The 70,042-nt window shown below is 46.5% G+C and overlaps 2 protein-coding genes and 2 long non-coding RNA genes across 4 annotated transcripts; all 4 read right to left on the minus strand.

The window, feature by feature from the left end:
* Positions 1–16,441: 16,441 nt before the first annotated feature.
* On the minus strand, positions 16,442–30,702 carry LOC129385773 (uncharacterized). Its single transcript, XR_008613331.2, has 2 exons — positions 30,495–30,702; positions 16,442–16,767 (listed from the first exon to the last, which is right to left on the minus strand). It is a non-coding gene; the product is annotated as an uncharacterized lncRNA (long non-coding RNA).
* A 2,159-nt stretch (positions 30,703–32,861) lies between these two features.
* On the minus strand, positions 32,862–35,594 carry LOC140219266 (uncharacterized). The gene is made up of 2 exons (XM_072289061.1): positions 35,321–35,594; positions 32,862–33,215 (listed from the first exon to the last, which is right to left on the minus strand). The coding sequence occupies exons 1-2, from the start codon at positions 35,556–35,558 to the stop codon at positions 33,019–33,021; spliced, it is 435 nt and encodes a 144-aa protein (XP_072145162.1). The 5' UTR covers positions 35,559–35,594; the 3' UTR covers positions 32,862–33,018.
* A 19,521-nt stretch (positions 35,595–55,115) lies between these two features.
* Positions 55,116–64,832, minus strand: LOC129385502 (uncharacterized). Its single transcript, XR_008613007.2, has 2 exons — positions 64,621–64,832; positions 55,116–55,441 (listed from the first exon to the last, which is right to left on the minus strand). It is a non-coding gene; the product is annotated as an uncharacterized lncRNA (long non-coding RNA).
* Positions 64,833–66,241: 1,409 nt separating this feature from the next.
* On the minus strand, positions 66,242–68,930 carry LOC126534859 (uncharacterized). The gene is made up of 2 exons (XM_050182082.3): positions 68,638–68,930; positions 66,242–66,595 (listed from the first exon to the last, which is right to left on the minus strand). Exons 1-2 carry the CDS (start codon positions 68,873–68,875, stop codon positions 66,399–66,401), a joined length of 435 nt encoding a protein of 144 aa, XP_050038039.3. The 5' UTR covers positions 68,876–68,930; the 3' UTR covers positions 66,242–66,398.
* Positions 68,931–70,042: the final 1,112 nt, after the last annotated feature.

The following is a 70,042-nucleotide window of genomic DNA, read 5'->3' on the forward strand; positions in this document are numbered from 1 at the left end:
TTCCCGACAAGCCTGCTTTAAAAAGCAAGGAGAGTCAACGACAAATAAAAGAGGAAGAACCATTCTTGAATTCCAGAGGAAAATGCATTATTGTACAGGAGATGTAAGTTTACCTCGGGCAGAGAAGTGATGCAGTTGGTGGTTCCTAAATCACTACGACGCATGGTCTTGAATTTGGGACGCGACAGCAGCATGTCCGGGCACCAAGGCATAAAAAGAACGGTGGCTAGGATCACAGAAGAAATTTTGTCGCCAGGACTACAAAGCGAAGTAAAGAGATATATAAAATCCTGTGACATTTGCCAGCGGACGATACCAAAGGGACGAGTGAATGGACTTCCACTTGGGAATATGCCAACCATTGATATGCCATTTCAGAGAGAAGCGATATACATCGTAGGACTAATAAAGGCGGCATCAGCAAAAGGAAACAGCTATGTTCTCACGATGGTCGATATGGCGACAAGTTATCCAGACGACATTCCCTTAAAAGGCATAGATGCAATTCAGGCTGCCGAGGCTCTAATAGCGATGTTGTCTCGGTATGGTCTTCCCCGAGAAATTCTTAGGGACCGGGGATCCAACTTTACATCTGATCTAATGAATGAGTTCAACAGGTTGCTCGATAAAGCAGTTGCTCACAACGCCGTATCATCCTATGGCGAACGGTCTGGTACAAAGATTTAATGGCACATTGAAGAACATGATAAAGAAGATGCGTCAAGAAAGACCTACGGATTGGGACCGTTACCTACCAGCATTATTCTTTGCATACAGAGAAGTGCCACAAGCAAGCCTCAGTTTTTCACCGTTCGAGATGCTATATGGACGCACGGTTAGAGCTCCGTTAACTATTTTCAAGGAGGTATGAGCAAATGAAGGACTCGACACTGAAGTCAAAACGACACACATCTACGTGTTGGAACTTCGAGAGAAGCTGGAATAAACGTGCAAGTTAGAACATAGGAGTTTGAGGGAAGCCAACTAACGATATAAAACCTATTATAACAAGAATGCAGTGACATGACGCCTAAATCCACCTGACAAAGCACTTATCCTTCTACCCAGTGATGGAAACAATCTATTGATGCAGTGGAACGAACCATTTGATGTAACCCAGGAAAGGAACGAGATGGATTACGAGCTCCTGGTGAACAATTCTAAAAAAGTATTTCACCTCAACATGGTAAAGAAATATGAAGAGAGGCATAATTCTCAAGAATCCGAAGTTGTCAACATGGAAGTGACACAAGAAAAAGACGGGGGACTTGGAAGTACGCACCTACCACTACAAGAAAGCAGTGGGTTTAGAAAAAGCAGTCATTATTCCGAGTCTGGATGGAGAAGAAGCAGGAGAGTTAAAATCATTATTGCCCAAGTATGACGAATTATTCTCGGACCTTCCAGGAAGAACAAATGTTATTGAATGCAAGTTAGAATGCACCATGGACACACCAGTGTACGTAAAACAATACCCATTGCCACTAGTGGTTCAAGAGTCTATTGAGAAGGAAGTTGACGAGATGTTACGTCAAGGCATCATTGAGAGGTCTACATCAACTTACAACGCACCTCTGGTCGTTGTAAAGAAACCAGATGTCAATAATAGGCTTTGAGTAGACTTCAGGAGGTTAAACAGCGTATTAGTGTCTGATTCTGAGCCAGTACTAAGAGTGGACGTTGTTTGTTGCAACGGTGGCAAGAAAAAAGTTCCCGGGCGTCTGCGTCAGCAGGCGTTTGGTGCGTTGCGACACCACGTACCCGAGCACACGAGGGTTGGACCCTCCCGCGTGTAGCCGTGCGCGGCTTAGCGTGGCCCGGGGAAAGGGGAATCCTGGGGGTTCAGCCGATGTCGGCTGTTCGGACCTTTAAGGCCCCCCGGCAGAGGCAACATGCCTCTTTGGCCTCTGCTTCACGTAGACGGCAACCCCGGACTGACCCACCTGGGGGAAATCGGTAGTTGCCTTTGCCTGTCTCTCTCTCGCTCCAGCCTTCGTCTTTCTCTCACTTTTCATCTTTCCTGCCTTCTCCTAGCTTCCGCTTACTTTCAATGTTTCCAGGCAGCAAGGGTTAACCTTGTGTGAATAGCCAACCTAGGTTATCTCATATTTGGTTATAGTGATAACGTACAGCTGGCGTTTGCAGGACGTGCTTTTACAGTCATGTAGCGTCCCCTTGTAGGGCTCCACGGTAGGTGGCTGGCGTTATTGTCGAAAATTACATTCTTCTATGGCTAGTTCTTTTCCTCCTCTTCCCGATCGCCCTCAGAAAAGAGGGCGCACGGAAGATGTGTTCCAGTTCTTTGGACGTCAAAGGCCAAACTTCCCTCGATATCATGCCATTCACTCAGAAAAATCAGATAAACAAGTACGAACAATTTCCCCTTTTCTAGTTTCCAAGTGCTCAACTAATGTCCTTGGCCCAGGCTACAAGGCATCAAGGATGGCAAGTGGTGATCTCCTCTTAGAGTTGCATGATCATAAACAATACGAAAAGTTACCCAGTCTAGTGTCATTTGGGGATGTTCCACACCGCACTCTGAACACCACACGCGGCGTTGTCTCTGACGATGATTTGCTCCAGCTGACAGAGGCTGAGCTCTTGGAGGGCTTCAGTGAACAGAGTGTAGTCAATGTCAAGAGAATTAAGATGAGGCGGGATGGCAAAGAAATTGAAACCAAGAACCTAATACTCACCTTTCTATAGGTACCGTACAATATATGGAAACGACGCAAATTTTGAGAACGGTTTATTCGAAACATTGATACCGCAAAGGTGCGATTATCGCGGTAGTCTTTCGGGCAGTGCGCCCAGGGAATGGCACAGCTATCGCGTGCATTTGGCGCCCGCTGACGTCGTCAACGAAGCTGCACACCTGCAGCGTTACGCAATCGAAAAGTACAAGAAAATGCGCGAATAAAACAAGCTCGTTCACGTCGGTTTCTTGCGCGATAACGTGAGAGAAACATCGAAACAATGCCATCTATAGCAGCTCTGCGTCGTAGAAGTGCGCGCTCGATCAAGTGGAAATTTAGCATTCGGATCGCAGTGCTTTTCACGAGCACACTCCTTTTGGGCGAGCGAGGCTGCTGTGTCAAATGACCCTCGCTGGCTGGCCGTTTGGCGTATAATAAAAAGCAACCACTGTATTTGAAAAGGTAAGTCTGTTAGCATAACATTGCGCACAAATACAGCCACATTTCACACATTTCAAGTACAGCCACACAGCCACAGTTCATTCAGCGAATTGCCGCGACGATCGAGTGCGACGTGCCGGCAGCTTTCGCGGAAACAGTGGCATGGGTACCGCACCCTGTCGTCGCTTCCCGCTTGCACTGTGCGGAGGAAAATGTGGTCTGTTTCTAATCGCTACGGCTGCAAACTGAATCAAAAGGAATTGTCGGTTCAAATCCACCGCTGGCGTTCATTGCGTTACATATATATCCTTCGCTGCACGTAAAAAGCCCGATCGAAATGTGTGAATTCCAACCCTCAAGGAATGACTCGATTCTTTCGGAGCATGACAAAGTATAAATATACGCGGAAGCGTTGTGGAAATCGCGCTGTCGATGAACGACTGATATATAGTCTATCGGCAGTTTCATGGGCATTGCATGGAAGTTCGCTGAATCCCGCACACTGCGAGGACTCGCCCCCGCAGGGGCGTCTGCGTGAGCAGGCGTTTGGTGTGTTGCGACACGACGTACTTGAGCACATGAGGGTTGGACCCCCCCACGTGTAGCCGTGCGCGGCTTAGCCGTGTCTGGGGAAAGGGGGATCATGGGGGTTGAGCCGTTGCTGGGTGTTTGGACCGTTCAGGCCCCCCGATGTAGGCAACACACCTCTTCGCCCTCGGCTTTACATAGACGGCACCTCCAGACTTACCCACTTGGAGGAAATCGGTAGTTGCCTTTTCCTCTCTCTCTCTTCCTCCAACCTTCGTCCTTTTCTCACTTTCCATCTTTCCTGGCTTCCCTTTACTTCCAATTTTCCAGGCAGCAAGGGTCAATCTTGTGTAAATAGCCAACCTGGGTTATTTCATATTTGGTTATAGTGATGACGTACAGCTGGCGTTTGCAGGACCTATTTTACAGCTCCTGTAGCGTCCCCTTGTAGGGCTCCACGGTGGGTAGCTGGTGTTATTACGGAAAACAACATTTTTCTATGGCAAGTTCTTTTACTCCACTTCCTGATCGCCCTCAGAGAAGAGGGCGCACCGAAGATGTGTTCCAGTTCTTAGGACGTCAAAGGCTGAACTTCCAACGATATCATGTCATTCACTCAGAAAAATCAGATAAGCAAGTACGAAATATCTCCCCTTTTCTAGCTTCCCAGTCCTTAACTCATGTCCTTGGTCCAGACTACAAGGCATCAAGGACGGCAAGTGGTGATCTCCTCTTAGAGCAGCATGATTAGAAACAATACGAAATGTCTCAATTATGTTAATTTATAATCAATATGGACGTCCTGTGGATATCCTAAATCTACAACCAAATGTCCCACAAATGTCCTTTGGACGATTGTTAAGAAAATGTCTCAGATGTACTCAGGATTATGCGCTAAGAATAATCGACATTTAAACGTGTCTTGGACGTCCGCATATCCCATTAGGACGTTCGTGGGACATTTCTATGAACATCAATTTGCGTGCATGGGACAACCCCGTCGACGACACAGGGACGTTCGCGTGTCCCGTTTTGGACCTCTGCTGGAGATCTGTGGGACGTTGGTGGCCCGATGGGTTACGTTGCAAGGTCCAGTAAACGTTCCATTATCCGATTTTGATGTACGATGGACGTTCGTTGGATGTGTAATTTCTTGGTGTCGGACGATCCTACGGACATCCGTAGTACATCTTTGGGACTTCTGTGGATGTCCGACAGACGTCAAAATATCCGTTGTGGAATGTCCTTTGGATGTTCACTGGATATCTGTGGTCAAATGAGTAGTAAAGACAAGACAACCATTGTGCAGAACCCAACGCATATATTTACGTGTCGTCGACGACGATGTCTTGACACCGCTCTATCGTGCAGTCTTGTTCCGGTTCTTTGCAACGCAGAGTACAACGAAGACGGTGTAGCCGAAGGAAGAACGGCACTTCTGCAGCGTCACGAGACTTCCACCGCTCGTGTCATTGTCAGCTTAGCAGAGGAATGTGCTGAGGAGCTGCTGACCAATTTCACCGACGAACGGAAGTACGTCACTAAAGGCACCATGGTAGTATCCCTTGACGATGCTCAATACCGTTTTACTGTTCAAGAGGAAGCAATAGTTGATGTGGCACGAATGTATCTGTCATCGACGTTGGTCCAAGTTTAAGGCCGAAAGACAGACAATTGGATTGTTTCTCCTTGACATCGCGAGTTGGGCAAACGCCGCTGGCTAAGCACGGCATAATAACGGAGGAGACAGCAAGATCCATTCGCGAAAATCCGTACCATGTGGCTTAGAAAGTAGCGTGTGGCCCCTACACCCACGTGTTCTTTTGTTTTGGAGCCATCCGTGTAGAATTCCATGTGATTTGGATATTTGTTCTGAAGAGCACGGAATTCTTGTATGATGTGTTCGTGTGGAGTGCCTCTTTTCTTTAAATGTGTTAATGTCCAGTCGCACAACTGTGTGAAATCGTACCACGGGGCCAACCGTTGTGGATTCTTGGCAACCTGGAGGACTTCGTGGGGAATGTCATAATCCCGACATGAGTTGCACTGTGTGACGATCTTGTAGCGTATGTGTTGCGGTGATGACTGAATTCTGAGTAGGTAAGAGAATGTGAGTAATGCTCTGCGCTGCTGTAGTGAGGGTTCGTTACACTGAACATATAAACTTTGAATAGCTGACGTTCTGTAGGCACCACTTGCCAGTCGCAATCCAAGGTTATGTACTGGATCAAGTAGTTGTATGTAGGACTGCCTGGCTGAGCCGTAAAACCCGGAGCCGTAGTCTAAAAGGCTACGCACAAGAAACCGGTAAATACGTAAAAGACAGGTTTGGTCGGAACCCCAGTGCTTATGAGATAAAACTTTTAGGGTATTCAATGCTTTATTTGCCTTAATCTTTAGTGTTTTAATGTGGGCTAAGAAGTTTAGTTTTTTATCAAAGATTACTCCCAAGAATTTATATTCTTGTTTTACCGGCAGTGCGACATCACTGAATTTTAGAACCGGGTCTAAGTACAATCCTCGTTCTTGCGAGAATAGCACTGTAACAGTTTTTTTAGTAGAGAAGCGGAAGCCATTTTCCTCAGCCCACTCCATCAGTTTATTAATTGTTATCTAGAGCTGCCTTTCACATGTTTGTAAGTTTGAGGCACGGCACATTATTTGCAGATCATCGACGTATATTGAGTGCATGACATAGGGGGGAAAGACTTTTTTAACAGAGTTCATTTTTTTAAAGAGTGTTGTGCTTAGTACGCATCCTTGTTGCACACCATTTTTCAGAATGAATACACGTGACAGCGCCGTTCCTGAACGCACCTGGAATGTTCTGTCCGACATGAAATCGGCTAGGCATTTCAGCATTCTACCTCGGATTCCTAAATCTGCTAAGTCCCTTAAGATACCAAACCTCCATGTTGTGTCGTACGCCTTTTCAAGATTAAAGAAAACTGTGAGACAATATTGCTTGTGTAGAAAGGCCGCGCGTATCTCGTCTTCTAGCAGGACTAGGTGGTCTATTGTGGAGCAACCTTTCTTGTATCCACACTGATGGTTATCTAGCAGGTTCTCCGTTTCAAGGACGTATGTCAATCTTATGTCGATGATGGCTTCATAGGACTTTGCAAGACAACTTGTGAATGCTATGGGTCTATAACTGGTTGCTGTTGTGGGAGCTTTTCCAGCCTTCAAGAAAGTGATTATGATGGCTTTCTTCCACTCTTTGGGCATTTTTCCCGTTTCCCAGATTATGTTGAAGAAATGAAGCAAGGTCTGAACTGCTTTAGGAGATAGGTGAGCTAGCATTGCGTAATGTACCCTGTCCGGACCTGGTGCTGTTTTTTCCCGATAGTAAGCACTCTGTTGATTTCTGGAAGTGTTAAAGCGGCATTATACAGTCTTTCTGAACTTCCTGTGGTTGGAAGCTTTAGTTTTCCTGCTAATTGCTTATGTTTTGCTTTTGTTAATTGCTTTTGTTATTTAGCTATTTATAGACGAGACATAATTTTTCCTGGACTGTCTTAGATACCCCACGCTTCTTTTGTAGTTTTTTTTGTTTGCGTACATTCTTTCGTCTACCAGGGTTTTAGGTTTTTTCTTAAGGAGCCAGAGGATTGTGGGATTGTCTGTTCTGCTGCAGCGAGTATGCACACGGTAATCTTGTCATTCATTTCATCTATGATTAACACTTCTGTTATGTTATCAGAGTGGCCTTTTCAGTAAAGAGAGGCCAGTCTGCTAGATGGAGATGGAGAACGGGGTAGCGTCAGTGGGATGGTAGGAAAACGAGATGTTCTTTTAATGATAGCAGGCATGTGATCACTACCATAGGGGTTCTCAGTAGCATTCCACTGAAAATCGCCGAAAAGAGATGGAGAGCACAGTGCCAGATCTAAGAAACATAGCTCCTGTGCTTGGGGAGTAGTAAGTTGGCGCACCGGTGTTTAAAAGGCATATGTCATTTGTTAGGATAAAATCTTCAAGCGTTTGACCCCTGTTGTCAGTAGTTTTACTACCCCATAACGTGTTATGTGAATTAATATTACCGCCTAATTAAAGTGGTTCAGGTAGCTGGCTTGAAATTAACTCTAGATCTCTTACGGTAAAATGTGAATGCGGCGGAATGTATACTCAACTAATGGTGACGGTTTTGTGAGCTAAAACGGTGACTGCAACGGCTTCTATGTGAGTGTTAATGGGAACTTCTCTGGCTGCTATACCACCTGACAGAACAATGGCTACGCCACCTGACAGCCGGTTCGCCTGAGTGCGGTCGCGCCGTACAACAGTGAAACCTTTTAAAATGTTTTTGTGTTTTTCGCCAAGGTTTGTTTCTTGTAAGCACAGGGCCACAGGAGAGAAGTTTATTAACATGTCTTTGATGTCACCCAAGTTGTGTAATAGACCTCTACAATTCCACTGGATAATGAAAGCCATGTTGAGATTGAAAGTTAAGCAATGGCACTACGGAAAAAGTAAGAGGCCAAATCTTAGGTGACATGGATTTAAAAAGGCTAATACAAATGATCGAGAACCTTAGGTTATCGCCGTATTATTTCCAGTGGTTATTGGGATTTTGTCCCTCTTACCGCGCTCGAGAGAGCGCTTGTGCTTGAGTGTCAATGACACCGTGGTTTTTCTACCGACCTCCATCCCTCTCTCGGAGGCGCTGGAGGACCGATAGTTTGGCACCGAGACACGTGTCTCGGGCCTTGGAGTTCGTTTGATCTTAGGGACCTGCGGGACTGGTGTCTGCATGGCCTTTGAAGAGGATGGAGTAGCATCGGCTGCTTCCACTACGGGGACAGGAGTCGTCACTACGGGACCACTGCTTGTGGGCTCGCAGGGCTCCTCAGGCTTCTGTGACGATGCCCCCACCTTCGTCACATCGGCATAACTGCGTCGCGAAAGGTACGACAGTCGCTTTCTGGCTTCGAAGAACGAGATCTTTTCTTTGACAGTTAGTGGAATTACTCCTTTTTCTTTTTTGCAGCAACGGCAAGACCGCGAGTAAGCGGGATGATCTCCTTTTGCAGTTAACACAATGTGGTGAAGAGGTGCAATTGTCAGATTGGTTATCGTTGGAGCTGCATTTAGCATAAGTTGTTTGTCCTCGGCATGCATGTGAAGCATGTCCAAATCTTTGGCACTTGAAACATCGTCTGTGATTCGGGATATATGGTCTCACATTGACTTTAACATAACTTGCATCGAGTGAAGTAGCCATTACGCTGGTTCCGAAGGTGAGTATAACATGTTTGGTGGGGATTTCTTTGTCGTTTCTGCGTATTACTATTCTTTGTACTTTAGTAGCATTTTGTTCCTGGAAACCTTCCAGCAGTTCCTTATCGCTTAAACCAATGAGGTATTCTTCAGATTATTACTCCCCTGTTTGTATTGAGTGTTCTGTGGGCTGAAACTGTCACTGTCGCGTCGCCAATACTGGTAAGTTCAGAGAGCTTCTCGTCTTGATCTTTATCATTCAGTTCTAGGAGGAGGTGCCCGCTTGACATTGTGGAGGCTTTGTATGCCGGTCCGATTTTATCTTTCAGGCATTTGGCTACAAGGAATGGACTGGCATGTTGGTTTCGCTGTGGACTACATAGTACTTGGGGAAAGATTGAGCATTGCTTCGAAGGGAGAATTGGAATGGTACTTCGGTGCGGCATCTTTGTAGACGCCGGCCATAGACAACAGAGGCTTGCGCTGCCATAGAAAAATATGTATGTTTGGCAACAGCGCCGACCGCCCACCACGGAGCGCAACGAGGGGACGCCGCAAAGCTTGTGTTCAAGCCTGCGCGACGCCAACCGTACGCCGTCACTATAACCAAATATGGTGTACCCAAGGTAGGATAGCCACACAAGGTTAACCCTTGCCGCCGTGGAGAAAGGAAGTAAATGGAAAAGAGAAGAAGAGAGGAAAGATCAAAAAGTGAGAGATAAAGAGGAAGGTTTGAGGAGAGAGAGACAGGAAGAGGCGACTGCCGATTTCCTCCGGGTGGGTCAGTCCGGGGGTGCCGTCTACGTGAAGCAGAGGCCAATGAGGTGTGTTGCCTCCGCCGGGGGGCTTTAACGGTCCGAACACCCGGCATCGGCTCAACCCCCAGGAACCCCCTTTCCCCGGAAACGGCTAAGCCGCGCACGGCTACACGCGGGAGGTTCCAACTCCCCTGTGCTCGGGTACGTGGTGTCGCCACACACCAAACGCCTGCAGACGCAGACGCCCGTGCGGCGAAGACGCCCCTGCGGCGCAGAGCAAACTGGAAAGCGTCCCGCTTTTCCCTACTAATGAAATGCGCTTTGACTATAATTATGACGGCAATCCTATTTCACTTCTTCCTGCACAGCGCAGTGTCAACACAGTTAACACGAAACCGTTGGCACATTGTCTGACCATATTATGAAGATTGTCACACGGAGGAAAATAATTCTTACACAAGCATGCTTTTTTATGATATCAGCGCTTGCAGCTGCACCATCATAAACGAGTTGTTAGAAAAGAGTAACCACATACGCACGCAGTTAGAGTAGAAAAACGCAGTGAAGGAGGGCGCATAAGCCCGGCTGGCTTGCATAAGGAACTCGGTTTTCGCAAATGACCTATCGGTATTCTCTTTGTAGCCTAAGTCACACAACGCTATTAACCATAATCGTCAAAATAAGAAAGGGCTATTTCTAAAGCAGGGCCTCCTTAGTGTTTCCTGTGTAATGTGGTTTAGTTGCAAAAGGGATGATCGGTCCGGCAGCAGCCTAGCGGCAGCGAATACCACGAGCTCTCTCACGATGACAGGACGGGTCGTCGTCGTGGTCTGTGAGCTACCAATGAAAATACGACGCCCGTCTGCTTCATTACATTGGCCCCGGGTGCGAAACGAAACCATTCTGGCGTCTCAGGGAGCAAACAAGATGACGGGGCCGCAATAGGTCTTAAATCGGCTCACAGGCACTGTCTCGTGACGCCGACAACGAAGGTCCGGCGATAATGAGACGAGCGCAACAATTTTGTTGATAGGCGAGGTGGCGTCGATGATACCGCCCGGAGCGCAGTACCGTGCGAGTAGTTTACAAGAAAGGCCAGGGATGTGAGACGGTATCCAAAGCCAAACAAGGGAACTGGCAGGGAAGGTGGGCTTGGCCTGGTGACTGTCACGTCGTGTCTTCTGACGACCCTAATTCTCATTAACCAGCTAACGAGCCCGCTGGCGGCAATCTTCAGTGTATCGGGTGACTTCTGAAAGGGTAGTGCACTCAGAGGCGTCAGGTCGATAGGACAGGATAGTATACATTGGAGACGAACGCTTAGGTACAACCAAGAGAATAAAATGTGAAAAATCTGTGGTTGCTTTCGTCCTGGTGCTATACGCGAACGTAACGGACAGGAGCACTGTGTCCAAATTGGTGTAGTCGGGCGAGAAGTACATCCTCAATATGTCGCCGAGTGTTCGGTTCAACCACTCCATGCGACCATTCGTTTGCGGGTGGCATGCGCTCGATTTCTGCTGAGTGACGTCGCACTCGTGAAGGAGAGATTGCATTCTTTCTGGCAAGAAGACGCGACCCCTCTCGCCGAGTAGTACTCGAGGAGCACCGTGGTGAAGGACAAAGCTATGAAAACTGTACATGCAACGTCGCACGCGGTCGGCAGCAGGAATGGCCGTGGTCTTGGCGTAGCGCGTCGGGTGATCGACGCCAACAATAATCCAGCAATTTCCCCATCCACTCTACCGAATCGGGCCAAGAGATCGATGCCGACACAGTCGAATGGTTGAGCAAGACACGATAGCCGCTGTAGTGCGCCAAGAGAGCAGTGTGGAGGGGTCTTGCTTTCTTGACAGGCGGTGCAAGAGCGGACGTAGTGCTCGACAAACCGGTAATTCAACGCCAGTAATATCACTGACGCAGGCTTGGGAATGTTTTTACGACACCTTTGTGGGCGCTTTGGGAGTCGGCATGGAAGTACGCGCAGATATCGGAGCGCATGTGACGAGGGAAAGCCAGAAGCCATTTCCAGTTGTCGGGGTTATAGTTGCGGCAGTATGAGGTGTCTCGCACGCAAAGTGGGCTGCTTGACGGCGTATACGCGTCCGTGTTGAAGGAATGACCGATAGAGCGGTAAGGTAGTCAAGTAGCAGGGCAAGCGATGGGTCAGTGCGTTGGTCTGAGGGCATATCAATGTCGGCCAGTAGTGACGGGTCTGTCATCGTAGAGGGAACGGCGAGAGAAGCCACATCAGATATCATCGGCGATTGGGAATGCGCGTCAGCGTCGGAATGCTATTTACCGCAGCGGTTTACGACACGAATGTCACATTCCTGCAGGCAAAGCGCCCAACGTTCGAGGCGGGCCGACGGGTCTTTCAAGGAGGAGAGCCAACAAAGGGCGTGAGTGTCAGTGATGCTGCTGAAAGGACGAAGGTAATGCCGAAGCTCGCCCAAGGCCCAAATGATAGCTAAGTATTCCTTGTCTCTGACGCAGTAATTCAACTAAGATTTATTGAGTTTACGTCTTGTGTCAGTCACGACATATTCTTCATTCCTGGTTTTCTGTTAGGCCAAAACCGCACGAAGGCCGACACCACTGGCGCCGATGTGAACCTCTGTCGGCGCAGTTGGGTCGAAATGGTGAAGAATCGGCGGCGAAGTGAACAACCCCTTTAACTTTTCAAGGGCTTCATCGCATGCTGATGACCACTTGGAAATGCCTTTACTAGCGGTAAGCAGATTCTTCAAGTTTGCCATGATAAAGGCGATGTTCTGGAAAAAGCGGCGAAAATAACAACACAGGCCTATGACACTTTACAGGGTCTTGATGGATGCCGGCTTTGGAAACTCGTCGACTGCGCGAAGCTTGTCGGAATAGGAAAGACTGCCGTCTTTCGAGACAATGCCACCGAGAATAGTGAATTGTCGTACAGCAAAGCGAAATTCCCTCAGGTTTTGCTGTAGGCCAGCACAAGTGAGACACGTTAGGATGTCATAAAGGTGGACGAGCCATCTCGGAAAATGCTTTGAGCAAGCAACTATGTCATCCAGGTAGCATAAAGTGTTTTCCATTCGTAGCCGCGAAGGATGTTATCTATCATGCACTCGAACATAGCGGGCCCATTGAAGAGCCCGAACGGCATACTGTTAAACTGGTACGGGCCATGGGGAGTGAAGAAAACTGTCTTCAGGCGTTCAGCATCTGCCATGGGAACCTACCAATAGCCAGAACGGAGATCTAAAAAAGGAGAACATTCTGCACTCTGCAGACAGTCAAGAGCATTGTCGATCCGAGGCAGTGGGTAATTGGCTTTTCTTGTAATCTTGTTTACGCGGCTGTAAGCAATACAATATCCAATGGAGTTATCTTTTTTTTTTGCGATATAGACCAAGTGACGACAAAGGACGCCGTGCTGCAGCATGTCGCCCCCTTGTTCAGTGATTACTCGGCGCTCTTCTGCGGAAATGCGATACAAACGCGGTTGCAAGGCGGCATGTGAACCAGTGAAAATGGTATGAGGGGCGCTTTTCGTGCAATCCAAGCTTGGTTGGTTGCAGTCGAACGAAGAATTGACCTTCTTAACGAGGTTAAGAAGTTAGGTGCGATGATATGGCGAAAGGTCTGCGGCGATAGGGCAGTCGAAAACGGCTCAAGCCGGTGTAGATGAGACAGAAGTTATGATTTCAAGGTGTGAACGGGTGGCACACACATGCGATAGCGAGTCATTACCAACGAAGACTTTGCGCACACTGAGATCGGCACCGGCTTATGGTGAATCACATAACGGCGGAAGGTCCACTTGCGCGAGAGAAACATCAATGATTGCGCTATGGCATGAGAGGAAGTCCCGCCCGAAGATGACATCATAACGGGATGGCAACAACAACAAAAAAAAAACTCGATGATGTCCAAAAACTCGTGGATGACTACACGGGCGGTGCATACCGCTGTACGATGAATACGCGGTGCGCTTGCAGTGCAGAGTGCCACGCCAGCGTGAGAGGTAGTGCCTGTTTTTTAGCTTACGACAAATACTTTCATGGATGACGGAAACGGCCGCTCCGGTATCGACGGGCGCTTGTGCGGCTGCACCCTCAACATGGATCTCAATGACATTCAGTGGCGAAAACTGAGGTCTTAAAAATTTCGACGTACCTGCATTTCTTGCTTTTAGAACTGCGCTAATCAGCCTCCCTCGGCAGTAGGTGGTCGACGACGCATCGGTAACAGCGACCGTTGACGTAGAGAAGGAGAATGGCGAATGCCTGAACGGCGGTCGAGATCAAAGGTTCTCGGCGGAGAGTCAGTGGCATCTCAGGAAGGAGCCTCGGCGGCATGTTACGACGCGTAGCGGAGCTGGTCAAAGGCGTCAAGGTTAGACCACATGTTACGACGACAGAAGCCGCACAACGTGACCAGCAATTCCACAGGCGAAGCAAATATACCCGTTGTTTGGCCTGTGTTATGTGTCTACGCGACGAAAGTCTGGGAGGATGCGGCAACTGCAATAGACGAGACGGAGTCAGCCTGTGGGACATTTTGGCGCGGGATGTTGCGTTGGCGGCGTAATTCGTGGAAGCTCTGACATGGGTAGAAGATAACGGTGACACTTGCTGCCCTCTAGGCAAGCAGATTATAACCAACATATCTATATATAGGTTTCATTGATTACGTGAAAGCGTTTTATTCAGTCGATACCTCAGCAGTCATGGAGGCATTACGGAATCAGGGTGTAGACGAGCAGTATGTAAAAATACTGACAGATATATATATAGGCTCCACAGCCACCGTAGTCCTCCATAAATAAAGCTACAAAATCCGAATAAAGAAAGGCGTCAGGCAGTGAGATACGATCTCTCCAATGCTATTCACAGCGTGTTTACAGTAGGTATTCAGAGACCTGGATTGGGAAGAATTGGGGATAAGAGTTAATGGAGAATACCTTAGTAACTTGCGATTCGCTGATGAGATTGCCTTGCTTAGTAACTCAGGGGGCCAATTGCAATGCATGCTCACTGACCTGGAAAGGCAATGCAGAAGGGTGGGTCTAAAAATTAAACTGCAGAAAACTAAAGTAATGTTTAACAGTCTCGGAAGAGAAGAGCAGTTTACGATAGGTAACGAGGCACTGGAAGTGGTAAGGGAATACATCTACTTAGGACAGGTAGTGACCGCGGACCGGGATCATGAGGCTGAAATAATCAGAAGAATAAGAATTGGCTGGGGTGCATTTGGCAGACATTCTCAGATCATAGACAGCAGGTTGCCATCATCCCTCAAGAGAAAAGTGTGTAACTGCTGTGTCTTACCAGTACTCACGTACGGGGCAGAAACCTGGAGGCTTACGAAAAGGGTTCTACCTAAATTGAGGACGACGCAACGAGCTATGGAAAGAAGAATGATGGGTGTAATGTTAAGTGATAAGAAAAGAGTAGATTGGGTGAGGGAACAAGCGCGAGTTAATAACATCTTAGTTGAAATCGAGAAAAAGAAATGGGCATGGGAGGACATGTAATGAGGAGGGAAGATAACCGATGGTCATTAAAGGTTACGGTTTGGATTCCAAGGGAAGGGAAGCGTAGCATGGGGCGGCAGAAAGTTAGGTGGGCGGATGAGGTTAAGAAGTTTGCAGGGACAGCATGGCCACAATTAGTACATGACCGGGATAGTTGAAGTATGGGAGAGGCCTTTGCCCTGTAGTGGGCGTAACCAGGCTGTTGCTGCTGCTGCTGCTGCTGCTGCTGCTGATGATGATAATGATGGCAAGCAGAATTTGAAAAGCGTCATCCTCAATCCCCTTGAGAATATGTTTCATGTTCTCATCCTGCGTCGTAGTTGGATTAACATGGCTGCAGAGATCCAATACATTCTTAATATAGCTTGCGAAAGTCTCGTCCGGCTGCTCTGCCCACTAGCGTAGACTCAGTTCGGCGCGAAGCTTGCATACAGCGGGGCGGCCAAACAATTTTGTGAAATGTGTCCACATTGCAGACCAACTCGATATGTCAAATTCATGATTTTTTTGCCACAGGTTCCCAACACCATTAAGGTAAAATATGACGTCGTTAAGTTTCGCCTGGCCATCGCACTTATTGTGAGCGCTTACAGTTTCACAGGGGAACAGCCAGTCTGCAACGTCATGTTCACCGGTCGCGCAGAAGATGGCCGGGACACGCTGACGGAGAACGGCGGCGCAAGTGACAGGGGCAGCCATGGGTTCAGTCGGTGCGTTGTCCGCGTCACTCACGGTGTTGGTGGGTAATGCACGAGTGCGGAGCTCCAGAGTGACTTGAGGGATTGCAGCTACCTCTAACAAATGTGATGTGGTTTAACTGAAAAAGGGATAAGCAGTCCAGCAACATCTTAGCAGTAGCGAACAGCGCGAGCTCTCTCGTGATCACTGCACGGGTCCTTGTCGTCGTCTTCGAGCTACCACCAAAAATACGAGGCGCGTCACCTTCATTACACCTGTATTACCTCGATACCCAAAGCACGTCAGAGAAAGAAAGAGAGGGAGAAAATCTTCATATCAGTATCCAAATTCTTCTTGCATTTTGTACTGTATTCTTTTTTTTATTTTCTCTTACATTCAGTATTTTATTTTGCGGTTGGCTACCCTGCACTGGAGAAGGGACAAAGGGTGCTGAAAGATGAAAGGAAGGTGAGGAGTTCGTGGTACGCACGAGTTTCAGGACTTCATCGTTCAATTCATGAGAATCGATCGATCATAAAATCTAGTGCATCTCAGAGAACGCCAGAGAAGCTGGAGGCACACTGAAGGGACACCAAGTCCGGTTGCACAGTAATATGAGTTGAGCTTTATTGCAACAAGCGAATTCCCTGTGGTAGGCGCCTTCTAGCCTCGCAAGAAGCCACTGACAGATAAGAACTTAAACATGCAGACGCTATGCTATAGTGCTAAGGTAGTCCAATTCGTTTGCATTCTTCGGCATTTACGCAGCGGCCGAATTTGTCCCTGTAGTATCCCGGGCGACAGAAGCAGCTAGATGTGCAGGTCCTACTGCAAGGCTTCAGCAGTGGTGGTTTCAGCATTTCTAAGCAGGTCTTCTCTCCGCAATTGCTGCTTGCACAGGTCTTGAACTCCGACGTTGACTGGCATACTGAAAGTAAACCAAGAGTTATGAAGGAAAACTTTGTGAAAATAAGTAATAACTTCGCACATTTCATATACAAAAACGTTTAATCAAGTACGCCGCGTTATCTTCATCTTGACGTATCATCATCGCGTCACGCATGTGCCGGAGCTCACGTCACGAGAACTGAACGCATTCTCGCTCTCGACCAGGCGTGTCACCGGAGCCGCGCTCCGCTCACCGATTTCCCTTCCAGAAAAAATACAGGGACCACGGCATCGGTCGTCGCCCGCCTTCGTATCTTCTTACAATGTGGATTATATAAGAGTAATACGGCTTGTTGCCAGGGCGAGTTGGTTCATAATGCTTAGGAGGATTAAAATACGCAGTGCAGGCAAGGACGAGTGGTCAAGGGCGCCAATGCGTGTCCCTTGACCTCTCGTCCTCGTCTGAGTTGCGCATTTTATTATTTCTAAGCATATACGATTGAACTTTGACCACCATATTACGGTCCCGCTTGTTTGGATAGGTACAAGCACGTGAAGGAATATCACAGCCGGCTCACATATACTTCTGCACTCGGCAGACGTCATCGCGGAAAATTTTAGTGGCTGAGTTCCCTTTATTTCCTGCAGCCATGGCCTAAAGGAAGCTGGCGCGGGCGCACACACTCTTGTGTGAACGTGGATCCCGTGTGAATGTGCTACTCGACTTGAGGCACGCCCCTACTCGACAACACAGAGGCAGCTATCACGTGAAAAGTATGGGCAGGTTCGTTATGAAAGTCCTGCGCGAGCAAGGCAGGACTATGCGTGAACTTGCTCACGGAGGGAAAGCGTTGCCTGGTCACATTAATTGACAAAAGTTGAGATAGCAGCAAAAGTAATTCGTGTCACACGGGCATTTTTTCAACGGCTACGGAGTCAATGGCCTTCAAAAACTTCAAAATCTGTCGACTCGACAGATTGCTTCGCTAGTACACGTCCGTTTCAAGTGTCGTTGAATTGTTCCAGCAATCTGACGTCCTCTACTTGCAGCGCCGCCGTCATAAGCGACAAACTGTATCCCCGTATGTGACTGACCTTGAAAAGGATCATAAATATTTAAAAGAGCGTTTTCATTGCTGAAGTGTTCCTAAATGTCATTTCAGAATAGTTCATTGTCATTTGCTGGCTTTTAAGGACGAGGCAAAAATGCTTGAGGTAATTGTTTCTATCTCGTGAAGGCGTTCTCGACACACCATGCATAAGAGTGCATAACTGTGCAGATCGGACACACTGTTAGAATCGACGCCATGCGAAGCATTATGCAGACAGCAGGCTATGCGGCGTTCTTTAGAGTTCCGCTGCCATAGTGGAATTCGGTGCAGCGTTGTCGTACTCGGACACTATGTGCATCAGCAACGAGGAGGCCTGAGTGTTTGATTAGGCGGCCCAGTACCTTCGCGAACAGCCGTGAGATTCCCGTACGAGCTTCGGGAGGAACGAGGAGGCGGCGCATTGCTGTGCGGCGCTCGGAAGTTAACACTGCACGGAAACTTCCTTTTCTAATCCCTGTTTGAACGGATGCAACCACCACCCGGTGGTCTGCTGCCGAGATACCGGGATCTAATTACACGCGCCATCTGACTCGAGCTCAGGTAGATTGCGAAAGTCAGAGACGAGAATCGAACTACGAAGCTTGAATGACGATGCAGCGTCCATCACGTCACGCAAACAGGTGCATCGGCACAAGTTAGTAGACAACTTGGTCCACAGGGTCGGTGTAAGCTCTTGACATGAAAATAACATCGTGCCGTGCATGCATGCATGCCAGTCATGCTATTAGACGCATTTCATTACATATTGTTCTTGTCCCGCGTGCCTGCCATGACACGCATACCCAGAATATATACAGTTAAAAAAATGCATGTCATTCAGTCCTATTAAGTCAAGTAATTTCATTCATTACATTAATGTCATAACAAGCATGTCATGTGATCCGCGTCATGACATGATTGTGATTCGTGTCAGGTCAATATTTAAAGTGTTGTGCATCAGCATATTCATCATCATCATCAGCCTGGTTACGCCCACTGCAGGGCAAAGGCCTCTTCCATACTTGTCCAACTACCTCGGTCATGTACCAATTGTGGCCATGTCGTCCCTGCAAACCTCTTAACCTCATCCGCCCACCTAATTTTGTGCCGCCCCCTGGCACGCTTCCCTTCCCTTGGAATCCAGTCCGTAACCCTTAATGACCACCGGTTTTCTTCCCTCCTCATTACATGTCCTGCCCATGCCCATTTCTTTTTCTTGATTTCAACTAAGATGTGATTAACTCGCGTTTGTTCCTTACCCAATCTGCTTTTTTCTTATCTCTTAGCGTTACACCCATCCTTCTTCTTTCCATAGCTCGTTGTGTTGTCCTCAATTTAAGTAGAACCCTCTTCGTAAGCCTCCAGGTTTCTGTCCCGTAGGTGAGTACTGGTAAGACACAGCGATTATACACTTTTCTCTTGAGGGATAATGGCAACCTTCTGTTATAATCTGAGAATGCCTGCCAAACGCACCCCAACTCATTCTTATTCTTCTGATTATTTCAGTCTCATTATCCGGATCCGCGGTCACTACTTGCCCTATGTAGATATATTCCCTTACCACTTCCAGTGCCTCGCTACCTATCGTAAACTGCAGTTCTCTTCCGAGACTGTTCAACATTACTTTAGTTGTCTGCAGATTAATTTTTAGACCCAGTCTTCTACTTTGCCTCTTCAGGTCAGTGAGCATGAATTGCAATTGGTCCCCTGAGTTACTAAGCAAGGCAATATCACCAGCGAATCGCAAGTTACTAAGGTATTCTCCATTAACTCATCCCCAATTCTTCCCAATCCAGGTCTCTGAATACCTCCTGTAAACACGCTGCGAATAGCATTGGAGAGATCGTATCTTCTTGCCTGACGCCTTTCTTTATTGGGATTTTGTTGCTTTCTTTATGGAGGACTACGGTGGCTGTGGAGCCGCTATAGATATCTTTCAGTATTTTTACATACGGCTCGTCTACACCCTGATTCCGTAATGTCTCCATGACTGCTGAGGTTTCGACAGAATCAAACGCTTTATTGTAATCAAAGGAAGCTATACATAAGGCTTGTTTATATTCCGCACATTTCTATATCACCTGATTGATAGTGTGAATGTTGTCTATTGTTTGTTGTCTATAGTTTGTAGGTAACGGGCAGTAAGCTGATTCATAAGATAACATATTCATAACATGAATAAAATGACATGACAGGCATCACATGAGTGACATATGGCATCTATGCCATGACGTGTTTGTTATGAATGACATATGTGGCTTGAGGTGATGAATTCGTGATCTTATGTTTAATTGGATGATCATGATGAGGGTGAATGGGGTGTTTCTTGCGCAAGGGCCAAGTATGGCCAAAGAGCGTCAGGCCGGTGTCAGTGACTTGACAGTGCAGCTATGAATTACAAGAGGCAGACGTTAGGTAGCTGTAAAGCGGTTTAAAAACAGGCGCTGTGAAGAACGTAAAGCCTATACGTAGTAAAATTATGCCAATGGTTAATGATGCGTACTGTGCACACGAAAAATGCATCGTGACAGAATGGTGATATAGTAATATATGTCATAGGTAAATGTTTGACAAAGCGCTACCGCCTTAACAGCCCTTGAAACGCAAGGGCATGGAGGCATGTGCTATACAAAACTGCTATCACACCGGCATCCGCTGGGAAGCGGATGTGCTATGAATTTATGGTGATAATAACACGTAAGTCAACATGATTCAGTAAAGCTAGGAATTGCTCCGATGTAACAAAACGGTTCTCGACCTGGAAAAATTACGGTATGAAGAAGGATGTGTTTCCGGTATGCTACAGGAAAGCTTTTTTTTTCTTTTAGGTTCTGCTTACTGACACTCCAGGACGACGCGGAGGCCGGTCAGTCTTAGGGTTGGTATTATCGATGAATGATTTATCGACTAATCGAATGAATGTATCCCGCAATACGATTAATCTTCAGCGATGCCTGCCTTTCATTAAATCGACTTAATCGATGAGACCTGTTCCATGAATGGTTTTCGAGAGTTTAACAGTAGTGGCGCGAAAATTTTGAAATCGTTCTTGAATGGTGGCGCATGAGCAGTAACTGTGCGCTTTACTAGAGCGACTGTGGAATGTATTGCCGAGTGATGCCAAGCCGAGCGCTTCCCCTCTATTTCACCACATCGCACATGCCACCTCGCAGCCCGAAGGCAGAGGCTCCAAATGCTCTCACAATCCAAGGCGTGCTGCAGCAAACCCAGTCATTGATCATGGTGCCACTCCCAGTCCAATAAAGACGTGGCGCAGCATTCGCACCGGTTGGCATCATGTATTTTAGACAGCGATGGAGTTGACGTCGATTCCGCAAATCTGTAGAGTCGGAGTGTCTATTCTCGCGAGATTATTGCACGGCCGTTCGAAGAAGGCGTCGATTCCCCCCAAACATCACAGCCAATTGACATTCCTTCGCTCTGGAGAAAAGAGCATGTGGCTTAAAATCCTAATCCAGTAAGTTTCCTTTCCCTTGTGCATATTGCAATTTCTTGCATACTTCAGTTGGACTTCGCTTTTCGCTTACGCCATCTTTTCTTATTTCTTGTTTAACTGTATGTACAAGAATTCACTATTGCCATGTATATTATTTAATTCTGCACTAAGTGCCATTTTACATATATTGCTTACTTTTTCAAAAGCCACTAGTGCAAACTGTATTTAGTCTTTGACAAGTTAAAGATTATGCTTTATGAAACGTTTGTACACTTGCGCATCGAACTCGATGCTACCTCTCAAACACTAACATAAGGTCCACCAACTGTGTTTCAACCTATTTAAAAGTGCATTGCAAGAATTTTAATTGATTAATTAATCGATCAGAAACCCTTCAGAGAAAGTGATTAATCCATTAAATGCTAAAATTATGAATGATTAATCGTTAATCGTATAAAAAAATTAATCGACCATCCCTGGTCAGCCTCTCACCACATCTACCACAGATTAGTGGTTCATTACCTGACAGCAAAAACCTGTGGGTGCCATATGCGCGTCATCGTCAGACACGACATAATAGGACGTCAGTTCGTCGTGTTTCCGATGTAGAGGGATATGAACCTAACTTCGGCTTAATCAAGTGAAGCTTATTATTTGTTTCAGCGTTCTAGAAACGTTGCCAGTTGGTTCGCAGTTTCTTACGCCATAAAGGCTTCTGATCTGTGGCAGAGATGTGACGAAGATCGGCAGGCTAAAAAGCCCCGTTGCGATCACGTGGCTCATACCCAGTTCGTTCACTGGCTGCGCCCTAGCTGCAGCTGCCGCCTTGGTCGCTGCTTCCCTAGGACCCGAATAAACCCCCTTTACAATTGGTGGAGGTGTTGGGTACAACAGGAATTCTGGAACTTCGCAACCGGACACTGCAGCCTGTCTTCATTATGCCGGAAGAAGGACCACCGCAACCACAACCCGCTGCCCCGGTGACTACCGTGGTCTGCCCCGGCCAGTTGCGTGAACGCGACCCACCCATCTTCAGCGGTACCGAATACCATGACGTAGAAGACTGGCTCGCTGACGACGACTGGGTGAGCATCCACAACCACTGGTACGTCACCAAAAAACTTAATTACGTATCGTTTTATTCGAGCGGTGTCACCCGCGTGATGCACCGCAACCATGAACGTGATCTCAGGACGTGGACAGCCTTGAAAACTAACGTGACGGAGGTATTCGGGCGCTCCGCCGTTCGCAAGCTTCGCGCCGAACAACGTTTGCGCAGTCGTGCGCAACAGTGCGGGGAGACATTTACTAGTTATATAGAAGATGTTGTCGACCTCTGCAACCGCGTCGACGTCACAATGGCTGATGCCGAGAAGATCCGCCATATCTTAGAAGGCATTGAAGACGATGCCTTCCAGATGCTGCTGGTAAAAAATCCGGCGACAGTCTCTGAACTCGTCAGTCTCTGCCAAAGGTTCGACGAACTCCGCAAACAACGCATACCCACCCGCCAATCTCCCCCCCAGGCGACTTCAATGTCGAGCTTGGCTGTTTCTCCGGAGAACACGTCGCTGCTGCTGCAGATCAAGGAGTTTGTCCATGAAGAGGTGGCTCGTCAGCTTTCTCTGATTCCCCTTACACACGGCCAGTCGAATTCTCCGTTGGCGCCCGCTCTCCAATCTGTCATCAAGGAGCAGGTAGCCGACCACATTCCACCTTCTCTCCAGCAGGCTCCGGTTGCCGCTCCCCTGACGTACGCCGAAGTCGCTTCGAGCCCTGCAGCACAGACCTACGGTCCCCTTCACCCGCCTTTCCGCCCGCCCGTATCCGCTCCAGTCCGGCCACTGGTGCAGTATGCACGACCACAAGATCATTGGCGCACGGAAGACAATCGTACGATTCGTCTTTATTGTGGCCGTGCTGGACACGTAGCACGTCACTGTCGCCTGCTTACACCGAACGTCCCCAACAATGTGCGTCCATATGCGCCACGTTTCCAAGAACGCCGCAACTATTCTGACACCTTTGAATCTCCTGCCGTCGAGACCGCAATCTCCGGTCGCCGTTCACCTTCTCCTCGCCGCCGCTCCCTTTCCCCCGTGCACCGTCGGCCGAGCCCTCTGCGCCAGGAAAACTAAATATCGCAGTTCAGGAGGCGAGAACTGCGGTGTCTGCGAAATGTATAAGGCCTCACACTTCCCCGAAAAACGTTATTGAAGTCGCAATAGAAGGAATATTCACGCTAGCACTTGTCGACACCGGCGCTGCACTGTCACCGATAGATGCCCGTGTTTGCAGCAAGATAGGAAACGTGACGACGCCGCTTTCTGGACTGTCTCTTCGAACTGCCAACGCGCAGCACGTCGAGCCATCCCGCGCCTGCACCGCTCGTGTCGTCATTCAGGAGGTCCTCTATATCATAGAATTCATCGTGTTGCCATCTTGTTCACAAGACGTCATATTAGGTTGGGACTTTGTTTCCACACATCATGCGATCATTGACTGCGCCCGCGCCGAAATCGAGCTGTTTCAGTTTTCGGGCGATATTATCACTGACCAGAGGGACCCTTGTCACAAAATCACCGTTTCTGAAGACACCCTTATACCTGCCTGGTCTTCCGCCCTTGTCAGTATCTCTTGTGACTCTGTAGATGACGGAACAGCACTCTTCGCTCCGTCTGAACTTTTAGTTCGCCGCCGTTCACTACCGCTGTCGTTCGCCGTCATCGAGTTCAAAACTGGCGCCTCTCTGATGTGTGTGTCAAATCCATCGGCCGAACCAAATACTTTACGCCGCCGTGGAAGCCTTGGCAGAGCAGAACCCCTGGCCTCATCTTCAATATTTGACACGACGGACGACTCCACTTATCGTGCCGCTGTCGAGGCATCGCCTCCTCAGTCACTGCCGCGTTCTTTTACGCCAACTATTGCCAGTGACCTTACGTCGACGCAGCACGATGAACTTCTTCACTTGCTCGAAGGCTTCTCTTCTTCCTTTGACTGCCAAGCAACATCCCTCGGCCGCACAACGACTGTCTCGCACACCATCGACACTGGGAGCCATGCGCCCATTCGGCAGCGTCCCTAACGAGTATCGGCGACCGAAAGACGTGTTATCAATGACCAGGTGAACGATATGCTGAAACCCGGTGCCATCCAGCCTTCTAGTAGTCCCTGGGCATCACCAGTCGTCCTAGTTAAAAAAAAAAAAAGACGGCACCATACGATTTCGCGTGGATTATCGAAGGCTTAACAAGATTACCCGAAAGGATGTATACCCGTTGCCACGTATCGACGACGCCCTTGACTGTTTGCAAGGTGCGCAGTTTTTTTCCTCCTCAGATCTCCGCTCTGGCTACTGGCAGGTGCCCATGGCTGACGCTGACTGTTCTAAAACTGCGTTTGTAACACCAGACGGCTTGTATGAATTCACTCTAATGCATTTCGGTCTGTGCAACGCGCCCGCCACTTTTGAACGCATGATGGACGGCATCTTGCACGGCCTGAAGTGGCACACTTGTCTCTGCTACCTCGACGACGTTGTAGTCTTTTCCCCTGATTTTCCGACCCATCTTCGCCGTTTACATCAAGTTTTGACCTGTCTCCGGAATACTGGTCTTCAGCTTAACCTAAAGAAGTGCCTATTTGCAACTCGAAAATTTACTATCTTAGGCCATGCTGTCTCCAAAGAAGGCATCCTTCCTGATCCTGCTAAACTCCGCGCCGTATCCGAATTCCCGAAGCCCACTAACTTAAAAGCACTACGCAGCTTCATTGGCCTATGCTCCTATTTTCGATATTTCGTTCGCAATTTCGCTACTGTGATCGCACCACTAAACCAACTCCTACAAGGCGACAATGAACTTTCTGCTTGGTCGGAAGCCTCCGATGATGCCTTTACGACTCTTCGTCGCCTACTCACGTCTCCGCCGATCTTGCGCCATTTTGATCCAAGCGCTCCTACAGAGCTTCACACTGACGCCAGTGGTGTCGGCCTTGGTGCCGCGCTCGAACAGCGTCAGAACCCTAATGCCGAATACGTGGTCGCTTATGCAAGTCGTACACTCACAAAAACTGAGGCCAATTACTCAGTAACAGAAAAAGAGTGCCTGGCTATCGTATGGGCTCTCCAAAAATTTCGCCCATATCTCTATGGTCGACCCTTTGACGTGGTGACGGATCATCACGCTCTTTGCTGGTTGTCACGCTCTCGCTGGGCCCTCCGAATTCAGGACTATGATATGCGTGTCGTCTATCGCTCTGGACGCAGACACTCTGACGCCGATGCCCTCTCGCGCTTCCCAGTAACTTCCGACAGCAGTACTTCTACTTACAGACCTGATATCTCATCGCTTGACATCCTGGACATGGCCTCAGAGCAACGTAAAGACCCATGGATCGTCATGATATCCGACTTTTTGTCAAATCCACCGGCAGCTTCCGTACCTCGAGCGTTACGCCGACAGGCGCTGCTCGATAGCAGTTGTAGGATTAAAAGCACACGATTGAATTGACGTGATCATTTGGTCTGCTACAACATTACCTTCCATGCCTCAATGGCCAGACACCCAGCATATGATGGCATGCTAGATATATATATATATATATATATATATATATATATATATATATATATATATATATATATATATACGCTCTCGAGAGAACGGAAAGAGCTCAATGATCACAGGATTTTGGTGTTTACAGAGAGTTCAAGCTTTTAACGATGTTTTGGGAGTCTGTAAATATTGAAACGGACAGAGATATAAGATTAAATGGGACTGTGTTTACTTGCAGAAAATATGGTCGGTACAACCAGTATGGCCGAACGTTAGGTTAACTCCACTACGTCGTCTCTTTCGTCTTGATGGTGTTCGTCGTCTTTATCCATCTCGTGGCACCGTGACAATATTATGGCGTTTTGAAATTCTGATTGGCTTATATGCTTCACAGTCGACAATAGTGCGTAGGCCTCAACCATTAAGATACTTGTCTCTGAGTGTAGTAGACCGGATTCCGAGAAGGATTGACCGAAGAGGGCATAAGATACCCCGGCACGTGACTTAGAAGCGTCTGTGTAAAAGTCTGTGCACCAGTACTTGGACTAGAGTTCCGGGAAATGCATTCTAATATGTGCCTTTGGCGCATGTTTAGTGACCTCTACAAGGGGTGTGTGACACGTGTGGGACACTCTATGAGTTTGCACTGCGACGGCGGTAACAGTTTTGCTGTAGCCATAGGACAACGTTCAAGCACTGAAACACCCCTTTCCTCACTATGGCTCCTTACACGCAGAGAGAGGGGCTTTATAGCTGCAGGTCAGTTATGGAAGAGTGTGGCAGCGGTCATATCGTTTATGGTAAAATACGAAGGATGTTTATTATTCGAGTGTACATTCAGAAAATATGTCAAACTGGTATATGGCCGCTGCAGATCAAGTGACCATTGATTCGACTCTGCGTAGACTCTCTGGATCGGACCTGTCCTGAAAGCATTGGTCACGATACGGATACCTAGATCCTGGACGGGGTCTAAGATTTATAATGCGCTTGGCGTTGCGGAATGATAAATTAAAGCTCCGTAATGAAGGCATGAGCGGACTAGAATATTATACAAGTTCAGGAGACACTTTCGATCAGAACCCCATGTTGTGCGTGAAAGAAAGTTTAAAAGGTTCATTGTCTTCAGGCATTTTGTCCTCAGATGCTTAAGATAGATAAATGATAGTTTAGAATCTAAGATGATTCCTAGAAACTTATGCTCGCTGCCCACAGAGCTCATTTCTTGGGTCACTGGGTCGATCTAAGAGGATAGATAGATAGATAGATAGATAGATTAGACAGACAGACAGACAGACAGACAGATAGATGGATGGATGGATGGATGGATAGATAGATAGATAGATAGATAGATAGATAGATAGATAGATAGATAGATAGATAGATAGATAGATAGATAGATAGATAGATAGATAGATAGATAGATAGATAGATAGATAGATAGATAGATAGATAGATTCGAAACGCCTAGGCTCCCAAAGAACGCTTCGCTAGAAACAACATTTTGCATTACCTTTTTCATCATTGGGTTTTTTTGCGCCTAAAGGCAACAAAATGCATTACTCTCAATGCGAGCTTCTCCGCAAGCTGTATGCGTGTAGAGCTGCTAGTTAGAGTTCTTCTCTGATGTAACACAGGGGTATGTACGCTATCGACTAAAGTTTAGATTTCGCCCGCTACCAAGCAATTAAAATTTGATTTAGCACATCTTCGGCAACATCTAATTGCTTCCATACATTGCTTTAATCGAAAACGCAAGCGAAAACTGGCCATTTTACTTCAGCCGGCGTACCCACGCTGCCAAGAAACTTTTCCCAGGCATTCTTCCTCTCAGAACTACAGCCCGCGGTAATTCAAACATCCCATAACATGCGCATTACCTGTGTCGCACCATGATAGTCGAAGATATTGCAGCTGTCGTTTGAGAAAAGTTCGAAAACTGGCCGACGGCATCTAGCCTTATCTCGTTAGAGTACTCGCCGCTTTTTTTAAAGTAGATTGTCGATGCGCGAACTTCTCAGCGGCTGCCTATAGATAGCTTCCGGTAGAGCAGGTAACCAATAACCGAACAGATAACCTATGCGCACATCAGATAACCGATGGTTCCTTAGAGAAAGAAAGTATGTACCAAAAGTAGGGAAATGGCCTTCCAGGACGGCAGGCATTAGATGGTAGTATGAGAATGTAAAATTTGGAGACATATGATGATGTCACGCGGCGCACGACAGGCGCAACCTAATATCGCTGGGAAAAGCCGTGGTCATGCAGTGTACATAAATAGATAGAACCGTGATGGTGACGAAGATAATCATCGTGCTAGTTTCCTGACTATGGGTCCTTTGGGAGTCTGAAAATATTATTGCTTTTTGAAGTTTTGATTTCCTTATATCCTTCGCAGTCGACAATAGTGCGTAGGCCTCAACCATTATTATACTTGTCTCCGAGTGAAGTAGAACGGATTCCGAGAAGGACGGACCTTACCTGAGTGAGTACGCCTTGGCTAATAAAGATGCACGAAAAAATTCTGGCAGAACTCATATCACGATGAATGTCGACATTGATGCGATAAGCATTCAAGCAATGGAGCGACACATCTACTTGCTGAAGACATCTTTATTTAGAATCTGTAGTTAGCATCCCAAGATTTCCATTGCTTCGACTATATGTGACACATTATATCCGGGATTGGCCCCATTTGCAATGACACGCACTCGGCAGGATTGGCCATAACCATGATGGTGTGATGACTGTATGGCGAAGACGCAATTATGGCGATAGAATACGATGAAGAAATGACGTCACTGCAAGGTCGAAGGCTCTATGACGATGATGAGATGACGACAATGGGATGGAAATAAGGAAATTATAACGCCGATATGACTACTACACTGAGACGATCACGGCATAAGGACAATTGGATCACGACGAATATACGACGACGATGGTATGACGAGAATCGGCTGACGAAACTGGAATGACGATAGAACGACCATGACAATCCCAACCACGAGCACATACGTAGTGCCCCAAGCTAGTAGACAACTTCGGACACTGGGTCGGCGTATGAGGCTCGATAGAAAGACCCAAAACCCTTAGGTAGACAAAGAATGCTAATCGCATTTTTCAAAATGTTAAGAACCAGGCAGTCCGCGGTGGAAAAGAAAAAAAGTATTGATGCGTTGAGCATTCTGGGAATACTACCACAATTTAGTTTGCTGCTTTATAATCGCTGTCTTATGAGAACTTTAGTCACTGGGTATTTATTTGCCCAGGGCATGTACGTAGCCAAATAAACAAACCGGACAAGAGCGGTCACTGGCACGGGTTTGTGGCACTGGGCGTGTGGCACAAGAACATTTACCGCAATATACAAAGAGAGTCACTTATCATGTGCCATCGGGTATGTGCCCATTCTTGTTCGCTGCCACGGAACGGAATTGCCCTATTCCATTACTACTCGGAATTACCCGAGTAATCAAGCATTGCAATAGGCAAGAAGTGAAAACGTCCGCAACAAAAGCAGCCGAGTATAGAAAAATAATCGAAGTGAACAAACTGAGACTTCAGCGTGCGCTAAGCGAGGGGCATTGAGCTACAGAGAAACGAAGGAGTCGGAAAGAAAATTGAAGTCGGCTATTAAGTCGTGCGTAAAAATACATTGCATTTGCGTACTTTTGCACAAACATTTCCGTCGTAACCATTTCACTTTTCTTAAAGCTTGCTTTTAACGCTAACATTCGACTTCGCTTAACAATAATTACCGCATAGACGTAGCATTCGTGCAATCGATAACTATTCCAAATTAATGGGCATCTCAGAAGGCCCACTACAGGTTGTAATTAAAGGTGTATTCTGCAGTACGATGCATCGCTACATTGCTTTAATGCTAATCGCGTTAATAGCGACAATCATCGCGAGAAATGTGCCTCAATGTTTGTAACGTGGACAGTTACGACAAGAACCATTGCTTACATACAAAAAGTTGGTTGATATAATTCTGGCTGAACTTAAGAGCAAGAGATGGTGCTGGGAAGGCTGCGTAATGCATACAACATATGGCCGACAATGTAATAACAGAGTGAATACAAAGGCGCGCGAGAGGAAGAAACGATAAAAACACGAATATCATTGGAGAAGAGAACGGGAACTGCGGGTTCAGGGTGAGCTCAATTTACACAATCAACCCGAGCAGATTCTTCCTCCTGATGTAAATATGAGGCTCACGACGACGATGCAGCTGTCTTCGTCTGTGTATCCCGGTTTATCTACTAATACCGCTACCGCTTTCAAAGGTAACAAAACATTATTTATTATTTCTGCATATAACACTAAAGTCTTCAGCGGTGCTGCGCAACTTCAGCTTGCTGATTTATCCACAACTGCAGCTGTTCGACCTTCTTGCAGTTCTGTGCATACTCGAGTTTCCTGTTGTCTGGTTTGCGTGATGTTAGTTCTTTTATATTTGTTCTAAGGCGCATGATTCGTGTACATAATTTCCTCTTGATCGAGCTTTGCCGAAGGTAGTTTAATTTTTTCGACAGGTGCGTCAAAGAATCAAAGCCTTCTCTCTCCACGCGAATGAACAACTTGAACGTGGGTCACGGGTCTTATGCTAGCGTGCTTAACGCGGGTACCCAAACGTGCGATTTTAAGCGCGTACCTGGAAGCCCTCTGCTTTCCACTTGACCAGTGCTGCCCATGGAAGCTTCGCTACTGGCGGGCGTCGGTACTGCGTGCCCTGTTGTGGCTACCAAAACCAAAAGTGCAGCAGTTAGATGCATGGCGGAATAATAAGGTGAGGTACGCCGCTGCAGTCACTTCTGGGCGACCGACCCATATTCGAATCTATTTTAGGTGGCATTTCCTGTTCCATCTTCACTTGACTCAATATTTATGAATACGTGCTTCAGGTCGTTTTTCAAAGCCCTAGCCATTGTGTAAGGTATTCTTTGTTTAATTCGACAGATAGCTTTGCCGTGAGATTGAAAGAAAACGAACGCGCTCATTTGTTTCTAGAGGACAGTATTGGTTGAGACTGAATCCTGGACAGGTCAAAAATAGCATATGTTTTGACAGGCGTTTTGGGTGCGTCTTAACAGTGCAAAATGGGGGTCTTGCGTCGGATTGACATTACATGTAGACTACAGCTGTTCTGTCACCTGGAACGCTTTCACTCAGTTGCTTGTTTCGCTTCGTCTAGATGTAAAAGCAGACTTTTTAACGGCGAGGAATATAAAATAATGATGGTTACTTTTGCTTAAATTCGGGAGACATCAGAGGTTTTATTGCATGACTGGGTGTTATTATCATCGCTTCTTGTAGGAAGAGTATTTCACCATAATATCATTTTGCCGTAGAAGTTCGACGTTCTTCTGGCGCACTGAGCCTCAAGACTCGATCAGGAAATATTTTTATGTGAATATAAACATGAACGGAGGCGATGCAGACGGCGTTAGCTTCGCAGATAAGACCTGCAATCGCTCCTCCCCGTAGGAAATCTCTTTCCATGTAAAATGCTTCACGATAATATGATAAATGCAATCTGTCGAAGAAGTGTGAGTAGGATGTGCGAACCGTTCTTGTACACTATCCGCGGTCTTTTCAGAAAAACTGACTGTGATGCCCTTTCGTGAGGACACTCGCTTCTCATGATGTCTAGGAGCCTCTCAGGGCATAAACACTTACAGCATTATGTGAAGTGTTCCATATCGTCCACTTTTTCTATATCGTTCACAAGAAATGATATTGACTGGTAGGACAGCTGATCCCCGAGCGTCATCGCAGTAGTTCAGGCACATCATGCTTTTAGGCTAGTGCACAGCGAATCTTTCAAGTTCTGATTATATTATAGCCAATCTGTACCCAGCACCCCTATGCCATTTTTGACTTCATTTCTTATGTGCGTCACCCCGAAATAGATCGAGAATTCATTGGTTATGTATAGTGTTTTTAAAGGAGGCCAGTGCTAGGGAATACCGAGATTACAGCTTCGGCTTACATCCTTCATGGATATATATCAGCCGTGTATTTTTTGAACGACGTCATTGGAGTAGGTAGAAACCATTTAAAGTCAATCTCTCCATATTTATTCTTGAATCACAACGTTACTATAATTCCAACATTCTTGCGAAACATTTAGGATTCTTTTGCATGTATTCGTCATTTTCTACAGGTTTTCGTTTTTGTGAATAAATTTACTGGAAATGCAACTGGTATTCAAAGATTATTAGCGTGTCTCGAAGCCTATGCTAGTAGCGGGACGCTAATGGTAGGGGGAGGCTTAGTCTATGAAGATACACAAATCTAGCTTTCGTTCTTTCCGCCGTGCCTCTGAGTTCTCGTGCTCCGCACCCGAAAACGTACTGCATCCGGCGGTAATATTTCTTTCCGCTAGCATTATTGGGACAGACACTATTCCAGCGTGCACTATAGATTAGGTGCGCTCTGGGTAGAGAACTCTTGAAAAATCATATTTTTGCCAACATCTATGAGATGTTTTATTCGTGGCGACAGGCTCGTTACATGGGCGGACAGCTACCTGCCATGTGACGAGAACATAAACAGGCGCAAATTGCAAGTTCGTTTATATAAGTTATAAACCCGGGATACTTGTCATTTCCTTTTCCACAGAACTCTGGGTGCCTATAACTAGCTAATCTATCTATCACTTCCACTTCGTAGTTGAAGATATTCAGACATTGTCGGCTAACAAAGGTTTTGAACCTATTTGTTTCCGTATTTTGTCGTAGAAATGTCGACTGCTTGATAACTGTGTGGACATAGTAAGCATCATAACGACATGTTATTCAAACAATTTTAAGCGAAGCATGGTCATGATAGCCATGGTTCTTGCACTGACAAAAGAGTGAACTTCGACTTTATATCTTGGAACTATCAGCAACTGACACCTGCTAGACAACCATGTGCAGAAATAAGCCTTACGGACCGATACTGAAATGACCATGTCAGGAATTGGGTCGGCGTTATGGTCATGATGTAAACGTATTTTCAGCAGAGATGATAGCCCTTGAAATAAAAAGACATGTTTATTGCTCTTGAAAGTAACTATCCCGCTGTGCATGATACTAAGAAAAAACACGACCTGTTTAAGGACCCCGATAGTTTGTGACGGCGCTCAGCTTGCCCCTAGTATACCGTAGACACCTGTCATGGTAGAGCTTTCTTCAAGACTTCCGACACTCAGTTGCTGTTACGCATGTATCGTTGTGATGCCTGTAGAAGCCGCTCCGGCAAAAGCAGCCGGTCACGCAGTCTTTATTGCAATTCGGCTTCTTTGGTTGGGTTCCAAGCAGCTGACGGCAGCTCCCTTCGCCACAGTTGCTGCTCTCGCACTCCTTGTGTATTTCTCTTCCTTCGCATACTGAATGTAAGAGACAAAAAGAAGGCGAATGTTTAAGCAACACGGAGTATTATAAAATTCCGAGAGCCCATAATCTCAGTGCGCTACGACGTGTCAATCGCGGCTGCGAGTTTCTCTGCAACCGGTAGGAACAATAAAATTATTACAGAAGGTCAGCTGACGCTATATAAGTAGGGTCGTTCGTTTTCTAGACGTGTATATATATATATATATATATATATAATTTTTGAATTTCGGGAGGCGAGTAAATATAAGACGTGAATTTTAAAGGTGAAAACGGGTGAAATATGGGGCTTCGTGCCACGTACCTCGAAGTTCGGGATTTTTCTTATACCTTTTACAAACGATTAACACAAGAAATGGTCGTCATCTTGAACACAAATATCATTACACAAAGGAAATCGCTCACAGAAACATTTAATGACAAGGAGAGCGGATCAAAAATCATGTATTCAACTTGATCACCTCTCTCAATCATTCTTGTCAAGCATTATTAGCTCTCATTAAACGAACCACAATAGCAAAAACAACAAACCGAGACTTGTTTGCCAGTCTCTTTGTTCTCTGCACTTCTATACCTAAAGCAAGCAGTACAAGAAGGTGTGATGATGGGCATGCTTCGTAGGAGATGTGACAGTTTTAATTATAACAGAAACCCTTCTTGACTTGCATAATCTGATGCATTCAGGGCATTTCTGTGTCCATCCTAGGGGGGACCTATCAGGCTTTTCGTCATTGTTATCTTCGTGTTTTTACTGGTTCCCAACATGTGCTCTATCAACAAAATTAATGGAATACTAGCTAGAAGAAACATCCAACCTTTGAACGTAATAGTCTGGTAAAGAGCCTCCCAACGTCATAGCTGCAGTTTGCAATGCGAAACAACGTCTGCGTTGGGTTAATTCATCATCATCATCATCAGCAGCAGCCTGGTTACGCCCACTGCAGGGCAAAGGCCTCTCCCATACTTCATTAATTCGCCTCCTAGAATGTTGCCACCATATACATGTATGCTGTGTGCAAGGAATTTCGCGAAATGTGCCAGTAGGCCATTTATATAAACGCGGCTACTAAAAAACGCAGCAAACTTTCATTCACTCAATGCAGGCAGGCAATTGATATATTAAATTTTTATAAATTTCAGTTTCCACATGAGAGAACTGTTTAGTCTTGCGTTCGACCTGCATTAGCAAACGCCTGTGCACGTAAACAAGCGCTGATGTTACGGTAAATTAGGATTTCGGTAAATACAACCTAACGGTCATATATGAATACATGAGATCTCACTAGTAACTGTGTCTACTGTGTCATTTAGTTGCGAGGGCGAGATTGTGAAGCCAGAGGAGGAGCTCGACTCTCTAATAACAGCGAAGCAACCAAGCTGGTGTAAATTCAGTGACATTTGCCTGGCGAGCGCTAAAAAAACATTCAGACAAGGGCAGTCCAGAAGGCACTCGCGGTCCAGGCCTATAAAGTGTCCGATTCTTTCATTAGCGGGGACGCGAGTTAACAAACACAGAAAGCCAAGCACTCACTAGTAATAGACACTCTTGTTTTCGTGCCCGCTTATACTCTAAGCTAAATGCAGTATAAACACGTCGACCAGCTGTCCGCAGTGCTAGCTTTATTTGCAGATTTTATGTTCTCTTGTATATGAGATTGGTAATTTTACTACATTAGTATAACCTTTTTAAAGGTATCTTTATGAAGTGAAATGTGGAGGTGCGGGGCCGTACCAGTAACGTGCTGTCATTAAAAGCCACTTTGGCAAACCTTTTGTCTACATACATCAGTTGTTCGCGGAAATTCCGTTAGCGACGGTAAGACTTATAACAAGTCTGTTATATTACCTCTTTTGAGAGTCAACTGCATCTGTTGCGAACACACCAATAATCCGGTGTCTACCCTCAGGGGCTGACGTCGCGAAATTTCTTTCTATTTACACACGTGCGTGTGCAGTTAACCATTCAACACGTCTGATAACTGACAGGAATTTCCAAATTTCCAGTTGTTTAGGCTCTATCGTTATTGCTTTCGGGGAAATATTCTAAATAACGCGCAACGCATAGCAATGATGCGACAGGCGAGCTGTGCTGTGTGCTTACGTAGGAGAACTCTCTCTTCCACGATCACTGCGTCGCGCGAGGAAATTTGAACGTTGGCGTTTCTTGGCCAGGCATGGCACCTTGGCACCACCAGGAGAAGCAGGATGGCTGCGGCTGAAAGCTGGGCGAGGCTCATCTTTTCATGCACGAAATTGAAGCCTTGTCTGACAACGGTGCTGTTATTTCGAGAGGTGCGTATATACGAATAGGTCGTGCTGCTGCCCTTCGGTTCAGTCATATGGGCCGACTGCCGGTTAGAGGGACTATTCCAGTGATGCCTGCTTTTCTTGACAGTTTATTTTTTGCGGACAGCACCTAACAAATGAATATGTTCGAATGGTGATTTCATCTCCCCTTGCCTTGCGATATTGTCTCACCACGGAGAACAAAGGAGCGCAAACGTTGTACCAAAAGCATTCCCCCTTGCACTCATTTCTACCGAGAGCTGTTCATTTTGGCAGGTGAGGCATGGACGCCACAAAAAGCTTTTTTTTCGCCAGGGACACAGGTGTTTTACGACGTCGAGCACCAAAGCGACGTGTTCGTAGTAGTAAATGCGAAAAGCGGGAGGAGTTCTCGTCCAGTACTGCAATAACCACTATGCTTGGCATATATAATATGAAATGCCTGTTCTCACTAACCAGGTTACTTGCTATAATTTCTTCCTTCGCGATACTTCCCCCACATGAACTTACCTCTTCATAGCTCACAGCTTGAAAAGCCTAATTGCCACTAATAAACTCTTCTTGTTTTTACGCGTCATTAGAAATACCTGAGTGTCACTTTTAGAGATTAAATATATTCAAGCCATCAATAATTTCACGACAGACAGACAGACAGAAGGACGGACGGACGGGACGGGACGGACGGGACGGGATGGACGGGACGGGACGGGACAGACAGACAGACAGACAGACAGACAGACAGACAGACAGACAGACAGACAGACAGACAGACAGACAGACAGACAGACAGACAGACAGACAGACAGACAGACAGACAGACAGACAGACAGATAGACAGACAGACAGACCAAGCTGTTTCAACATTCATCTAATTTGTCTGTGACCTGACGACTACCCTTTTATGTTGGGCACAGTTGTCATTGATATATTTATCTTGCAGCTCATGGTACTTAGAGCGAGTACAGATCCATGATGGCGGGACAAAAAATATTTTTAACTCCGGTCTTCGAGGCGTGTGCTCACGAAACCGAATGCCAGCATGTGACAAATATTTATTTATTTATTTCAATGTACCTTACAAGCCCCAAGGGGAGCATGAGGAAAGGGGGGGGGGGGGGGCGTCGTTGAACAAATGACAAGAGAAAAGCGATATATGAGCGCTCAAAAGTGTGAGCTAAATATTTTTATAATGATCACGTGCTTGCAAAACAGTGTTACAAATAAAAACGCTAAATCAATACAAAGAGTTGTCGGGAAAGGAATGAAAATTACAGTTCATGGTAACATAAAAGGCGACGTATCACTCGCGCAAACTAACGTACATAGCGCTGGCACATGAAATAAACAAAGTTGAATCAACAACAACAACAAAAGAAAGAAGACGTGGCACATATGTGACACGTATCATATGACATGACATATGTACAGATGAATATATTTGCTATGATGAAAACTGCGGATTCAGTAGTGGTCTGAGTTTATCATTACTCATTTGCCCGACAGTGCTGTTAGGAAGGGAATTCCATAAACGAATCGCTCGTGGTAAACCCGAGAAGTTAAATGCGTTAGTGTTGCTATAAATGCGAGTGGGGCTTAAATCATCATAAAGTCGTCGTGATGTGCAAGACGCGCGTTCTGGTGGCAAGTTGGATGGCTTCATTTGGTGAACATATCTGTGGAGCAAGGACAGGAGTGCTACGTCACGTCGGCTACTCAGTGATTGAAGGGAAAGGTCGAGATTTATTTGAGTAATGCTTGACTGGTAGCTGTAATTTCGGGAAATCAATCGACTAGCTCGGTTTTGGATGGCTTCTAAAATGCGCATTAAGTATTCATGGGAGCGAGACCATATAGGCGCTGCGAACTCAAGCTGGGGGCGTACAAATGATAGGAATGCTAATTTACGGATGTTAGACGGGCAGTTATGCAAGTTGCGACGAATATACCCAAGAGATTCGGAAGCGTTTGAGCATATGGTTGGGATTTGAAAAGCTCAGGAAAGGTTCGGTGTAAGATTTAAGTCTAGATATTTATATACTGATGCCTGAGATCGTAGATTTGTATTTATATAATAGGTAAACCTATGAATTGATGTTTTTCGCGTGAATGTCGTTAGTTTGCCTTTAGATGAGTCAAGTTTCATTTGCCAGTCTTCACACAATTTGGTAGCGAGGTGAAGGTCCTCTTGAAGAATGCGATGATCATCAAGGCTGCGAATTGGTCGATATAATAGACAATCATCGGCAAAAACACGCATGCAGGATGAGATGCTATTGGTCAGATCATTCAGGCTGCCCTGCGGGGTACAAGAACTGACATATGCGAAGGGTGACGTAAAATTATTAACGACTGTAAATTGCTGATGATTTGTTAGAAAGTTACGAATCCAGGAGAGCGTTAAGCAGTCTAATTTGAGAACGGATAACCTGGAAATTAAATGCCAATGAGCTACATGGTCGAAGGCTTTGGAGAAGTCGCGAAAGATGCACTGCCTGAAGACTACAGTCCATGTTAAAATTCAGGTCTGTAGTGAATTCTAGTAACTGCGCCTCACATGTCAAGCCTCTCCTAAACTCATGTTGGTTAATAAAGAAAAGATATTTGATTCCAGATGATCATATATGTGAGATGCAATGCTATATTCAAGCATGTTGCAGCAAATACTTGTCAAGGATATTGGACGATAGTATATTTTTGTGTACCGATATTACTTTCGCAATTTTCCAGTATAAGGGAAGCTGGCCTGATGGTAACGACTGGCGGAAAATGAGACATAAATATTTGCTGGGTAGTATGACTCTATTCTTTAAGATTTTTGAGTTGATATTATCGACACCCGAAGAAGTAGTCAGCTTGAGGTTATTTATGAGGCCTGTGATACCATCCTCTGCTACATAGATGGATTGCATGTACTGGTAATCTGGATCAGTGACTTGCGGCAGATTTGAACGGTCTTATATTATGAATATGGACAATAAAATGCATTAAATACGACTGGGCATTCCTTGTCACTGATTAGACATTGATTGCCATCGCTTATTGAAATGTGATGCGAGCCACTATTAGGTGAAATCGGCTGCCAGAATGTTTTGGGGGTTGTTTTTAAGTAGTGAAGGTAGATCTTTAGAGTAGTATTTTCCTTTAGCCTCGCTTAAAGACGAGCAGTAGTCTTTCAAAAATGAGCTATATTTATCCCATACCATGGGTGAGTTTGTACGCTTTGCAGTTGGGTATAGCCTTCTTTTCTTGTTTGTTAGCCTTCGAAGGTACCTGGTGAACCAAGGGTTCACCAGGTACCTTCTGCACCAGAATAACAGTCTATCGCCTGTCATTCTGATTAGGGTGATATACGTTTCCTCTAAAGCACAAATCTTTTTATTAAACAGAAGCCAGTTTTGGTCGACTGACCGAGTAGAAAACGAAGCTAAAAAGGTGCCAGAAAGAAATGTCTCAAGTTCTTTGCTAATATTGTCATAGCCGCCTCTGTAGTAATCACGGATGGTTTTGTTAGCTTTTGGTACAGGAGAACTAATATGATGCATTTTTCTGTCTATGCCTGCGGAAGCGAACATGCTGCAAGCCTTTAGTTAATTCACTCGACGTGAAGGAACCTGTGACGGCTTCAGAAATATTTGGCTGCGATCACGGAAAGGTCGCCTTCAGTTTCCGTTTATTGTGTTTGCCTGTGAACATTTACGGTGAATGTGCGTTTGTGACTACTAAAGTACAGCACGTATCGTGTAACTTCTAGTACCTATGAAACGAGTTTGGTTTTGTGCCGAAGCAAGCTTCTTGTAACTGCTTTTGTGCCAGTGAACTCTCCAGTAATGTTCATGTCTGCTGCTTAAGTGATCCTTTAGTAATTTTACTATGGTCCAGTTTGTCTATCAAATCTTTAGTACTTTTACTGTGTGCGACCACTGAAGCAGGCCCGCAGGAAGTCTGGAGTAGCTTCCTTCATGGCTAAGACACCTGCGAGCTTGCCAGTAAATATTGAATTTATGTGCCTGCGACCGCTGAAGTGAGCCAACCCTCCGTACTCCTACTAACTTCTTTGTACCCACCCCCACCTTTGCAGAGGGCTTTTAAAGTTCTTTTACTGGCCGAGGTGCATCCGACAAACATTAGCTCAACTGAAATGGCCGTGACACTGCACGAAAACGTGAATGTTTGCTCTGGTGAGCTTTACTAGAACTTGTTATGGATGCATAGCGCATTTGCTCTATAAATGGATCATCATACAGCAGCTGTGTACGCCTACATATGACTACTGAACTAGCCTCAAGTAAGTGCATTAATGCCTAATGTAGTTGTCACATATTTAGCATAACTCGTGTTAGTGTGTGTAACTGCTAAATATGGCCTAGAGTAATGCTCTGGTAAGTTATGGTGGCTAGCATATCTGAACTGCTCAGCGCATTTTACATTGATCGCATTGTGTCCACGGAAGTGAACCCGCTGAAAGCCTCATGATAACTTCTGTATTGGCCCCACTGCGAATTTTAAATTTTCTTGCTACCCAAAGTGAATTTGTAAGTATTTTACTTCATGCATACTTTTACTAACCATGGTGCGTCATAAATAACTCCTGATGGCTGATCTTGTGTGATCAAATTATTGAGTTTTATTTGTTTGCATTGATGCGTTTTACTGAAAACTGCTGAGTGCATCTGAGAGTTGAACTCGTGATCTTCCTGCAACTATTTATTGAAATAAATTCTGTATTTGTAATGGGATTGTCAAATGATTCAGCAGCCTGTAGAACTTAGTTCTGTAGCTTCGTTCCTGTTAGCACAGAAATACATAGCTTGCATGCGTATATGTTTTGATTTAATTAATTTTTATCAAATTGTATGTAATGATTAGCTTACCGTAGCACGCAATTATATGCCAATGCTTTACTGCACTGCAGCCTTCTTCAGCATGCTTTTGAGATGCGGTGGGCTGTCGTCATGGCCTGTTTCCTGGTACTTCAGCTTTTGCAGGACAAAAATGTTTGGTCGCCTTATTGGACCGCTGGGATGGATATTCAGGAGCCATGAAATTCCTTTTCATGATTGCCCCACAAGCGAATACAAAACCAGGCCAAACTTTCTTTGCTAAAGGTGTGTAAGATTCAGCAGGCCTGCTGCGCTGCTAGGGCATAATCTGAGGAATGTCTCAATTATGTTAATTTATAATCAATATGGACATCCTGTGGATATCCTAAATCTACAACCAAATGTCCCACAAATGTCTTTTACACGATTGGTAAGAAAATGTCCCAGATGTACTCAGGATTAAGGGATAAGAATAATCGACATTTAAACGTCTCTTGGACGTCCGCATATCCCATTATGACGTTCGTGGGACATTTCTATGAACATCAATTTGCGTGCATGGGACAACCCCATGGACGACACAGGGACGTTCGCGTGTCCCGTTTTGGACCTCTGCTGGAAATCTGTGGGACGTTGGTGGTCCGATGGGTTATCTTGCAAGGTGCAGTAAACGTTCCATTATCCGATTTTGATGTACGATGGACGTTCGTTGGATGTGTATTTTCTTGGCGGCGGACAATCCTACGGACATCCGTAGTACATCTTTTAGACTTCTGTGGATGTCCGAAAGACGTCAAAATATCCGTTGTGGAATGTCCTTTGGATGTGCACTGGATATCTGTGGTCAAATGGGTAGTAAAGACAAGACAACCCATTGTGCGGAACCCAACGCATATATTTACGTGTCGTCGACGACGATGTCTTGACACCGCTCTATTGTGCAGTCTTGTTCCGGTTCTTTGCGACGCACAGTACAACGAAGACGGAGTAGCCGAAGAAAGAACGGGACTTCTGCTGCGTCACGGGACTTCCATCATTCGTGGCATTGTCAGCTTAGCGGAGGAATGTGCTGAGGAGCTGCTGACCAATTTCACCAACGAACGGAAGTACGTCAGCAAAGGCACCACGGTAGTATCCCTTGACGAAACTGACAATGCTCAATACCGTTTTACTGTTCAAGAGGAAGCAATAGTTGATGTGGCACGAATGTATCTGTCGTCTACGTTGGTCCAAGTTTATGGCCGAAAGCCAGACAATTGGATTGTTTCTCCTTGACATCGCGAGTTGGGCAAACGCCGCTGGCTAAGCACGGCATAATAACGGAGGTCACAGCAAGATCCATTCGCGAAAATCCGTACCGTGTGGCTCAGAAAGTAGCGTGTGGCCCCTACACCCACGTGTTGTTTTGTTTTGGAGCCATCCGTGTAGAATTCCATGTGATTTGGATATTTGTCCTGAAGAGCACGGAATTCTTGTATGATGTGTTCGTGTGGAGTGTCTCTTTTCTTTAAATGTGTTAATGTGCAGTCGCACAACTGTGTGAAATCTTACCACGGGGCGAACCGTTGTGCATTCTTGGCAACCTGGAGGACTTCGTGGGGAATGTCATTATCCCGACAGTATTGATCATACCGCAGGGCAAGTGGCCTAATCATGTTCGGTTTATTCGTGTAGTGTATGCATGAGTTGCGCTGTGTGACGATCTTGTAGCATATGTGTTGCGGTGAGGACTGAATTCTGAGTTGGTAAGAGAATGTGAGTAATGCTCTGCGCTGCTGTAATGAGGGTTCATTACACTGAATATATAAACTTTCAATAGCTGACGTTCTGTAGGCGCCACTTGCCAGTCGCAATCCATGGTTATCTACTGGATCAAGTAGTTGGATGTAGGATTGCCTGGTTGAGCCGTAAACCACGGAGCCGTAGTCTAAAAGGCTACGCACAAGAGACCGGTAAATACGTAAAAGACAGGTTTGGTCGGAACCCTAGTGCTTATGAGATAAAACATTTAGGGTATTCATGCTTTATTTGCCTTAATCTTTACTGTTTTAATGTGGGCTAGGAAGTTTAGTTTTTTATCAAAGATTACTCCCGAGAATTTGTATCCTTGCTTTACCTGCAGTGCGACATCATTGAAATTTAGATCCGGGTCCAAGTACAATCCTCGTCGTTGCGAGAATAGCACTGTAACAGTTTTTTTAGTAGAGAAGCGGAAGCCATTTTCCTCAGCCCACTCCATTAGTTTATTAATTGTTATCTGGAGCTGCCTTTCACATGTTTGTAAGTTTGTGGAGCGGCACGCTATTTGCAGATCATCGACGTATATTGAGTGCATGAAATAGGGAGGAATGACTTCGTTAACAGAGCTCATTTTTACTATAAAGAGTGTTGTGCTTAGTACGCATCTTTGTTGCACATCATTTTCCTGAATGAATGCACGTGACAGCGCCGTTCCTAAACGCACCTGGAATGTTCGGTACGACATGAAATCGGCTAGACATTTCAGCATTCTACCTCGGTTTCCTAAATCTGCTATGTCCCTTACGATGCAAAACCTAATGTTGTGTCGTACGCCTTTTCAAGTATAAAGAAAACTGTGAGACAATATTGCTTGTGTAGATAGGCCGCACGTATCTTGTCTTCTAGCAGGACTAGGTGGTCTACTGTGGAGCGACCTTTCTTGTATCGACACTGATTGTTATCTAGCAGGTTCTCCGTTTTAAGTACGTATGCCAATCTTATGTTCATGATGGCTTGATAGGACTTTGCAAGACAACTTGTGAGTGCTCGGGGTCTATAACTGGTTGCTGTTGTGGGAGGTTTTCCAGCTTTCAAGAAAGGGATTATGATGGCTTTCTTCCACTCTTTGGGCATTTTTCCCGCTTCCCAGATTATGCTGAAGAAATGAAGCAAGGTCTCAACTGCTTTAGGGGATAGGTGAGATAGCATTGCATAGTGTACCCTGTCCGGACCAGGTGCTGTTTTCTGCCACTAGTAAGTACTCTGCTGATTTCTGGAAGTGTTAAAGCGGCATTATACAGTCTTTCTGAACTTCCTGTAGTCGGAAGCTTTAGTTTTTCTGTTAATTGCTTATGTTTTAGAAATGCAGCAGAGTAGTTTTCCGAGCTTGATATGTCATGGAAATGTTGCCCTAATATGCTTGTTCTTCTATATTTGTTTGTGTGCCTGGAGGTGACAGTATGGGGATAGTGTAAGAAGCGTAATCGCCTCTGAACTTGCGAAGCTGATCCCACATTTGTTTGGATGTTATTTAGCTATTTATAGACGAGACATAATTTTTCCAGGACTGTCTTTCGGCTTGTCTGAGTGTGTACCTGGCTTTCGCTCCATCTGAAGCCGCAAAAATCACTGTAAAACAGAGCAAATAAACGTTTTTCATCATCATCATAGCTTATCCTTTTTTGAAAGGGAGTAGATTATCTTGTGCTGGGTATCGCCGAAAGATACCCCACGCTTTCTTTTGTAGTTTTTTTTGTTTGCGTACATTGTTTCGTCCGCCAGGGTTTTAGGTTTTTTTCTTAGGAAGCCACACGATGCAGCAAGTATACAGGCGGTGATCTTATCATTCATTTCATTTATGGTTAGCTCATCTGATATGTTATCCAGAGTCGCCTTTTCAGTAAAGAGAGGCCAGTCTGCTAGATGGAGATTCCAACGGGGTGGCCTCAGTGGGATGGTAGGAAAACGAGATGTTCTTTCAATGATAGCAGGCATATGATCACTACCATAGCGGTTCTCAATAACATTCCACTGAAAATCGCCAAAAAAAGATGGAGAGCACAGTACCAGATCTGAGCAACTCATAGCTCTTGTGCTTGGGGAGTAGTAAATTGCCGCACCGGTGTTTAAAAGGCATATGTGATTTGTTAGGATAAAATCTTCAAGCGTTTAACCCCTGTTGTCAGCAGTTTTACTACCCCATAACCTGTTATGTGAATTAAAAACCGCCTATTAAAAATGGTTCAGGTAGCTGGCTTAAAATTAACTCTAGATCTCTTACGGTAAAATGTGAATGCGGCGGAATGTATACTCAACAAATGGTTATGGTTTTGTGAGCTAAAACGCTGACAGGAACGGCTTCTATGTGAGTGGTAATGGGAACTACTCTGGCTGCTATACCGCCTGGCAGAACAATGGCTACACCACCTCACAGCCGGTTCGCCTGAGTACGGTCGCGCCGTACAACACTGAGACCTTTTAAAATGTTTTTGTGTTTTTCGCCTAGGTATGTTTCCTGTAAACACAGGGCCACAGGAGAGAAGTTACTTGACATGTCTTTAATGTCACCTAAGTTGTGTAAAATCCCTCTACAGTTCCAGTGGATAATAATAGCCATCTTAAAATGGGAATATAAGAAATGGCACTACGGAAAAATAAAGAGGTGAGGTATAGGTGACATGGATTTAAAAGGGCTAATACAAATGAGCAATAACCTTTAGGTTAACGCTTTCTTATTTTGAGTTGGTATTGGGATTTTGTCCCTCTTACCACGCTAGAGAGAGCGCTTGTCTTTCGGTGTCAATGACACCGGGTTTTTGTGTCGACCTCCATCGCTCTCTCTGAGGCGCTGGAGGACCGAGTGTTAGGCGCCGGAACACGTGCCTCGGGCCTATGGGCTCGTTTGATTTTAGGGCCCTGCGGGACTGGTGTCTGCATTGTCGTCGATGAGGGTGGAGCAGTACTGACTGCTTCCACCACGGGGGCGGGGGGAGTCACTGCGGCACCACTGCGCGTGGGCTCAGAGGACTCCGGAGGCCTCTGTGACGCTGCCCCCGCCTGCGTCACTTCGGCATAAATTCCTCGCGAAAGATATTGACACGTGTACTTATCTTTATCGGGCGACCACGTTTCAACTGTAATCGCACAGCGCGGTACGCGCCTGCATGTATCCCAAGTTTCTGGAAAGTTATCGATGCTTCTACCCGGCTGTCTGTTGTCGCCGAACCTTGTGGTATCTGATTTCATCGCGTGCGCGAATGGTGTAGAACTTTGTGGAAGGCACGCGGGCCCGAACGATTAGTCTGGAACATTCGACGACTGCTGTATAAAAGCCGACGCGCTTGACCCGCTGATCAGATTTTCGCCATCTTTACGGAAGAAATGAGCCGTCTGTTCCGCCACGCCGACCCGGATATGGCCGAGGAAAAGAAAGTTCGCCTACTCATGCGTGGTGTGAAGGAAGAACTTTTCGGCCCAATGGTACGAAGCCCACCGACGACCGTAGCAGAGTTCCTACGCGAGGCCACCGGCATTGAGAAGACACTGGAAATGCGGAACCGGCAATTCAACCGCCGCACGAACTCTACGTATTATGCAGGAATTCAATCCCTGGCCACCGACTATCTGCGCGAGACTATCAGAGTTGTCGTACGGGAAGAGCTGCAGAAGTTGTATCCGAGGTCGCACCATCAAGGGGCCTCAATCGCCGAAATCGTCAAAGATGAGGTTCAGCGATCCCTTGGAGTTCTTGAGGTGCAACCAGAATCACCGCAGCCGGAAGCAATGACGTACGCAGCCGCCGTCGCCTGCCGTGAAGGCCCCCCTGCGCGACCGCGCCAGGGTCCTGCAACGCCGCAATTCCGTCGTCCGCCGCCGCCAGCGCGCCCACCCGTCGCCCAGCGCACCTACGCGAGGAAGACGGACATTTGGCGAGCCCCCGACCACCGCCCGCTCTGCTATCACTGCGGAGAAGCCGGCCATGTGTACCGCCGATACCCATACCACGACTTGGGACTGAAAGGGTTCGCCGTCAGCGCGCCGCGTCCACAGCTTGGCGAGCGCCCACGTGACATCGCCGATTACCTCGCCGCTACTCAGTGGAGCCCTCGACGGCCGTCCCGTTCGCCGTCACCACGCCGCTACCTGTCACCGCAGCGCCGACCATACACCGGCCCAGCCTGGGGCCGCTCCGGGCAGCAACTAAAAGCAGCAACCGATGGAGGTGCGGTTGCTGTTCGTCGAACTGACGAAGATCCTCCGCCGCCGACGAAGACGACGAACAGACCATCTCGACGACATAATAACGACCCGCCGCCGTCCCGACGAAGTCAGGAAGCCAAGACTACACCGACGAAAGACGACTTGACGACGCGACGTTCCAGCTTCTGTTCAACACGACGCAGCCGTGATCCGACGCCAAGACCTAACTGCAACGCCAGAGAAAGAACCACCGACCTCGACGTGCTTCTCGACGGCCACGCAGTCACTGCCTTAGTCGACACAGGGGCCGATTACTCCGTAATGAGTGGACACATCGCCGCCCAGTTGAAGAAGGTTAAGACTGCATGGGAGGGTCCCCAAATTCGGACCGCTGGAGGACACCTCATTACGCCGACTGGAATCTGCACAGCAAGAATTACCGTTCATGACCGGACTTACCCTGCCACCTTCGTTATCCTCCAACAGTGTTCGCGAGACGTCATTCTCGGCATGGACTTCCTGAACCAACATGGCGCAATCATCGACCTGAAGTCGAAGTCCATAACGCTGTCGGAAGATCGAGCGATACCGCCGGAAAGCTCTAGTAGTCGCCATGCCTTAAATGTGCTCGAAAGTCAAGTCAGCATCCCGCCTCGCTCCAGCATTGTTATTTTGGTCGGCACCGAAACACCCGCTGACGTAGAAGGCGTCATCGAAGGCGACCAACGTCTACTGCTCGACCGTGAAATTTGCGTCGCAAGAGGGATCGCTCGACTGCACGGAGGAAACACGAAAGTGTTGCTCACAAATTTCAGCAAGGAGTTCAAGCACATCAACAAGGGCACGATGATCGCATACATCGAGGAAATTGTGGAAACCAGCGATGCCTTTGTCCTCTCGGATTCTGTCGCATCTACCCCGACGACCATAGTTCCCGAGCCAGACTTCCACATAAGTCCAAGTCTCCCCGTGATTAAGCAGCAACAGCTCAGAAGTCTGCTTCGACGATACAAAGGCTGCTTTTCGGCGTCATCGAAGATTCGACAAACACCAGTCGCAAAGCATCGCATCATCACCGAGGAGTGCGCTCGACCACTCCGCCAGAGCCCTTACCGAGTTTCGCCGCGAGAACGTGCAGCTGTAAGAGAACAAGTCGACGAAATGCTGCGCAACGACATCATCCAGCCGTCGAAAAGCCCGTGGGCATCCCCTGTTGTCCTGGTAAAGAAAAAGGACGGAACCCTACGTTTCTGCGTCGATTATCGTCGCCTGAACAAGATCACGAAGAAGGATGTGTACCCCCTTCCACGGATAGACGACGCATTGGATCGGCTCTGCAAAACGAAATGCTTCTCGTCGATGGACCTCAAGTCTGGCTACTGGCAAATAGAAGTCGACGAGAGAGATCGTGAAAAGACTGCATTCATCACACCAGACCGCCTCTACGAGTTCAAGGTCATGCCATTCGGACTGTGCTCGGCGGCTGCAACGTTTCAGCGCGTCATGGACACGGTGTTAGCCGGACTGGAGTGGCAGACGGGCCTTGTTTACTTGGATCACGTCGTTGTCTTCGCCGGAAGTTTCGACGATCACCTTAGGCGGCTTGCAACAGTGTTAGAGGCCTTTAAGTCATCAGGGCTCACTCTGAAGCCGGAAAAGTGCTGCTTCGCTTACGATGAGGTTTTGTTCCTAGGCCACGTCATCAGCAAATCAGGAGTACGCCCCGACCCACAGAAGACAGCTGCCATCGCAAAATTCCCGCTGCCAACATGCCAGATTCCTTGGCATGTGTGCCTACTATAGGCGCTTTGTCAAGGACTTTTCACGCATCGCGGAGCCGCTAACACATCTAACCAAATGTGATGTCGAGTTCAAGTGGGAAACGCCGCAGGCCAAGGCATTTCAAGAACTCAAACGACGCATGCAGTCGCCACCGGTACTTGCACACTTCGACGACGACGCCGATACCGAAATCCACACTGACGCCAGTAGCCTCGGCCTCGGTGCCGTCCTAGTCCAGAGGAAAGAAGGACTTGAACGGGTGATATTGTATGCTAGCCGGTCGCTGTCAAAAGCGGAAAGCAATTATTCTACGACTGAAAAGGAATGCCTCGCCATCATTTGGGCTACAGCTAAATTCCGCCCTTACCTCTATGGGAGGCCATTCAAAGTCGTCAGTGACCATCACGTGTTGTGTTGGCTAGCTAACTTAAAGGACCCTTCAGGACGGCTGGCGCGGTGGAGCCTCAGACTGCAAGAATATGACGTCACGGTAATATACAAGTCCGGAAGAAAACACTCCGACGCCGAGTGCTTATCGCGCGCCCCCATCGATCCCCCGCCGCAAGACGACGAGGATGACGACGACTTCCTTGGGATAATAAGCGCCGAAGACTTTGCTAAACAGCAACGAGCAGACCCGGAGCTAAAAGGCCTCGTCGAGTATTTGGAAGGAAACACCGACGTTGTCCCTAGGGCATTTAAGCGCGGGTTGTCTTCGTTCACGCTACAAAACAACCTGCTCGTGAAGAAGAACTTCTCACCAGTCCGCGCCAGCTACCTTCTTGTTGTACCGTGAGCGCTGCGTCCAGAAATACTGCATGCCCTACACGACGATCCAACCGCTGGGCACCTCGGATTCTCCCGGACGCTGTCGAGAGTACAGGAAAGGTATTACTGGCCGCGTCTGACCGCCGACGTCGCCCGTTACGTCAAGACATGCCGAGACTGTCAACGACGGAAGACACCACCGACAAGGCCAGCAGGATTACTACAGCCGATCGAACCTCCTCGTCGACCATTCCAGCAGATTTGGATGGATCTGTTGGGGCCGTTTCCGATGTCAACATCCGGGAATAATTGGATCGTCGTGGCGACGGACTATCTCACCCTCTTTGCTGAAACTAAAGCTCTACCAAAAGGCAGCGCAGCCGAAGTGGCGAAATTTTTCGTCGAGAACGTCCTGCTGCGACATGGTGCCCCAGAAGTCCTCATCACCGACAGAGGAACGGCTTTTACAGCAGAGCTCACCCAAGCAATTCTGCAGTACAGCCAGACAAGTCACAGGAGGACAACTGCCTACCACCCGCAGACGAATGGTCTCACGGAGCACCTCAACAAGACCCTCGCCGACATGCTAGCAATGTACGTCGACGTCGAGCACAAGACGTGGGATGCGGTCCTGCCGTATGTAACCTTCGCTTACAACACGGCGGTGCAAGAAATAACACAGATCACGCCGTTTAAGCTGGTCTACGGCAGGAACCCGACGACGACGCTCGACGCCATGCTGCCCCACGTCACTGACGAAGAGAATGTTGACGTCGCTAGCTATCTCCAGCGCGCCGAAGAAGCCCGACAGCTCGCCCGCCTGCGAATCAAGAACCAGCAGAGGACCGACAGCCGACACTACAACCTCCGACGACGCTTCGTCGAGTACCAGCCCGGTGACCGTGTTTGGGTTTGGACCCCTATACGCCGACGAGGGCTGAGCGAGAAGCTTTTGCGTAGCTATTTCGGACCATACAAAATCATCCGGCGTATTGGCGCACTGGACTATGAGGTCGTGCCAGACGGCATTTCGCTATCACAGCGGCGCCGCTCACGACCTGAAATAGTTCACGTTGTGCGACTCAAGCCATACTACCAGCGTTGATGAACTTTGGGGCTTCGCGTAACGGGCCTTTGGACTTTGCTTCTTTTCGCTGTTTTGTTACTTATGTTTAATAAGCGTCCTTTTGTGTTTCACTTTCTTATATTTGTAGCATCGGGACGATGCTTTTTAAGAGGGGGGTATTGACGCGTGTACTTATCTTTATCGGGCGACCACGTTTCAACTGTAATCGCACAGCGCGGTACGCGCCTGCATGTATCCGTAGTTTCCGGAAAGTTATCGATGCTTCTACCCGGCTGTCTGTTGTCGCCGAACCTTGTGTTATCCGATTTCATCGCGTGCGCGAATGGTGTAGAACTTTGTGGAAGGCACGCGGGCCCGAACGATTAGTCTGGAACATTCGACGACTGCTGTATAAAAGCCGACGCGCTTGACCCGCTGATCAGATTTTCGACGATCGCCGAGCGTGTTCGCAGCTATCGTTGTGCATAAGTGTAGCCTGTTTTGTGGGCACGGGTTCGCCCAATAAAAGTTAGTTTTGTCGTTCACAGTATTGGTGCTGTGTTATTCAACGTCACCACCACGTGACAATATGATAGCCGCTTTCTGGCTTCAAAGAACGATATTTTCTCTTTTACAGTTAGTGCAGTGATTTCCTTTTTCCAGCATGGGCAAGACCGCGAGTAAACTGGATGATCTCCTTTACAGTTAACACAATATGGCGAAGAGGTGCAGTTGTCAGATTGGTGATCATTTGAGCTGCATTTAGCACAGGTTGCTTGGCCTCGGCATGCACGTGAAGCATGTCCGAACCTTTGACACTTGAAACATCGTCTGGGTTTCGGGATATATGGTCTTACATTGACTTTAACATAACCTGCATCGAGTGAAGTAGGCATTACGCTTGTTCCGAAGGTGAGTATAACATGTTTGGTGGGGATTTGTTGGTCGTTTCTGCGGATTACTATTCTTTGTACTTTGGTGACATTTTGTTCCTGGAAACCTTCGAGCAGTTCCTCGTCGCTTAAACCAAAAAAGTCTTTTTCAGATATTACTCCCCTGCTTGTATTAAGTGTTCTGTGGGCTGAAACAGTCACTATCGCCTCGCCAATACTGGTAAATTCAGACAGCTTATCTGCTTGATCTTTGTTATTCAGTTCTAGGAGGAGGTCCCCGCTAGACATTTTGGAGGCTTTGTATGTCTGTCCGGTTTTATCTTTAAGGCATTTGGCTACCAGGAATGGAGAGAGTTTTCTAACAGGCGCGTTGCTTTGACTGTGGACTACATAGTATTTGGGGAAAGATGGAGCGTTGCTACGAAAGGAGAATTGAAATGGTACTTCGGTGCGGCATCTTTTGAGACGCCGATCATGGACAACAGAGATTTGAGCGGCCATAAGAAAGTGTGTGTGTTCGGCAATAGCGCCGACCGCCCACCACGGAGCCCAACGAGGGGACGCGGCTGAGCTTGTGTACAAGCCTGCACGACGCCAGCCGTACGCCATCACTATAACCCAATATGGTGTACCCAAGGTAGGATATGCACACAAGGTTAACCCTTGCTGCCGTGGAGAAAGGAAGTAAATGGAAGAGAGAAGACAGGAAAGATATAAAGTGAGAGCTAAAGACGAAGGTTTGAGAAGGGAGAGACAGGAAGAGGCGACTGCCGATTTCCCCCGGCTGGGTCAGTCCGGGGGGTGCCGTCTATGTGAAGCAGAGGCCTAAGAGGTGTGTTGCCTCCGCCGGGGGGCCTTAAAGGTCCAAACACCCAGCATCGGCTGAACCTCTAGGATCCCCCTTTCCCCAGACAAGGCTAAGCCGCGCACGGCTACACGCGGGAGGTTCCAACCCTCGTGTGCTCGGGTACATGGTGTCGCAACACACCAAATGCCTGCTGACGCAGACGCCCCTGCGGGGCCAGTGAAAATGGTATCAGAGGCGCTTGTCGTGCGATCCAAGCATGGTTGGTAGCAGTCGAACGAAGAATTGAACTCGTTAACAAGGTTAGGAAGTTAGGTGCGATAATATGGCGAAAGGTCTGCGGTGATAGGGCAGTCGAAAACGGCGGTGTAGATGAGACAGAAGTTATGGTTTCAAGGTTTGAATAGGTGGCACACACATGGGATACCGAGTCATCATCAACGAAGACTTTGCGCACACTGAGCTCGGCACCGGCTGATTGTGAATCACATAACGGCGGAAGGGCCACTTGCGCGCGAGAGACATCAGTGATTGCGCTACAGCATGATAGGAAGTCCCGCCCGAAGACGACATCATGGTCGTGGATGACTACACGGGCGGTGCATACCGCTGCACGATGAATACGCCGCGCGCTGGCAGTGCAGAGTGCCATGCCAGAGTGAGAGGTAGTGCCTGTTTTTTAGCTTACGACAAATATTTTCATGGATGACGGAAACGGCCGCCCCAGTATCGACGGGCGCTTGTGCGGCTGCACCCTCAACATGGACCTCAATGACATTCAAGGGCGAAAAACAGGTCTTAAAAATTTCGACGTACCTGCATTTCTTGCTTTTAGAACTGCGCTAATCAGTCTCCCTCGGCAGTAGGTGGTTGAAGACGCATCGGTAACAGCGACCGTTGACGTAGAGAAGGAGAATGGCGAATGCCTGAATCGCGGTCGAGATCAAAGGTTCTCGGCGGCGAGTCAGTGGCATCTCAGGAAGGAGTCTCGGCGGCGTGTTGCGACGCGTAGCGGAGCTGGTCGAAGGCGCCAAGGTTAGACCACATGTTACGACGACAGAAGCCGCACAACATGACCAGCAATTCCACAGGCGAAGCAAATATACCTGCTGTTTGGCCTGTGTCATGTGTCTGCGCGACGAAAGTCTGGGAGGATGCGGCAACTGCAGTGGACGAGACGGAGTCATCCTGTGGGACATTTTGGTGCGGGATGTTGCGCTGGCGGAGTAATTCGTGGAAGCTCTGACATGGGTAGAAGATAACGGTGACACTTTTTGCCCTCTAGGCAAGGAGAATATAACCAACCCTTATATATATAGGTTTGATTGATTACGAGAAAGCGTTTTATTCAGTCGAAATCTCAGCAGTCATGGAGGCATTACGGGATGAGGGTGTAGACGAGCGGTATGTAAAAATACTGAAAGATATCGATAGCGGCTCTACAGCCGCCGTAGTCCTCCATAAAGAAAGTAACAAAATCCCAATGAAGAAAGGCGTCAGGCAGGGAGATACGATCTCTCCAATGCTATTCACAGCGTGTTTACAGGAGGTATTCAGAGACCTGGATTGGGAAGAATTGGGGATAAGAGTTAATGGAGAATGCCTTAGTAACTTGCGATTCGCTGATGAGATTGCCTTGCTTAGTAACTCAGGGGGCCAATTACAATGCATGCTCACTGACCTGGAAAGGCAAAGCAGAAGGGTGGGTCTAAAAATTAATCTGCAGAAAACTTAAGTAATGTTTAACAGTCTCGGAATAGAAGAGCAGTTTACGATAGGTAACATGGCACTGGAAGTGGTTAGGGAATACACCTACTTAGGACAGGCAGTGACCGCCGACCAGGATCATGAGGCTGAAATAATCAGAAGAATAAGAATGGGCTGGAGTGCATTTGGCAGACATTCTCAGATCATGAACAGCAGGTTGCCATTATCCCTCAAGAATAAAGTGTACAACAGCTGTGTCTTACCAGTACTCACGTACGGGGCAGAAACCTGGAGGCTTACGAAAAGGGTTCTACTTAAATTGAGGACGACGCAACGAGCTATGGAAAGAAGAATGATGGGTGTAACGTTAAGGGATAAGAAAAGAGTAGATTGGGTGAGGGAACAAGCGCGAGTTAAGGACATCTTAGTTGAAATCGAGAAAAAGAAATGGGCATGGAAGGACATGTAATGAGGAGGGAGGTTAACCGATGGTCATTAAAGGTTACGGACTGGATTCCAAAGGAAGGGAAGCGTAGCAGAGGGCGGCAGAAAGTTAGGTGGGCGGATGAGATTAAGAAGTTTGCAGGGACAGCACGGACACAATTAGTACATGACCGGGATAGTTGGAGAAGTGTGGGAGAGGCCTTTGCCCTGCAGTGGGCGTAACCAGGCTGCTGCAGCTGCTGATGATGATGATGGCAAGCAGAATTTGAAAGGCGTCGTCCTCAATCCCCTTGAGAATATGTTTCATCTTCTCATCCTCCGTCATAGATGGATTAACATGGCTGCAGAGATGCAATACATTCTCAATATAGCTTGCGAAAGTCTCGTCCGGCTGCTCTGCCCACTAGCGTAGACTCTGTTCGGCGCGAAGCTTGCGTACAGCGGGGCGGCCAAACACTTTTGTGAAATGTGTCCACTTTGCAGACCAACTCGAGATGCCAGATTCATGATTTTTTAGCCACAGGTTCCTAACACCATAAAGGTAACATATGACGTTAAGTTTCGCCTGGCCATCGCATTTATTGGGAGCGCCTACAGTTTCACAGGGGAACAGCCAGTCTGCAACGTCATGTTCACCGGTCGCGCAGAAGATGGCCGGGACACGCTGACGGAGAACGGCGGCGCAAGTGACAGGGGCAGCCATGGTATCAGTCGGTGCGTCGGCCGCGTCACTAATGGTGTTGGTTGGTAATGCACGAGTGCGGAGCTCCAGAGTGACTTGAGGGATTGCAACCACCTCTAACAAATGTGATGTGGTTTAATTGAAAAAGGGATAAGCAGTCTAGCAACAGCCTAGAGTAGCGAACAGCGAGAGCTCTCTCGTGATCACTGCACGGGTCCTCGTCGTCGTCTTCGAGCTTCCACAAAAAATACGAGGCGCGTCTGCTTCATTACAACTGTATTACCTCGATAGCCAAAGCACGCCAGAGAAAGAGAGAGAGGGAGAAAATCTTCATATTAGTATCCAAAATGCTTCTTGCATTTTGTACTATACTCTTTATTTTTTATTTTCTCTTACATTCAGTATTTTATTTTGCAGTGAACTTACCCTTCTGCTTCGGTCTTCGCAAGGCCTGCAGTATTCCCAAAAATAAAATACATGTAAAAAGTAAAAGGCAGTGAGGTAAACAGACTCCGCCCGGTTGGCTACTCTGCACTGGAGAAGGGACAAGGGATGCTGAAAGATGAAAGGAAGGTGAGAAGTTTGTGGTACGCACGAACTTCAGGACTTCATCGTTGAATTCATGACAATCGATCATAAAATCTAGTGCAGCTCAGAGAACGCTAAAGAAGCTGGCGGCACACTAAAGGCACATCAAGTCCGGTTGCAAAGTAGTATGCGCTGACCTTTATTGCAACAACCAAATTACATGTGGTAGGTGCCTTCTAGCATCGCAGGAAGCCACTGACAGATAACAACTCAACCATGCAGACGCTATGCTATAGTGCTATGCTAGTCCGATTCGCTTGCACTCTGCGGCATTTACGCAGCGGCGGAATCTGTCCCTATAGTATCCCGGGCGACAGAAGCAGCTAGCTGCGCAGTCCCTACTGCAAGGCTTCTTCACTGGTGGTTTCAGCAATTCTAAGCAGGTCTTTTCTGCGCAATTGATGCTTGCACAGGTCTTGAACTCCGACGTTGACTGGCATACTGAAAGTGAAACAAGAGTTATGAAGGAAAGCTTTGTGAAAATAAGGAATAGCTTCACACATTTCATATACAAAAGCGTTTAATCAAGTGCGCCGCGTCAACTTCATCTTTACGTATCATCATCGCGTCACGCATGTCCCGAAGCTGACGTCACGAGAACTGAACGCAATCGCGCTCTCAACCAGGCGTGTCACCGGAGCCGCCGCTCCGCTCGCCGATTTCCCTTCCCGAAAAAATACAGGGACGACGGCATCTGTCGTCGCCCGCCTTCGTATCTTCATACAATGTGAATTATATAAGAGTAATATAAGGACTAGGGCGAATCGGTTCATAAAGCTTGGGAGGAATAAAATACGCAGTGCAGGCAAGGACGAGAGGTCAAGGGCACCAATGCGTGTCCCTTGACCTCTCTTCCTCGTCCGAGTTGCGCATTTTATTATTTCTAAGCATATACGATTGAACTTTGACCACCATATTACGGTCCCGCTTGTTTGGATAGGTACAAGCACGTGAAGGAAAATCACAGCAGGCTCATATATACTTCTGCACTCGGCAGACGTCTTCGGGGAAAATTTTAGTGGTTTAGTTCTCTTTCATTCCTGCGGCCATGGCCTAATGGAAGCTGGCGCGGGCGCACACACTCTTGTGCGAACGGGGATCTCGTGTGCATTTGCTACACGACCTGAGGCACGCCCCTACTCGGCAACACAAAGGCAGCTATGGCCAGAAATTTATGGGAGGGTTCGTTATGAAAGCCCTGCGCGAGCAAAAGCAAGATTATGCGGTGAAGTCGTTCACGGAGGGAAAGCGTTGCCTGGTACAAAACAAGATATCAAAGGGCCAGCGAGTGGCAGCGATGACGTCTTCACATTAATTGGCCAAAAGATGAGATAGCAGCAAATGTAATTCGTGTCACACGGGCATTTTTTCAAGGGCTATGGAGTCAATGGCGTTCAAGAACTACAAAATCTGTTGACTCGACAGATTGCTTCGCTACTACATGCCCATTTCAATTGTCGTTGAATTGTTTCAGCAATCTGACGTCCACTACTTGCAGCGCCACCGTCATAAGCGACAAACTCTATCGCCGTAAGTGACTGACCTTGGAAATGATCATAAATATTTAAAAGCGCATTTTCATTGCTGAAGTGTTCCTAAATGTCATTTCAGAATAATTCATTGTCTTTTGTTGGCTTTTAAGGACAAGGCAGAAATGCTTGAGGTAACTGTTTCTTTCTCGTGAAAGCGTTCTCGACACACCATGCATAAGAGTATGCTATTTAAAAAAGACTGTGCAGATCGGACACACTGTTAGAATCGACGCCATGCGAAGCATTATGCAGACAGCAGGCTATGCGGCGTTCTTTAAAGTTCCGCTGCCATAGTGGAATTAGGAGCAGCGTCGTCGTACTCGGACGCTATGTGCAACAACAACGAGGAGGCCTGAGTCTTTGATTAGGCGGCCCAGTACCTTCGAGAACAGCCGTGAGATTCCCGTACGAGCTACGGGAGGAACGAGGAGGCGGCGCATTGCTGTGCGGCGCTCGGAAGTTAAGACTGCTGGGAAACTTCCGTTTCAATCCTTGTTTGAACGGATGCAACCACCACCTGGTGGTCTGCTGCCGATATACCGCGATATAATTACATGTGCCGTCTGACCCGAGCTGAGGTAGATTGCGAAAGTCAGATACGAGAATCGAACTACGAAGCTTGAATGACGATGCAGCGTCCATCACGGCATCACGAACAGGTGCATCAGCACAAGTTAGTAGACAACTTGGTCCACCGGGTCGGCGCAAGCTCTAGACATGAAAATAACAGCATGCCGTGCATGCATGCATGCCATGAGTTTATAACATTATTGTAATGCAGGGCAATACAGTCATAGGAATCATGTCATCGCTTGACATAGAGGCATACCATGAAATGCATTAATGACATTCATGCCAATTATGTTATTAGACGCATTTCATTACATATCGTTCTTGTCCCGCGTGCCTATCAAGACACGCATACCCAGAATATATTCAATTAAAATATGCATGTCATTCACTCCTGTAGAGTCAGGTTATTTCATTCATTACATTAATGTCATAACAAGGATGTCATGTCATCCGCGTCATGACATGATTGTTATTCGTTTAGTAAAGCAATGAAGGGGGCTAGTTGGTGAACGTTCATGGTTGTTTTGCGCTCAGTTTTACGCAGACGATATTAAGGAAGGACAGGACGTGGACGGACGTAGCGCAAACTACCAGTTGGTAGTTTGCGCTACGTCCGTCCACGTCCTGTCCTTTCTTAATATTGTCTGTGTAAAACTGAGCGCAAAACAACCATGATTAATATTCGTGTCAGGTCAATTTTTAAAGTGTTGTGCATCAGGATATTTATCATTATCATCATCCTGGTTACGCCCACTGCAGGGCAAAGGCCTCTCCCATACTTCTCCAACTACCCCGGTCATGTACTAATTGTGGCCATGTCGTCCCTGAAAACCTCTTAACCTCATCCGCCCACCTAATTTGCTGCCGCCCCCTGCTACGCTTCCCTTCCCTTGGAATCCAGTCCGTAACCCTTAATGACCACCCTCTGGTACACTTCCCTCTTCATTACATGTCCTGCCCATGCCCATTTCTTTTTCTTGATTTCAACTAAGATGTCATTAACTCGCGTTTGTTCCCTCATCCAATCTGCTCTTTTCTTATTCCTTAGTGTTACACCCATGATTCTTCTTTCCATAGCTCGTTGCGTCGTCCTCAATTTAAGTAGAACCCTTTTCGTAAGCCTCCAGGTTTCTGCCCCGTAGGTGAGTACTGGTAAGACACAGCTATTATACACTTTTTCCTTGAGGGATAATGGCAACCTGCTGTTCATAATCTGAGAATGCCTGCCAAACGCGCCCCAACCCATTCTTATTCTTCTGATAATTTCAGTCTCATTATCCGGATCCGCGGTCACTACCTGCCCTAAGTAGATGTATTCCCTTGCCATTTCTAGTGCCTCGCTACCTATCGTAAACTGCTGTTCTCTTCCGAGACTGTTAAACATTACTTTAGTTTTGTGTAGATTTATTTTCAGACCCACCCTTCTGCTTTGCCTCTTCAGGTCAGTGTGCATGCATTGCGATTGGTCCCCTGAGTTACTAAGCAAGGCAATATCATCGGCGAATCGCAAGTTACTAATGTGTTCTCCATTAACTCTTATCCCCAATTCTTCCCAATCCAGGTCTCTGAATACCTCCTGTAAACACGCTGCGAATAGCATTGGAGAGATCGTATCTCCTTGCCTGACGCCTTTGTTTATTGACATGTTGTTGCTTTCGTTATGGAGGACTACGGTGGCTGTGGAGCCGCTATAGATTTCTTTCAGTATTTTTACATACGGCTCGTCTACACCCTGATTCCGTAATGCCTCCATGACGGCTGAGTTTTCGACAAAATCAAACGCTTTCTCGTAATCAATGCAAGCTAAATATAAGGGTTGGTTATATTCCGCACATTTCTCTATCACCTGATTGATAGTGTTAATGTTGTCTGTTGTTGAGTAGCCTTTACGGAATCCTGCCTGATCCTTTCCTTGACAGAAGTCTAAGGTGTTCCTGCTTCTATTTGCGATTACCTTAGTAAATAGTTTGTAGGCGACGGACAGTAAGCTGATTCATAAGATAACATATTCATAACATGAATGAAATGACATGACAGGCATCACATGAGTGACATATGACATCTATGCCATGACGTGTTTGTTATGAAGGACATAAGCGGCTTGAGGTGATGGATTCGTGATTGTATGTTTAATTGGATGAGCATGATGAGGGTGAATGGGGTGTTTCTTGCGCAAGGGCCAAGTATGGCCAAAGAGCGCCAGGCCGGTGTCAATGCGTTGACAATGGAGCTATGAATTACGAGAGGCAGACGTAGTAAAAGTATGCCAATGGTTAATGATGCGTACTGTGCACACGAAAAATGCATTGGGACAGAATGGTGATATAGTAATATATGTCACAGGTAAACGTTTGACAAAGCGCTACCGCTTTAACAGCCCTTAAAACGCAAGGGCATGTAGGCATGTGCTATAGAAAACTGCTATCACATCGGCATCCACTGGAAAGCGGATGTGCTGTGAATTTATGGGGATAATAACACGTAAGGCAACATGATTCAGTAAAGCTAGGAATTGCTCCGATGTCATAAAACGGTTCTCGACCTAGAAAAATTACGGTATGAAGAAGGATGTGTTTCCGGTATGCTACAGGAAAGTTTTTTTTTCTTTTAGGTTCTGCTTATTGACACTCCAGGACGACGCGGAGGCCGGTCGGCCTTAGGGTTGGTATTATCGATGAATGATTTATCGACTAATCGAATTAATGTATCGCGCAACACGATTAATCTGGTAAACGTTTATGGTAAAATACGAAGGATGTTTATTATTCGAGTGTACATTCAGAAAATATGTAAAACTGGTTTGTGGCCGCTGCAGATCAAGTGACCATTGATTCGACTCTGCGTAGACTCTCTTAATCGGACCTGTCCTGAAAGCATTGGTCACGATACGGATACCTAGATGGTGGACGGAGTCTAAGATTTATATTGCGCTTGGCGTTGCGGAATGATAAATTAAAGCTCCGTAATGAAGGCATGAGCGGACTAGAATATTATTCAAGTTCAGGAGACACTTTCGATCAGAACCCCATGTTGTGCGTGAAAGAAAGTTTAAAAGGTTCATTGTCTTCAGACATTTTGTCCTCAGATGCTTAAGATAGATAAATGTGAGTTTAGAATCTTAGATGATTCCTAGCAACTTATGATCGCTGCCCACAGAGCTCATTTCTTGGGTCACTGGGTCGATACAAGAGGATAGATAGATAGATAGATAGATAGATAGATAGATAGATAGATAGATAGATAGATAGATAGATAGATAGATAGATAGATAGATAGATAGATAGATAGATAGATAGATAGATAGATAGATAGATAGATTCGGAACGCCTAAGTTCCCAAAGAACGCTTCGCTAGAAACAACATTTTGCATTACCTTTTTCATCATTAGGTTTTTTTGCGCCTTAAGGCAACAAAATGCATTAGTCTCAATGCGAGCTTCTCCGCAAACCGCATGCGTGTAGAACTGCTAGTTACAGTTCTCCGATGTAACACAGAGGTATATACGCTATCGACTAAATGTTTAGACCTCGCCCGCTACCAAGCAATTAAAATTTCATTTAGCACATCTTCGGCAACATCTAATTGCTTCCATACATTGCTTTAATCGAAGACGCAAGCGAGAACTGGCCATTTTACTTCAGCCGGCGTACCCAGGCTGCCAAGAAACTTTTTTCCCAGGCATTCTTCCTCTCAGAACTACAGCCCGCGGTAATTCGGACATCCCATAACATGCGCATTACCTGTGTCGCACCATGATAGTCGAAGATATTGCAGCTGTCGTGTGAGAAAAGTTCGAAAACTGGCCGACGGCATCTAGCCTTATTTCGTTAGAGTACTCGCCGCTTTTTTTAAAGTAGATTGTCGATGCGCAAGTTCTCAGCGGCTGCCTATAGATAGCTTCCGGTAGAGCAGATAACCAATAACCGAACAGATAACCTATGCGCAGATCAGATAACCGATGGTTCCTTAGAGAAAGAAAGTATGTACCAAAAGAAGGGAAATGGCCTTCCAGGACGGCAGGCATTAGATGGTAGTATGAGACTGTAAAATTTGGAGACGTATGATGATGTCGCGCGGGGCACGACAGGCGCAACCTAATATCGCTGGGAAAAGCCGTGGTCATGCAGTGTACATAAATACATAGGCCCATGATGGTGATGAAGATGAACATCGTGCTAGTTTCCTGACTATGGGTCCTTTGGGAGTCTCAAAATATAATTGCTTTTTGAAGTTTTGATTTCCTTATATGCTTCGCAGTCGACAATAGTGCGTAGGCCTCAACCATTAATATACTTGTCTCCGAGCGAAGTAGAACGGATTCCGTGAAGGACGAACTTTACCTGAGTGAGTGCGCCTTGGCTAATAAAGATGCACGAAAAACTTCTGGCAGAACCCATATCACGATGAATGTCGACATGGATGCGATTAGCATTCAAACAATAGAGCGACACACCTACTTGCTGAAGACATCTTTATTTAGAATCTGGGGCCCTATAATGTAGAACTATTCCAATATGTTTCTATTCCAATCTCCTGACGTCAAATTTGCATAACCACCAACGCAAGCACCAGGTGGTCACCCGCAGGGTTGTCTTAACAGACCAATCAAACCCTCTCCTCGTTCATAGGAGGTCACTTTTGTTTGCTTAAAAAACGAATAACATTGCCTACACTGAGCGGCTTGTCGTATCTAATTGGCTGACAAGAGGCGAGGAGAACGCTCAAGGGGGGAGGGATTCGATGGGGCCGAGCCACTGCACTGAAAGTCGATAACCGGATGAAGAGGGTGGTGCCGGCGTCTGCGATTGGTCGGCTTTACTTTACTTAGCTTGCGGTGGCTGGTCGAAAATCGCGGCGGCATGCAACGGAAGCTCAAGAATGAGGCTAAAACGGACTTTCAGCAAAGAGCTGGCAGAATGAGGGGGTAAACGTGCCGAAAGTGCTCGAAAACGTTGCACGGCCACGCAAGATGTTTTATTATACGCAAATACACCTATGCTCTCCGGCAGGTGCGAGTAGCCAGCGTCTGAGCAATCGGCGGCAGCCGTCTTTTATTCCTTTCGGAACGGGGCTGCCTGCGGCTATTCCGAAGAAAATTCAGTTTTGTTCGGCATATTAATGCATCTTTATCGCGTACACGTCACTTTGACGCGGTGAGTTCTTGCGGTTTTGTGACGTCGCGTGACAGGCAGGTGAAGTGGCTGCAGCCCACAAACTTCTAACGAATAGCCGAGGGCTATGGCGAAAAGGGGTCGAATAAGAAATGACTGCTTTTCTTTTTTCTGTGAAATTATGCATAATCAGTGTGTACACATCATATCAGATGGGGAGGCATCGCGGTTTTCGTGACGTCGCGTGACAGACAGGTGAAGTGGGGGTGGTCGAAAAAAGTTTTTGACCAATCGTGGAGGGCTGATAGCAGAATTGGAATAGAAATGTTTGGAATAGTTTTACGTTACAGCGCCCCTGTAGTTAGCATCCCAAGATTTCCATTGCTTCGACTATATGTGACACATTATATCCGGGATCGGCCCAATTTGCAATGACACGAACTCGCCAGGATTGGCCATGACCATGATGGTGTGATGACTGTATGACGAAGACGCAATTATGACGATGGAGTACGATGAAGAAATGACGTCATTGCAAGGACGAAGGCTGTATGAGGATGATGAGATGACGACAATGGGATGGAGATAAGGAAATTATAACGCCGATATGACTACTACACTGAGACAATCACGGCATAAGGACAATTAGATCACGACGAATATATGACGACGATGGTATGACGAGAATCGGCTGACAAAACTGGAATGACGATAGAACGACCATGACAATCCCAACCACGAGCACATATGTATGCCCCAAGCTAGTAGACAACTTCGGACACTGGGTCGGCGTAAGAGGCTCGATAGAAAGACCCAAAGCGCTTAGGTAGACAAAGAATGCTAATCGCATTTTTCAAAATGTTAAGAACCAGGCAGTACGCGGTGGAAAGGAAAAAAGTATTGATGCGTTTAGCATTCTGGGAATACTACCACAATTTAGTGTGCTGCTTTATAATCGCGGTCTTGTGACAACTTTAGTCACTGGGTATTTATTTGCCCAGGGCATGTACGTAGCCAAATAAACAAACCGGACAAGAGCGGTCAATGGCACGGGTTTGTGGCACTGGGCGTGTGGCACAAGAACATTTACCGCAATATACAAAGAGAGTCACTTATCATGTGCCAGCGGGTATGTGCCCATTCTTGTTCGCTGCCACGGAACGGAATTACCCTATTCCATTACTACTCGGGATTACCCGAGTAATCAAGCATTGCAATAGGCAAGAAGTGAAAACGTCCGCAACAAAAGCAGCCGAGTATAGAAAAATAATGGAAGTGAACAAACTGAGACTTCAGCGTGCACTAAGCGAGCGGCGTTGAGCTACAGAGAAACGAAGGAGTCGGAAAGAAAATTGAAGTCGGCTATTAAGTCGTGCGTAAAAATACATTGCATTTGCGTACTTTTGCACAAACATTTCCGTCTTAACCATTTCACTTTTCTTAAAGCTTGCTTTTAACGCTAACATTCGACTTCGCTTAACAATGATTACCGCATAGACGTAGCATTCGTGCAATCGATAACTTTTTCAAATTAATGGGCATCTCAGAATGCCCACTACAGGTTGTAATTAAAGGTGTATTCTGCAGTACGGTGCATCGCTACATTGCTTTAATGCTAATTGTGTCAACACCAAAAATCATCGCGAGAAATGTGCCTCAATGTTTGTAACGTTGACAGTTACGACAAGAACCATTGCTTACATACAAGAAGTGGGTTGATATAATTCTGGCTGAACTTAAGAGCAAGAGATGGTGCTGGAAAGGCTGCGTAATGTAAACAACATATGGCCGACAAATTAATAACAGAGCGAATACAAAGGCGCGCGAGAGGAAGAAAAGGTAAAAACACGAATACCATTGTAGAAGAAAACGAGAACTGTGGGTTCAGGGTGAGCTCAATTTACACAGAAGAAATGCAATAAATGATCCCAAGCAGATTCTTCCTTCTGCGGTAAATATGAGGCTCACCACGACGATGCAGCTATCTTCGTCTGTGTATCCCGGTTTATTTACTAATACCGCTACCACTTTCAACGGCAACAAAACATTATTTATTATTTCTGCATATAACACTAAAGTCTTCAACGGTGCTGCGCAACTTCAGCTTGCTGATTTATCCACAACTGCAGCTGTTCGACCTTCTTGCAGTTCTGTGCATACTCGAGTTTCTTGTTGTCTGGTTTACGTGATGTTAGTTCATTTATATTTGTTCTAAGGGGCATGATTCGTGTACATAATTTCCTCTTGATCGAGCTTTGCCGACGGTAGTTTAATTTTTTCGACAGGTGCGTCAAAGAATCAAAGCCTTCTGTCTCCACGCGAATGAACAACTTCAACGTGGGTCACGGGTCTTATGCTAGCGTGCTTAACGCGGGTACCCAAACGTGCGATTTTAAGCGCGTACCTGGAAGCCCTCTGCTTTCCACTTGACCAGTGCTGCCCATGGAAGCTTCGCCACTGGCGGGCGTCGGTACTGCGTGCCCTGTTGTGGCTACCAAAACCAAAAGTGCAGCGCTTAGAAGCATGGCGGAATAATGAGGTGAGATACGCCGCTGTAGTCACTTCTGGGAGACCGACCCATATTCGAATCTATTTTAGGTGGCATTTCCTGTTCCATCTTCGCATGACTCAACATTTATGAATACGTGCTTCAGGTCGTTTTTCAAAGCCCTAGCCATTGTGTAAGGTATTCTTTGTTTAGTTCGCCAGATAGCTTTGCCGTGAGATTGAAAAAAATAACGCGCTAATTTTTTTCTAGAGGACAGTATTGCTTTAGACTGAATACTTGACAGGGACAGGTCAAAAATAGCATACGTTCTGACAGGCGTTTTGGGTGCGTCTTACCAGTCCAGAATAGGGGACTTGCGTCGGATTGACATTACATGTAGACTACAGCTGTTCTGTCACCTAGAACGTTTTCACTCAGTTGCTTGTTTCGCTTCGTCTAGATGTAAAAGCAGAATCTTTAACGGCGAGGAATATAAAAGAATGATGCTACTTTTGCTTAAAATTCGGGAGACATCAGAACTTTTATTGCATGACTGGGTGTTACTATCATCGCTTCTTGTAGGAAGAGTATTTCACCATAATATCAATTTCGCCGTAGAAGTTCGACGTTCTTCTTGCGCACTGAGCCTCAAGACTCGATCAGAAAATATTTTTATATGAATATAAACATGAACGGAGGTGATGCAGGCGGCGTTAGCTTGGCAGATAAGGCCTGCAATTGCTCCACTCCGTCTGAAATCTCTTTCCGTGTAATATGTTTCACCATAAGATGATAAATGCAATCTCTCGAAGACGTGTGAGTAGGATGCGTGAAAAGTGCTTGCACACTATCCGCGGTCCTTTCGGAAGAACTCAATATTCTGCCCTTTCGTGAGGAAGCTCTCTGCTCATGATGTTCAGGAGCCTCTCTTCTCAGAGCATAAGCACTTACAGCATTATGTGAAGTGCTCCATATCGTCCACTTTTCCTATATCGTCCACAAAACATGAGATTGACAGGTTGGACAGCTGATCCACGAACGTCAACGCAGTAGTTCCGGCACACCACGCTTTTTCCCTCTATGGGCAATTTGATGTGGCATGCTGTAAGCAATACTGGGACCAATTTACGCAGTGGTAGACTAATGCACAGCGAACGTTTGAAGTTCTGATTATTTTATAGCCAATCTGTTCCCAGCACCCCAATGCCATTTTTGACTACAATTCTTGTGTGCGTCCCCTCGAAATAAATTGAGAATTCATTGATCATGGACATTCATTGAGTGTGGACATAGTAAGCATCATAATGAAATGTTATTCAAACTACTTTAAGCGAAGCATGGTCATGACAGCCATGGTTCTGGCACTGACAAAAAAGTGAACTTCGAATTGATATCTTGGAACTATCAGCAACCGCGACCTGCTAGAAAACCATGTGCAGGAATAAGCCTTACGGAGCCACATTGAAATGACCCTTTCAGGAGTTGCATCGGTGTTATTGTCATGATGTAAACGTATTTTCAGCAGAGATGGTAGCCCTTGAAAGGAGAAGATATCTTTATTGCTCTTGAAGGTAAATATCCCGCTGTGCATGATACTAAGGAAAAACACGAGCTGTTTAAGGAACCCGATAGTTTGTGACGGCGCTCAGCTTTTCCCTAGTATACCGTAGACACATGTCATGGTAGAGCTCTCTTCAAGACTTCCGGCACTCAGTTGCTGTTACGCATGTATCGTTGTGATGCCTGTAGAAGCCGCTCCGGCAAAAGCAGCCGGTCACGCAGTCTTTATTGCAATTGGGCTTCTTTGGTTGGGTTCCAAGCAGCTGACGGCAGCTCTCTTCGCCACAGTTGCTGCTCTCGCACTTCTTGTGTATTTCTCTTCCTTCGCATACTGAATGTAAGAGACAAAAAGAAGGCGAACGTTTAAGCAACACGGAGTATTATAAAATTCTGAGAGCCCATAATCTCAGTGCGCTACGACGTGTCAATCGCTGCTACGAGTGTCCCTGCTACCGGTAGAAACAATAAAATTATTCTGGAAGCTCATTTGACGCCTTACAAGTAGGGCCGATCGCTTTCGATATATATATATATATATATATATATATATATATATATATATATATATATATATATGTATATGTAGTTTTTAAATTCGGGAGGCGGGTAAAAATAAGACGTTAGCATTAAGGGGGAACACGGTTGAAATCTGGGGCATCTTGCTTGCCGCGTAGCTCAAAGTTCGGGATTTTTCTTATACTTTTTACAAACGATTAACACAAGAAATGGTCGTCATTTTGAACACATATATTTAAACAAAGGAAATCGCTCACAGAAGCATGTAATGGTAAGGAGAGCGGGTCACAAATCATGTAGTGAACTCACCTCTCTAAATCTTTCTTGTGAAGCATTATTAGATCTTATTAAACGAAACACAATAGCAATAATAACAAACAGATACTTGTTTGCCAGTCTCTTTGTTCTCTGCACTTCTATACCTAAAGAAAACAGTATAAGAATGTGTGATGATGGTGCATGCCTTGTAGGAGATGTGACACTTTTCTTTATAACAGAAACCCCCCTTGACTCTCAAAGTCATATGCATTCAGGGCATTTCTGTGTCCATCCTAGGGGGGGACCTGTCAGGCTTTTCGTCATTGTCTGTTATCTTGGTGTTTTACTGGTTCGCAACATATGCTCTATCAACAAAATTAATGGAATACCAGCTAGAAGTAACATCCACCCTTTGAACGTAACACAGTTTGGTAAAGAGCCTCCCAACGTCATAGCTGCTGTTTGCAATGCGAAACAACGTCAGCGTTGGGTTAAATCGCCTCCTAGCACATTGCCACCATATACATGTATGCTATGTGCGAGAAATTTCGCGAAATGTGCCAGTAGGGCATTTATATAAACGCGGCTACTGAAAAACGCAGCAAACTTTCATTCACTCAATGCAGGCAGGCAATTGATATATTAGAAGAGAACTGTTTAGTCCTGCGTTCGACCTGCATTAGCAAACGCCTGTGCACGTAAACAAGCGCTGATGTTACGGTAAATTAGGATTTCGGTAAATACAATCTAACGGTCATATATGAATACATGAGATCTCACTAGTAACTGTGTCTACTGTGTCATTTAGTTACGAGGGCGAGATTGTGAAGCCAGAGGAGGAGTTCGACTCTCTAGTAACAGCGAAGCAACCAAGCTGGTTTAAATTCAGTGACATTTGCCTGGCGAGCGCTGAAAAAAAAAACATTCGGACAAGGGCAGTCCAGAAGGCACTCGTGGTCCACACCTATAAAGTGTCCGATTCTTTTATTAGCGGGGACGCGAGTTAACACACACAGAAAGCCAAGCACTCAGTAGTAATAGACACTCTTGTTTTCGTCCCCGTTTATACTCTAAGCTAAATGCAGTATAAACACGTCGACCAGCTGTCCAAAGGGCTAGTTTTATTTGCAGATTTTACGTTTTTTATATGAGACTGGTAATTTTACTACATTAGTACAACTTTTTTAAAGGTATCTTTATGAAGTGAAATGCGGAGGTGCGGGACCGTACCAATAACGTGCTGTCATAAAAAGCCACTTTGTCAAAACTTTTGTCTACATACATCTGTTGTTCGCGGAAATTCCGTTAGCGAAGGTAAGACTTATACCAAGTCTGTTATATTACCTCTTTTGAGCGTCAACTGCATCTGTTGCGAACACACCAATAATCCTGTGTCTACCCTCAGCGCCTGACGTCACGAAATGTCTTTCTATTTACACACGTGCGTGTGCAGTTAGCCATTCAACACGTCTGATAACTGACAGGAATTTCCGAATTTCCAGTAGTTTAGGCTCTATCGTTATTGCTTTCGGGCAAATATTCTAAATAACACGTAACGCATAGCAATGATGCGACAGGCGAGCTGTGCTGTGCGCTTACGTAGGAGAACTCTCTCTTCCACGATCACTGCGTCGCGCGAGGAAATTTGAACGTTGGCGTTTCTTGGCCAGGCATGGCACCTTGGCACCACCAGGAGAAGCAGGATGGCTGCGGCTGAAAGCATGGCGAGGCTCATCTTTTCATGTACGAAATTGAAGCCTTGTCTGACAACGGTGCTGTTATTTCGAGAGGTGCGTATATACGAATAGGTCGTGCTGCTGCCCTTCGGTTCAGTCATATGGGGCGACGGCCGGTTAGAGGGACTATTCCAGGGATGCCTGCTTTTCTTGACAGTTTATTTTTTGCGGACAGCAGCTAACAAATGAATATGTTCGAATGGTGATATCATCTCCCCTTGCCTTGCGATATTGTCTCACCACGGAGAACAAAGGAGCGCGAACGTCTTACCAAAAGCATTCCCCCTTGCACTCATTTCTACCGAGAGCTGTTCATTTTGGCAGGTGAGGCATGGACGCCACAAAAAGTTTTTTTTTTCGCCAGGGACACAGGTGTTTTACGACGTCGAGCACCAAAGCGACGTGTTCGTAGCAGTAAATGCGAAAAGCGGGAGGAGTTCTCGTCCAGTACTGCAATAACCACTATGCTTGGCATATATAATATGAAATGCCTGTTCTCACTAACCAGGTTACTTGCTATAATTTCTTCCTTCGCTATAATTCCCCCACATGAACTTACCTCTTCATAGCTCACAGCTTGAAAAGGCTGATTACCAGTAATAAACTCTTCTTGTTTTTACGCGTCATTAGAAATACCTGAGTATGTCACTTTTAGAGGTTAAATATATTCAAGCCATCAATAATTTCACGACAGACAGAGAGACAGAAGGACGGACGGACGGGACGGGACGGGACGGACGGGACGGACGGGACAGACAGACAGACAGACAGACAGACAGACAGACAGACAGACAGACAGACAGACAGACAGACAGACAGACAGACAGACAGACAGACAGACAGACAGACAGACAGACAGACAGACAGACAGACAGACAGACAGACAGACAGACAGACAGACAGACAGACAGACAGACAGACAGACAGACAGACAGACAGACAGACAGACAGACAGACAGACAGACAGACAGACAGACAGACAGACAGACAGACAGACAGACAGACAGACAGACAGACAGACAGACAGACAGACAGACAGACAGACAGACAGACAGACAGACAGACAGACAGACAGACAGACAGACAGACAGACAGACAGACAGACAGACAGACAGACAGACAGACAGACAGACAGACAGACAGACAGACAGACAGACAGACAGACAGACAGACAGACAGACAGACAGACAGACAGACAGACAGACAGACAGACAGACAGACAGACAGACAGACAGACAGACAGACAGACAGACAGACAGACAGACAGA

Source organism: Dermacentor andersoni, chromosome 7, assembly GCF_023375885.2.
Source record: "Dermacentor andersoni chromosome 7, qqDerAnde1_hic_scaffold, whole genome shotgun sequence".
Lineage (NCBI taxonomy): Eukaryota > Metazoa > Arthropoda > Arachnida > Ixodida > Ixodidae > Dermacentor > Dermacentor andersoni.

Excerpts from the sequence above, each read along its gene's own strand:
- LOC140219266 (XM_072289061.1), bottom strand. The coding sequence starts at position 35,558 with ATGACTGAACCGAAGGGCAGCAGCACGACCTATTCGTATATACGCACC. Across the intron at positions 33,216-35,320 it reads GGAAGAGAGAGTTCTCCTAC|TATGCGAAGGAAGAGAAATA; the intron begins GTAAGCACACAG and ends TCTTACATTCAG.
- LOC126534859 (XM_050182082.3), bottom strand. The coding sequence starts at position 68,875 with ATGACTGAACCGAAGGGCAGCAGCACGACCTATTCGTATATACGCACC. Across the intron at positions 66,596-68,637 it reads GGAAGAGAGAGTTCTCCTAC|TATGCGAAGGAAGAGAAATA; the intron begins GTAAGCGCACAG and ends TCTTACATTCAG.